This window comes from Engystomops pustulosus, chromosome 4 (assembly GCF_040894005.1).
Source record: "Engystomops pustulosus chromosome 4, aEngPut4.maternal, whole genome shotgun sequence".
In the NCBI taxonomy this organism is placed as follows: Eukaryota; Metazoa; Chordata; class Amphibia; order Anura; family Leptodactylidae; genus Engystomops; species Engystomops pustulosus.
In genome coordinates this window covers 24,307,811-24,379,899 of record NC_092414.1, presented here as the reverse complement: position 1 = coordinate 24,379,899, position 72,089 = coordinate 24,307,811, and the positions used below count along the sequence as shown (strand labels likewise).

Here is a 72,089-nt window from a genome sequence, read left to right as displayed (position 1 = left end):
TCCTTCTCAGAGGTCACTGCCTGGTCAGCCTGACATCAGTGGGGGAGGGAGGAGCTGTACAGGAGCACAAAGATGGAGGCAGCCTGCAACTCAGACAAGTCACATGTTGTTTTTTGAAATGCATCCAAACCAAAGTCCAGCCCCTGTGACTACCCCAGGATTTTGTCAGGGTGCAAGAGGTGTAAGTTATAACACACAATTATATTGTAATGCAAATGCTTAGAAAAGGCAGAGAGGCATATGTGCACTGCTGGTGTCATGGGCTTTTGCAATCTGTCTTTAGTGATAATGAGGTCCCTGGTGACAGGTTCCCTTTAAGACTACCATGGGCTCTGGGCTATATGATTATGGAATTTCCTTCCTACATGTGGTACTAGTATCAGCATCTTGGGGAATGTAGGATGTATTTCTTCTGCTCCTTTCAATCTGCCGTTTCAGGACCTTTGAGGGCCTCTTTGCAGAAATTAGCAGTCCAGTGTGTGTTCATAAGGAGTAACATAGTTTCTGGTCATTATGTGACTTGTAGTCCTTACTTTCTGGTAATTCTCATTGCTGCATTCGGTTTCTCTAGTTTTCAGTCCTCTCTGTACTGCTTAGTGGAGACTTAGCTGCTGTGACTCACTGCCCCCTCCATAGACTTCACTGTAAAGCATTGTGATACCTTAGTGAGCTTGTAGGATGGAATTCAGCAGAGATTCAATAACAACAGTATACAATTGTCAGCAGAGATTTAAGAGCGAAAGTAGGGAGGATGATAAGAGCTCAAGTAAGAGGAGGAGGAAGCATTTTCCTCTGGTAAGAACTACTATAAATATGCAAAGTTGGTTACCATTTAAACCTCCAAGTAAATGGTGATAGCTGTGCATGCGCTGCCACCTCCTTGATTACCAGGTTGCCCCAAATTCTCTGCATAGTCATAGAGTCAGTTAAGTCAGTGATTGGCTGCAGTGGTCACATGTCAGTGGTCAGAAGTTTTCTCTGGAACCAGGAGAAACAGAATGGCGGGGCAACAGGCCCTGATGGAGTAGCAGAGGATCCTTGAGATAGGTATGACCTTCTTTATTTTGTAATCATCCAATTGCATCATACAATGGTATAGAATATGGACAACCCCTTTAAAGGGCACCTACCACCACAAATCTACCTATAAAGGTAGATCGGGTGGTAGGTGAATCAATGGGACGTGAGGATAGCCCTTTTAAGGGCTAATCCTCACGTCCCCGCACTGTTTTATAAACTTTTATTACTTATATATGTTAATTTACTTATGCGGCTACCGGGGCGTGGAGTAGCCGCATCTGAGGTTACACGAGGCGGCTACTCCACGCCCCGGTAGCCACATTACCCCTCCTACTCACCATGTTCGGCGCGCAGCTGCTCGTAGCTGCGCGCCCTCGTCCGCCGATCCTGCCGTCTGCGCATGCGCAGAACAGCAGGCCCGCGCCTGCGCAACCCCGGCTTCAGAGCAGTGACCGCGCAGGCGCGGGCCTGCTGTTCTGCGCATGCGCAGACGGCAGGATCGGCGGACGAGGGCGCGCAGCTACGAGCAGCTGCGCGCCGAACATGGTGAGTAGGAGGGGTAATGTGGCTACCGGGGCGTGGAGTAGCCGCCTCGTGTAACCTCAGATGCGGCTACTCCACGCCCCGGTAGCCGCATAAGTAAATTAACATATATAAGTAATAAAAGTTTATAAAACAGTGCGGGGACGTGAGGATTAGCCCTTAAAAGGGCTATCCTCACGTCCCATTGATTCACCTACCACCCGATCTACCTTTATAGGTAGATTTGTGGTGGTAGGTTTCCTTTAAACAGTGTGATATACACTCACCGGCCATTTTATTAGGTACAGCTGTCCAACTGCTCGTTAACACTTAATTTCTAATCAGCCAATCACATGGCAGCAACTCAGTGCATTTAGGCATGTAGACATGGTCAAGACAATCTCCTGCAGTTCAAACCGAGCATCAGTATGGGGAAGAAAGGTGATTTGAGTGCCTTTGAACGTGGCAAGGTTGTTGGTGCCAGAAGGGCTGGTCTGAGTATTTCAGAAACTGCTGATCTACTGGGATTTTCACGCACAACCATCTCTAGGGTTTACAGAGAATGGTCCGAAAAAGAAAAAACTTCCAGTGAGCGGCAGTTCTGTGGGCGGAAATGCCTTGTTGATGCCAGAGGTCAGAGGAGAATGGGCAGACTGGTTTGAGCTGATAGAAAGGCAACAGTGACTCAAATCGCCACCCGTTACAAACAAGGTAAGCACAAGAGCATCTCTGAACGCACAGTACGTCGAACTTTGAGGCAGATGGGCTACAGCAGCAGAAGACCACACCGGGTGCCACTCCTTTCAGCTAAGAACAGGAAACTGAGACTACAATTTGCACAAGCTCATCGAAATTGGACAGTAGAAGATTGGAAAAACGTTGCCTGGTCTGATGAGTCTCGATTTCTGCTGCGACATTCGGATGGTAGGGTCAGAATTTGGCGTCAACAACATGAAAGCATGGATCCATCCTGCCTTGTATCAATGGTTCAGGCTGGTGGTGGTGGTGTCATGGTGTGGGGAATATTTTTTTTTGGCACTCTTTGGGCTCCTTGGTACCAATTAAACATCGTTGCAACGCCACAGCCTACCTGAGTATTGTTGCTGACCATGTCCATCCCTTTATGACCACAATGTACCCAACATCTGATGGCTACTTTCAGCAGGATAATGCGCCATGTCATAAAGCTGGAATCATTTCAGACTGGTTTCTTGAACATGACAATGAGGTCACTGTACTCAAATGGCCTCCACAGTCACCAGATCTCAATCCAATAGAACATCTTTGGGATGTGGTGGAACGGGAGATTCGCATCATGGATGTGCAGCCGACAAATCTGCGGCAACTGTGTGATGCCATCATGTCAATATGGACCAAAATCTCTGAGGAGCTTCCAGCACCTTGTTGAATCTATGCCATGAAGAATTGAGGCAGTTCTGAAGGCAAAAGGGGGTCCAGCCCGTTACTAGCATGGTGTACCTAATAAAGTGGCCGGTGAGTGTATGTGTGTAGTATAAATTATCAATTTAATTATGAAAGGATTTGTGTCAGAACTCGCTGAATTGCTTTGTAGTATTCTGGATGGGATCAGGTTTCAGTGAGTGCAGAGTGCTGGGCGGCTGAACCAGTCAGCTGCTGGGCGCGGCAGCCATTAATCCTTTTATATCCTGCCCATTTTCAGCAGAGGATGTTGGTTAATCCTCCCCCTTCTGCCTCTCGTGTTTCTTTCCTTGCTTTTCTGTGTGTCAGACCTCTACTTGTTTGCTCGACTTTCTTGCTCTTGGCTTTCCTATCAGTCCTGCACTGCCATTTTGGTTTTGAACCGGTTTTACCCAACATCACTTGTTCTGTCTTCAGTATTGTTTCATGTCTCTGTTTCTTGTGCACACAATTAGTGCAGGGAAGTCCCTAACCACTATGGTTCTTGATAGGTAGGTGACAGGGGTTGCGGGTGAGTTTAGGACTTGCACCTATTCTCTACCCTCTCAGGTTATCCCAGCAGTGGATAGGAGGTAAGTTACAAACAACTTCTGAGGAGAAATTAGTGGACCCGATGGTCGGTACAGCTCCCTGACCTGCACATAACACCGAACCTGAACTTCGGATCCGCTCATCTATACTTCTGAGATCTCTACAAAGGAGAACATGTGTGTGGATCTCTTTTCATCCCAAGGTTTGCTGTCTAACCTGCACATAGGAGATAATAAAAGTTAAAGAGATAAAGTTACAATGGTGGGGCAGTCCATGTAAGGATGTAACTTCAGTGACACCTCAGATAGACCTCAGGTTTGTGAAGCTCAGTGTGTTGCTTGGAGTGAGTTGTTTCAACTTGTATTTCTGGCACAATTCAATATAATAAAAAGGAAGACAAAACAGTAATTAATTAATAATTAACTGGGGAGCTGAGCTGCGGTAACATGACTACTCACGTCTTACCCGTTATGTCTCTGCTTACTCTCTCCTTGACAATCTGGTTTCCGCTCTATGTCCTCCACTGAAACTGCTCTTACTAAAGTCTACAGTTATCTCCTCACTGCTAAATCCAAGGTGACTATTCTCTCAGGATTCTTCTGGATCTCTCGGCAGCATTCGATTCTGTGGACCACCAGCTCCTCCTCAGGAGGTTTCGATCTATCGGTCTAAAGGACTCTGCACTCTCTTGGTTTTCTTCCTATCTCTCTGATCGCACTTTCAGTGTCTCCTTCTCTGGATCTTTCTCTTCTCATTTTCCTCTCAGTGTCGGGGTCCCTCAGGGCTCAGTCCTAGGTCCTCTTCTCTTCCCCCTCTATACTGCCCCCATCAGACAAAGCATTAGCAGATTTCGTTTCCAGTATCATCTCTATACTGATGACACCCAGCTATATACTTCTGCACGTATCCTCACCCCTGCCTTACTCCAGAACACTAATGACTGTCTCTCTACTGTCTCTAACATCATGTCCTCTCTCTTCTTGGAACTTAAAGGGGTTATCCAAGTTTAAGAAAAATTTAGGGGCGGGCTGGGCAATTAAAAAAAAAAATAAATGTGTACTTACCTTCTCCAGCGCTGCAGATGTCCTGTGCCGCGGTCTGTCCAATCTGGGCCCTGCTCACAAGTAAGCTCTTGTGAGCAGGGCCCTCACTCCTATTGTTCCCATTGTCTGTACTCTGTAATTTAATGATGACGTAAGCCGACACCTTGGATCGGAGTCTAAGTGCTACCTGGTTTTCACCAGAGCCCGCGGAAAAGCTGGTAGGACTTGCTGCGGCGTGGTACCAACAGGTCACTCCACAGGCCTGACTTTGTCTGCATCGGCGGCCAAGGCGAAGTACAGAGTCGTAGACCAGAATCGTAGTCGGGGACAGGCAGGAGGTCAGGGCAGGCAGCACAGGACCATAGTCAGTAGCGGAGCAGAAGGTCAGGGCTGGCAGCGGAGAAGACTAATCAGTAACAGAACTGGGGTCACAACGGGAAATCAATCTAAACACACAGGGGAAGGTACAAAGCTTTCTCAATGGCATGGAAGCACGAAGATCCGGAGGGGCATGAGGGAAGAGGTTGGCTATTTATAGATTGCCAGGCGGCCAGCGCTAATAAGCAGTGCGCTGGCCCTTTAAATCTCAGATGGCCAATGTGCGTTTGCACCCTAGGAAGGGGGGCGCGCACTGGAGCAAGGAGACCGTCGCTGGAGAGCGGCGAGGACAGTGAACCTGTTGTTGGCAGTAGGGGACACAGGTAGGCACATTGGTGTGCCTGTGACCCGGGACATGGGTCGCAGGAGCACCCTTGACAGACAAAATCATTTAATTCCCTATTATAAGAGATGTCATTGTTCTTGACAAAATGACTTGTTTAAAAAGAGTTTTTCATGCAAAATTCAGTGAAGAAATTCCCTCAGTCTGCAATAAAACATTACTGTTCTTTAGCTACCAGAAGCCATTGGGCATTTACTCCAAATTTACTGATGTATTTATGCCCAGAGCCTGGTTCAAATGCTGTAGTTATGCCCAAAGCTTGTTACTGGTGCTGTATTTCTATAACGAGCTTGGTTCTGGTGCTGTATTTCTATAACAAGCTTGGTTCTGGTGCTGTATTTATGCAATGAGCTGGGATCTAGTGCTGCATTTATGTACTGAACTTGTGCCGTATTGATGTACTGGTCTTGGTTCTGGAGCTGCAGTTATGTACTGGTATGGTTTTGATGTACATATGTACTGCAGTTGATTCTGTTACAGCATTAGTGTGCTCATGTGTGTCCGCAATCTTCATAGATTGTTAACTCTTGTTTGCAGGACTCCTTTTGTTTCGTTTGACCTTTATTTTAGTCTGTTATGTCTAATTTTGTTTGTATATGTCCCCATGATATGTAAAGTATTTTGCGAAATATGATGGCGCTATATAAATAAAGATTATTATTATGTGGGTTTTGGTGTTGTATTTATGTAATAAGCTTGGTTCTAGTTCTGTACTTATGTACTGGACTTAGTTTTGGTGCTAAATTTATATAAAATATACTGAACTGAGGTCAGATATGGTGCAGTATTTATAAAAAAAAAGCTAAGCTTCGAAGCTTTATGTATTAGCAAATATGTTCTGGTGCTGTTTTTATAGACTGCGTTCAGCTCTGGTGTTGTGTACACAGGCTGAGCAAGGTTTTCTTAGTGGATGTATATTATAAGCCAAGTATTGGTACTGTGTTTGTATACTGAGCATGGTTCTGATGCTGCATTTGTGTGGTGCTGTATGAAATTTAAGAACTTGGTTCTTGTGCTGTATTTATGTACCAAGCTTGGTCCTCATGCTGTATTTATGTACCAAGCTTGATTCTGATGCTGTATTTATGTACCAAGCTTGGTTCTGATGCTGTATTTATGTATCAAGCTTAGTTCTGATGCTGTATTTATGTATCAAGCTTGGTTCTGATGCTGTATTTATGTACCAAGCTTGATTCTGATGCTGTATTTATGTATCAAGCTTGGTTCTGATGCTGTATTTATGTACCAAGCTTGATTCTGATGCTGTATTTATGTATCAAGCTTAGTTCTGATGCTGTATTTATGTACCAGGTTTCATTCTAATGCTGCATTTTTGTAATATGCTTTTTTTCTGGGACTGTATCTAAGTTAATTGAGCCAACCAAAAAGGTGACAACAAGCATAAATTTCATGTGTATGGTCACCTATTAGTAATGTAGCAACTTCTTAGGAAATGAAGATAAACGTACGTACGTACAATGAGTTACACAATAACAATTTGTTTCATTTCGCCGATGGGAATATTTACTTGAGATAAAGTTAAAGGGAATTTGGCAGAATGATTTTGGTTCCTTGACAAGTACTAAGCAAACCACTCAGTAGAGATAAATTATGTGATATGTACTCGGTAGAATGTGGGGGATGTTATTTCATGTAAAGTATTAACCTGACCACACCTTGTGGACAACCCATTTCCTCCTCAGTCGTTTTATATGAACCGTAATCCATCAGAGACAGACGGACTGCCAGATCTGCCAGCACAGGACAACCCCAGGCTTATACTCAGGTAACACTGACTTCCCTCCATGTACAGTCCAAACTTGTCTAGTATATTCTTATTACTAGTGTTTTGGGATTTGCATTTACTCTTTAGTAGTAGTTTTACTTTGTCTGATGTTAATTATATAAAGACGTCAATCAGTAAATAATTATAGACATATGGAAAGACAAAAAATTTGTTTTAGTTAGTTTTTTATGTATTTAGCTTTTTGCACCTGCACCCAATGCATATTAAATGCTGATTTCTGGCAAGGAAAATCCGATGCTTAATACATGAGGTTTTGAAAAACTTCTATATACATTTTTCCCGTGCGGATATTAAGACGCAGTGCAATTTGTTTTAATCTCCACCGTGTAACTTTTTTATTTTACGGATCGCACAATGATTGACAGGTGCTTAGACACGTGAGGTATCAGTTGCTGTCATTTTAAGTATCATAACTAATGTGCATGTAGAAGGCAATACATTTCTAGGAAAAAGTAAAAAAAAAAAAAGGTGGAATGTTGTTCTTCATGACACGACAAGAAATATCTTTATATAAAAATCCCCTCAATCCATGTTTTCAAACTAAAGAATTTAAGCCATTTCACATTTTTTATGAGCACTGGAGGGTTCAGATGTCAGAGGTTGTTGTCTACATGTGAGCTTCTTCCACCCATCTCCATCTCCTGCTTTTCTCGGTCACTATATACAGCAGGGGCTGGAGGTCCACATGGGGAAGGACAATGTCCAAGTTTCCCTTTCTTCAAAGGGGTTGTATCTGTAACGTCCACCCACCGGGGCCTGACCTTTGGTGTTGGGGCAGCTGGATTTCCTTGGTACGTGAAGGGCTGACTTGATGCTCCAGAGTTGTGTCATGGATGGCTTCGTCCAGGTCTACAGGTCTCCTTCATCCCGGCCAGAACCAGCAAGGGGATGTAAGAAGAGGGGGAGGCCGCAATGTGCCCCCGGGGCACTCCCAATGTAAGTGTATTGGAGGCATTCCATTGGTAGATGGTGAAGAGGAGGCCAGTGATGTTAGTGGAAGCCAGGGATCACATGTGGATCACAGGGTTGATGAACATATAACTCACAGTCTCTTTATTCAATGGACTTCCAATGCCGCAACGGGTAACAGGCTGGGGTAGAAGGTCCTTCCTGCACGGTTTCACGAGGTAGCTTTTGGTTGGGTTTGCAGTATGAGTATTGATCACAGCCCTGGTCTTATTGCTTGGGATGGGAGATTAACTTAGGCTGCTTAGGCAGCAAATTGGTGCAGGCTCATGGAGTATAGGCACACAAAGCAGCTGGTCTGGAGGAGGGTATCCCTCTAAGGGCACATTCACATGGCCGTCTGCAGGGACGTACATGCGGCCGCATATACGTCCCCATAGATGGCAATAGCGGCACGGCGCAGATACGGTGCCACACCGCAAAAAGATAGAGCATGCTGTGAATGTACCCTAAGGGAGACGACAGCTGCAGGTTGCATATCTGGACTCATTTGCAAGACTACCAGAAAGCTGAAGAACCAGAGTCTTGCAAGAAGCTTCCTTATATAAACTTTAGCAGTAGCTCATTGCAAGGTATGCTGGGTTCACCAACCAATAGTTCACCTTGCTGCATAAAAAGATAAACTTGGTGTTACATTTTAGTGTAAACATTAGAAACATTAACCCTTGTTTCACAAGCAGATCACATTTAGCTGCAATATCACACGTAGTCACTACATGGTAGCATAGGAAAAGAGATTGGTGCACTCACAATAGATAAAATTACCTACCTTAACTTAATAGAGTTGGCCAGACTTTATTATCTCACCACTCCAACTGGAGTGTATAAGTTTGTAATGTCCCGTCCTGCGAGCCATTACATACCAAGTTGATTTGTTTTCCACTGTGGGAATAACTATGAGGATAAGGGACAACAATCTGATCAGTGAGGGTCCAACTGCTGGGACTACCACCAATCATGAGATTGGGCATCCCATTCTCTGTACTGAACAGGAAGGTCAAGCATCCGGATAATTTGGGAGCATATGAACACTGAATGGGATTAGCGGAAATAGCCAAGAGAGTTTCTAAGATAGGTGTGTCCTTGCCAATTTCAGGTGTTTTTGTAGTTTTGAAAGGGGCAGCAGTAAGCATGAACGACCTACCACTTTGTTAAGATTCTTGTGATTGGTGGGAGGTGTAGGAATCCCATAGCACTAAGGTATTTCCAGCATTCTCTTTCACTGTCAATGAGAATGCCAAAGATAGTCCACTGCTTTGTTTTGGATGCCCTTATACCGGTAGTATTGAATGGAGCACCAGAACACATGCTTGACGTACTTCATTTAAATATGTATCACCATTTTGGTTATCAATGGTGATCATAGCAGATGCACCCCCAGACGTCAGATCGTTAGCCCCTATTTTGTTGATAGGGGGTAACAATCTAACTTGGTACAATTCCTTTAAGCTAAAAAAAAAGCCAAAAAATATTTGTTCAAGTTGCCTGCAGCAGACTCCTTTGTAAATAAACTTTGGCACAGCTCAATGCTCTTATGCACCGTTCCTGGCATCATCTACCTGGTATAAAGCCAACACCATGTAGGTAAAATCTATTCATTTCCATATTAAAGGAAATCTAGCATCAAAATCCATCATGATAAACCAGGAACACTTACTCATAGATCCAGGCACTGTGACTGTGATACTCTTCTTATATTCGTTATCCATGGCCTCCTTCCTTCTAAAATCAACCTTTAAAATTATGTTAATGAGTCAAGTTGTTACCAGAGCCCCTCCGTGTTGCATCTTCACAAGCTGTTACAATTTCTCTCCCCTTTATCCCTGTTCCTTCAGTGCTTACCCTGTCCCTTTGCCTGCTGTAATCTAGGTGCAAAGGGGGAAGTGCTCCTCAACAGTGTAACAGCCTGTGATTCTACAGCATGAAGTGGCTCTGGCAACAACCCAGGAACCCTTGGAACTCATTAGCATAATTTTAAAAGCTGATTTTAGTAGGTAGGAGGCCATGGATTACAATTAGAAGATTATTAGAAGAGTAGGAGTCCCTTGATTTTGATGGAATATTACCTTTAAATAAAATGAGCATTTTGATGCATCATGGGATTGACCACAAGCTTCAGTGCATTATATTAATAATAATAATAATCATCATCATAATAACTCCTTTATGCATATAGCGCACACAGATTACGCAGCACTGCACAGAGCTTGCTACCAGTATGTTTTGGATTGTGGGTGGAAACTGGAGGAGTCGGAGGAAGCCCACACAAACACACAGAGAACATACAAACTCTTTGCAGATGTTGACCTGGGACCTCAGCGCTGCAAGTCTGTAATGCTAACCACTAAGCCACCGTTCCACTCCATTCTCTTTCGACCATTTACACAGAGGACGCGGAGCACTGATAATTGTGGCTGAGTGAGTCTGAAGGTTCATTTCTTTATCCACAAGGAGCACAAGGTCCATTGGCACATTCACCTTCTGATGTGGGATGACTCAGGGTTAAAGAAGTTATTACCATCATAAAGCTCAAGATTCCCTTTGCAACTGCCAAGAAATATAATTATTTTATAGATGCAAAAAAAGTACAAATAAATAGCCAAAATCTGATAATTCTAGATTGCTTTGAAAACAAGCATGGAGAGGAATGTCCTCCGACCTTACAGAGGAGGAGAATCGGAACACTCCTTGGAGAAACAAACCTGGTCTTAAAGGGGCACTCCAGGAAAATCTGTTTCTCTGTGTTATGTCCAGTGCAGGACCTGAGGGGATAAAGTTAAAAATGAATGGAACACATAGACATTGTTATCACTCTTATCACTGTGTCTGAAAAAGTTCGCCCTCATAGGCAGCTGACCGATAAGGGGAAGTTGTTAAAGGCGACTTAAAGGAAATCCATCACGATGAACCAGGGACACTCACTCATAGATCCGGACACCGTGACTGTGGCAATCTCCTCTTATTTGTTATCAATGGCCTCCTTCCTTCCAAAAATCAACCTTTAAAATTATGCAAATGAGCCAGAAGTGATGTTGAGGGGTGTTAGCAGAGCCCCTCCATGCTGTAACTTCACAGGATGTAGAAGCACTTTCTCCTTCCTCTAGCGTAGTGAGGCAGAGTGAGGGGGAAGTACTGTTGGAGCAGGGGGGAGGGTGAAACGTCATGGTACCTGGATCAGAGTTACTGCCGCTGTTTTTTTATGCTTGATTTTGATGGTTGATTTTTGTGTGGAACTGAAAAACCCCTAGTGGGCCGCAGTGGGAATTATAAAAAAAAAAAGAACACTCAAGATGCTACGGCTTCCGCTTCTTGTGTCCGATACTTAAAGTTTACCGGGGTGGGGGTGGGTCTCTAGCCATGGCGCAGCATCCTCAAACCACAGGACATCACTTCTCTTTACCAGGGAATTTAACTTATTTTGTTGTCCCCTGATCAGAGGAGGTTTCATATTGGCAGAAGCCAGTCCCATGCCACCCCCATAAATTCTGGATGAGTGCGTGTCTGAAAGCCATGCAGGATCAACCCCCACTATGTCCCCTTAGGGGGTTCCCCATGGAAAGCTCCTTTAGCTCCTTCCCCCTTTTAACCCCTTTAGCTCCTTCCTTAATCAATAGCTTACAGAGATAAATTACAGAGATAAATTGCTTATGGAGATAAACTATCAAATAAAATAACCTCCAGGTATGTAAGGATTCAAGCTTTAGCCTCCTCCCCTTATCTGTCGCTGTGTATGGCTTTCAGAAACTCTCCTCGCTCTCAGGAAAAGAGGGGAACAAAAAAATAGGACACAGAAGATTTATACTTTAAGTATATTACAAAGTTTACTATTATCACCTGCACTATTGGTCTTGGAAAAACTGGTTTCAAATCATTCGTTTTACAGTATTTCCTTCATTGAAATTTGGAAGGGTTAAAAATCCAGATCTGTAAATAATGATGAATAATGGGGTCTTAATATTGGCTGTAAATGACCGGATTTTAGTACCCGAACTTTAGCTATGACTCTGTTCTGCATGACCACGGACATTATAGAACCAGTGGATTCCGACATATGGTGATAGATTTCCGAGATTTCCACCGGATCCCAATTTGGATTACGGTTACATTGATTTAGAACATGTATCTCAGCCTGTGATATTTGTTGTTCAGTCACCCATGGTAACGCTTGTTGACAAGTTTTCACATTTCTTCTTTCTGCTGTAGGACACAAGTGTTGGTTCTGGAATATTAGAACAATGTTGCAGACTGTAACTCAGAAGTGTAAGTAAAATCATTGTTGAGGAACTATAACTTAAAACAATTGCTATACATAAAATTTTTAAAAATATTTCACATTTTGGAAAATCCATACTATTGTGCCACCCCAGTGCCATTTTTAACCTCTTAACCCTCCATGATGTATCTGTACATCATGGACCTGTTAAGGATGTCTGAAGAGGACTCACACGGTGATTCCTCTTTATACATACCTGGTGTTTGCTGCATTGTGCAGCAAACACCCAATGGTAACACCCACGATTGGTGTTAGCCTTTCGCAGGTGTTAACCTTTAAAATGCCACTCACGCATATGATTGTCGTTCCCCATAACATAATCACGGAGCGAAGATGCGTTTCTATGACAGCCTGGAGTCTGTACGAGATTCGAAGACGTGTCATAAAGAGAGATTTGAAACTGCCTGTGACAGATCGCCTCCAATACTGCAATTAGACAGTCGATGTCAGCAGCGATCTGATTTCATAGGATTAAAGTATCCTATGAGATCTATAAATACAGTAAAAAAGGGTAAAAAAAAAACAACCTAAAAGTTCAAATCACCCCTTTTCCCTAGAACTGATATAAAAATTAATTAATGAATTAATTAAAAAATCATAAATAAAAACAGCGCCCAGATTTTCTGAGAAAGTTATTGGTGCAAGAAAATGGCAAAACTAATTTTTTTTCTTTCTTTTTTTTTTATAAATGTATTAAAACACCTTAAAACCTGTATATATTTGGTATCCCCGTGATCATACAGAGCCAAAGAATAAAGGAGACGTATCATTTGGAGCACACAGTTAAAGACGTGAAAAAATGAGCCCACAAAAAAATGGCGCAAATACAACTAGACGGCCTCTCCCATCTACTCCTCCCTATGTCCCATGCCTCTTCTCAACATTCAACACTTAATGTCATGTAAGGTCCTTTACCCAGTTACATGCGCATCATCTACCCCGTGTATGTATCTGATCACATGAAATCACAGCAAACCTCCATGGAGGATAGGGAGGAGTAGAATCCATGGAGGCATGCAGCTAACTCGTGGCCCTGTCACTCTCCGTGGGCTCGTTCATGGAGCTGTACATCCTCTGACTGACTGCGTCGCAAATTGTCGAACAGGTCATATTCCTACTAGTACATTGCACATTGTTTGGCCTTAAGCTTCATGCACATGACCATGTATTTGCCTGGGCTGGGGGGCGGAGGAGGGAGGAGGAGTGAGCACCCCTCACTCCTCCCCTCTCCAATGAAAGGGAAACAGTCGTCGCTGTATTCTGGCGTGTGCTTCTGTGTGCTCTCCACATCATGACTGGGTGCCATAGATGGGCCCCATACAGTTGTGTGTAGGGAACTTTACTATGTAAGCTAATGAACACCTTAGTGCACCCAGGGGTGTAACTTTAGCTCCCACAGCCCGATGGACGGCCGGTACCGTAGAGTCTGACCACAGATGCACACGTAGAGGCTTCCTTCTGTGCTGCACATATGCACAACTCCTCTGGGGATGGGGTGGTGGAGAGGCCTCTCACTGATCACTGAAACTCTTCAAATTTTGTTACGATTTCAGGGTTTGTAAAAGGAGGACAACACGTAAAGAATGTAAACAATAATCCTGACATTAAAAATGCAACTGATGGAAAAGCAGAGGCTGGAAAACCGGCAGAAAAGAAGATGCGGAAAGCTAACAGTCGCAAGAGGTAAGTGCCCTGCCTCAGAGGGATAAAAAAAAGGAGCAAACATATGTGTTTACTGATATGTCCAACCCAGATGTCCCCATTAATGAAATGTCCACCCAAGATTCCCCCCGCTACATAAATCTCCCCCATCATTAATGTGATGTCCACCGCAGGGCCCTCTTGAAGAAAAAATCTATACTCACCTTTCCTCTTCTCCTCCTCCGGCCTGGGCTCATACACTATGATGTGGTGATGTCATGGCCGGAAGAGGAGAAAATGGAACCGCGGGGCAAGCAAGAAAAAACCGAAAGGTGAGTATAAATTTTTTATTCAAGAGGGCCCTGCTGTGGACATTACTTTAACGATGGGGTGGACTTTTCACTAAAAGGGGACATCTGGGTTGGACATTTCAGTACAGGGGGGCCTCTGCTGTGGACATTACATTAATGATGGGGGAGACATTTCACTAAAAGGGGGCATCTGCTGTGGACATTTCATTAAAGGGGGGCATCTGGGGTGGATATTTCATTACATGGGGCATCTGCTGTGGACATTTCATTAAAGGGGGGCATCTGGGGTGGACATTTCATCACAGTGGGCATCTAAGGTGGACTTTTAATTACAGGGGGGCATCTGCTGTGGACATTTCATTAAAAGGGGGAGTCTGGGGTGGACATTTAATTACAGGGGGCATCTGCTGTGGACATTTCATTAAAGGGGGCATCTGGGCTTGACATTTCATTAAAAGGGGGCATCTGGGGTTGACATTTCACTAAAAGGGAATCTTGGGTGGACATTTCATTAAAAATGAACCTGGGGCTAAAATTTAATTAAAGGGGGCATCTACTGTGGACATTTCATTAAAGGAGGGAATTGGCTACGAACTGGGGTGGATGACTGTGGACTGGGTGGAGGGCCACTTTAGACTGAGGGGAGGGCAACTATGGACTGGAGGGGAGCTGACTGTGGACTAGGGGGCTGACTGTGGACTTTGGGGGCTGTCTATGGAATGAGCTGGCATGTTCTTGGGCTATCTTTATACTGGCTATCCAGTCTACTGTGCAGGTCCCTTGCTGTATCCCTTAGGCTGTGACTTACATACTGAAGTCTTTTCTCTGTTCTCAGGTTAAAACCCTGATGACTTGTTGCTGTACCAAGAACAGGAGCTCCACATTGTAATAACCCAGCACCTTACCATTATAATTGGTATGATAATGTTATGTTATGAACATGTTATCATTTTCACTGATGATTTATTTTGTTTGTATACTTTTTGTTCTGTTAATGACCCTGTTTTATATTTATAATAAAAACACATATAAAACTAGGATGTACTGTATTCTTTGTCAAAACTGGATTCTTTTAGTAGACAAGAGCCATATGTAGAGGAATTTGTACTGAACATACCCATAAGTCAAGGAGGCGGAGATTTTAACACGGAAGTCCAGCTCTCTCTTCCTCAGAAAGCCTCCTTCACTGTAATTGATGGTCCTGCATCCAGAGATATCACCAACCAGATCTCCTGAAGCCTGATGCATGATGTCAATCACAGAGGAGGAGGGTTCAGAGCCCCCCACCATGACTTCAGTGTTGAAAATCTCCGCTTCCTTGACTTTATACAACCAATTTACATCTCAATTCAAAGTTGATTTTCTGCATGATGCCACCACACTGGGTCATGAAAGAAACAAAAAGTAGAAGGTATAACAATGTTTAACAATATACTGGTAGAGTATAAAAAACCCCTGCTGGGTGAGAGCACATGGTCTTTGTCTGTCTGTCTCAGCAGAGTCTAGAGAGAGTGAGCAGCACACTTTCAGTGCCGTCACATCCACAAATCCCACGAGCTTCTAGTGCCTCAGGCCTACTGCCTGGCACACAGGACAAGTCCGGAGACTTAATCCCAGAACTGCAGCTTCCACCACTTGGACTCCACCTAAACCAGACCAGCCTGCATCTACTATCAGGCTTCCTGTGGCCTGGCTCTCCATGACCTTTCCGGCATAAAGAATTTGCTGTTACCCATTTCTGGTCGTTGCTTGCTGTACAATAAAGAACTGTAAGTTGATTTGCACAACGTTACCTCCGTCTGATCCCTGGATACGGCTGTCACCACCACGGGCTTCCCCATCAATCACCCAGGAACTCATCCTACAGACATTCAGGGGTTGCCCCAGGGAGAACCATTGCATCAGCCTTTCCCTCAATATTTCTTGCACACACCACCTGCTGGAGACCTGCCAGGCTGTAGGACAACCCTCCGGTCCCCCCATACCAAGCACTGTGACCACAGCGTGCCGAGGGCCGCACTAGCCAGCCATTCTGGTATTCTGAGCCCCGGCTGCCTCCAGGCCCCAAGAAAAGGCTAGCCCCCGTTGGGGGGTGTTGCATAGTCATCACAAACAATGGGACAGATTTACTGAAAATGCCCTATAGTAAATCTACCATCAAAATCCATCATGATAAACCAGGGCCACTATCTCATAGATCCAGGCACTGGGACTGTGGTAATCTTCTTATATGTTTTATCTGTGGCCTCCTTCCTTCTAAAATCAACTTTTACAATTATGCTAATGATTTAAAAGTGCTCAGGGGGTGGGAAGGGCTCTGGTACCACTTTCTTCAATGTCCCCTTTCCTGTAGCTGCCCCCCTGCTCCAATGCCCCTTTCCTGTAGCTGCCCCTCTCCTCCAATGCCCCCTTCCTGTAGCTGCCACCTTCCTCCAATGTCCCCCTTCCTGTAGCTGCCCCTCTCCTCCAATGCCCCCTTCCTGTAGCTGCCCCCTTCCTCCAATGTCCCCCTTCCTGTAGCTGCCCCTCTCCTCCAATGTCCCCTTTCTTGCAGCATGCCCACTTCCCTCAATGTCCCCTTTCCTGCAGCATGCCCCCCTCACTCAATGTCCCCTTTCCTGCAGTATGCCCCTTCCCTCAATGTCCCCTTTCCTGCAGTATGCCCCCTCCCTTAATGCCCCCTTTCCTGCTGTATGCCCCCTCCTTCAATGTCTGCTTTCCTACAGCATGCCACCCTCTCTCAATGCCCCCTTTGGCGGCCGGACTAAAAAAAAAATGAAATACTCACCTTCCCCTGCAGCTGCCTTCTCTACTTTCACCTCTCTTCCACGTTAATGCCCGGCTCTATTGTCGCAAATCGCTGACATCACCTTCCGTGCCGGCAATAGAGCCGTGTATTGACGCAGAAGAGAAGTGTAAGAAGAGAAGGCAGCTGCAGAGGAAGAGGGTAGGTAAGTATTGGGTTTTTTTTTCGTAGAGTTCGGCCGTGGCCCAGGACCAATCTTGGGCCACGGTCCGGTGGTTGAGAGACTCTGGTATAAAGAATGTTACGTTCGTACGCATGTAAATAGTTATTTATAGAGAATTACAATAGATTACTATGCAAACATAACATCATTTCTGAAATTCATACCCTTAGGGGAACAGGTGTCAGGTAACATGATCCAAAATTCTTCAGGCATGTGAAGCTTTTTCTGCGATTTCCTCCTTGTTTGGTTGCTGAAATATGTTCAATTGTAATAACTGGCATGTGTTGTGTGGAGCCATTGAGTGTTTTGAGACTCAGATACATTGTGAGTACTTGATTTGTACTGTTTTGTGCGTACTATGTTGTTTGGATGAGCTCCACTCACATGTTCAGCTATGCAGGTTTTCATCTTTCTTATTGTGCAACCTACTTAAATAATAATTCTTTATTTATATAGCGCACACAGATGCACAGATGCAGCGCTGCACAGAGTTTGCCAAATTAGTCCCAGTCCCCAATGGGGCTCAAAATCTAATCAGCCTACCAGTATGTTTTGGAGTGTGGGAGAAAACCGGAGGACCTGGAGGAAACCCACCCAAACACGTATTGGAGTTTGCACTGGGTGCACATAACCAAGTAAACTATATAAATGGATTCCCAATTAAGATGTTTGTGGATAGGGATGGTGCGTTCAGTGACACATGATGTGAAGATGGAGGTTTTATGTAGATAACTACAGATATTGCATCTTCTGCCCCCACAACAGACACTACCCATTAAGCCCAACCACGAAAAGTTGGGTTGTGTGTTAGTAAATTGCATTCCTCCTGGGTGCTGTGGTGAGAAGCACTGGATGCTCTTTCTGAGCCGATGATTGGCGCAGGCCTGACGCCTTCCCTGTTAAATTTCCGGCCCCTTCCTGTGTCCCCTGACGGATCTTTGTGCTTTATGCCTCTGGGAAAGCTTCCTACTCTGCCTTTGTGATTCCCGTTGTGACCTCCTGCTATGTTCCTGATGCTTTGCCACCTGCCGTTACCTTCCGCTACATAGTGCCAGTCTGTTGCTGTATTTATATACCAAGCTTGGTTCTGGTGCTGCTTCTCTGTAGGAAGCTTAGTTCTGGTATGCTATACTAACAGCTTGGTTTGGTGCCACCACATAAATGTATTTAGTTTTGTGTACCAGGCATGCTATTTCACATTAGACGGTCAATTGAGCCGACTAAAACAACTAACAAAAATATGATGTTTGTTGTTTCCTTTAGTAATTTAGAAACTTCTTAGGAAATTAAGGTTAAAACTAAAACCTTTGTACAATGACTTTATTTCATCTTTCCTCTGGTGAATATTTACTTAAGATAAACCAAAAAGGAAATCACCGCTCAGTAGTGATAAATCGGAGGATAAGTGTGTGTCTGAGTGTTTGGGTTGGCTGGTTATTACATGTAAAGTACTTATCCTAAGATTCTGGATTTCCTCATAATTCCTTACATATAACACAGCATTAATCCAGACGGTGAGAGCCGCCAGCACAAGACAACCTCCAGCCTTATACACAGATTTACTTACACGGTCCCGTTGCGATCCAGTGGTTCGCTGTCTGGTGAGGATTTGGGTCTGGCTCGATTCACTAACATCGTGCGTCAGAGTTCCTGCATGTGTCCGCCGGAGTTCACCTTCTTCTTCCCGGTGCATGTGAGTGCTCGATCTTGCGACACAAATCCTCTTTTAAATTCCGCGGTTTGTCCCGAATCCGTTGTTGTCTGACGGCCACGCTCCCCGATTTCTGTTATGTGCAAGCCAGCGCTGATGCACCAAAATCCGATCACATGTGCCAAAATCCCAGGGGAATTCTGCACAAAACCGAAATATTTGGGAAACCCAACAAAAGTGCGGCGTTCAGACTCTTAGTAATTGAGCCCCATCGTCTTTACTCAATCTTTACTCTTTGGGGCTCATTTACTAGGGGTCCGAACGCCGCACTTTCGTCGGGTTTCCCGAATATTTCCATTTTGCGCTGAATTGCCCCGGGGTTTTGGCGCACCGGCGCCGGCTTGCACGCGACAGAAATCGGGGGGGCAGGCCGTCATACAACCCGGCGGATTCGGACAAACCGCAGAATTTTACAAAGCATTTGTGTCGCAAGATCAAGCACTCACATGCACCAGGAAGAAGAAGGTGAACTCCAGCAGATCTCGGTGCAGCAGCGACACATGCAGGAACTCGGACGCACGATGTTAGTGAATCACGCCGGACCCGAATCCTCGTCAGACAACGCACCGACGGAACCGGGTAAGTAAATCTGCCCCTCTGTATCAGCTTGAGTCTATACTTGCTCCAATATTGGGGAACATTTACTTATCCGTCCGGAGGAGTTCCGCGAAAGGGCATTGTCCGTGTATAATGCACTGTGCCGTGATTCACTGAGATTGTGCGCCCGATATCCTGCACGTGTCGCTTCCTTTCCCTTTCACAGGTCTGACAGAGTTCACCTTCTTCTTCCTGGTGCATGTAAGTGCATTGTCTTGCGACACAATTTGAAAGATAAATCCCGTGCTCTGTCCGAATCAGTCGGATCGTCCGACGGCCCTTCTCTCGATTCCAATGAAAGTGCGTCCACGGACCCTTAGTAAATAAGCCCCATTATGTTTTGCTAGTGGTTTAGGGTTTGCATTTGAATGTGTTTTGCTAATGTAGTAAAAGTTTTGAATTTTTTTGAATTATTATTTTTTCCAGTAGGTTTCACTTGTTTGTCTGATGTTTATTGTATGTTGTACATCAAGAATATTTTGCATGAGACGTGATGCAGAAAAAAAATGATAGAATTCTGAAGAATACATTAATTGTCCACTTTCAGCTCATAATTCATATTGTTTGAATAACGAAAAGCTATATGATTTTTCAATATACTTTTTGTATCAATTCTTTATTGTTTTCTAGATCTCTGCTTCTTGTTATACAGCAGGAAGCTTCCTTGTCAAGTGATGTCACAGGTGTACAGTTCATTATATTATAATATATCAGTGAGTAATCACTGTTGTGTGCTATTATAAGCTGTGCACCAGCGTGACATCACATGACCAGTGATATAACGAGCCATGCACCTGTGTGACATCACATGACCAGGAATATAATGAGCCGTGCACCTGTGTGACATCACATGGCCAGGGATATAACGAGCTGTGCAACTATGTGACATCACATGACCAGGAATATGATGAGTCGTGCACCTGTGTGACATCAAATGACCATGGATATAACAAGCCCTGGACCTATGTGACATCACATGACCAGAGATATATCGAGCCGTGCACCTGTGTGACATCACATGACCAAGTATATTACGAGCTATGTACCTGTATAACATAACATGACCAAGAATATAATGAGACGTGCACCTGAGTGACATCACATGACGAGGGATATAACGAGCCGTGCATCTGTGTGACATCACATGACCAAGTATATTACGAGCTATGTACCTGTATAACATAACATGACCAAGAATATAATGAGACGTGCACCTGAGTGACATCACATGACGAGGGATATAACGAGCTGTGCACCTGTGTGACATCACATGACGAGGGATATAACGAGCTGTGCACCTGTGTGACATCACATGACCAGGGACCAGTCATTCTGCTCCTCTCTGGTTCCCCAAACCTGATGAACTTGTATCCCGCTACTTTGTATGACCCCTCTACACCTTTTTAGGGGAAACATGCTGTTGCTCAGGATGTATTAAAGGGATATCTGGCCCTTGTAATAGTAAAATAAACTCATATAATTTTGTGCAGAAAAATTTGCAGCAATAATGTCTTTCCTGATTGGGAAATTACAAGATGTTTTTTATGATCTGCTATTCATCACTTGTCTTCCATTAAAACAATACAAGACACCGGGTTCTGCTTACCGATCACGTGCTTTTCCACATTATAGGTAGATTTTTGATGGTAGGTTCTGAGGTTTTTGCTTTTTTTTTTGCTCCCCTCATTCGACAAGCCATATCTTGTAGACTTTTTCTATTTACAGTGCTATGACCACAGTGTGCAAGGGGTAAACACCCACAATCGGTGTTATCTCTGATAACTTCTTCTTTTATTGGAATAATGCGTGTAGCAATACAGCTTAAAATGCACGGAACCGCCTGTATCTTAAGTCATCAGCGAGCTATGACAGATGGTGGTAACCTGGTTATTCATGGCTATGGCCATGAATAAGAGTGTCTGCGGACACTAGAAACGAGTAGGCGAAGCCAGGTTACCACCATCTGTCATAGCTCGCTGATGACTTAAGATACAGGCGGTTCCGTGCATTTTAAGCTGTATTGCTACACGCATTATTCCAATAAAAGAAGAAGTTTTAACTACTCACCTGGGTCAAGCGCTGGATTTGCAACATCCCCGCCGCCATACCGATATGTGTGACCGCACCCTTTATCTAGCTAATATGCAAATTTTTGGGAAAGGCTATAGGGGTGTGTAGTAGCCTTTGCTCCCACTTCCCTGAGAGGTTACTCCACGGCCTGGTAGCCACTGCCGAAAATTAGCATATTGGCTAGATAAAGTATAACTTAGTTTAGAAAGCATTATAGGATTAGTTAGGATTTAGGATCAGTTACTAGCCACCTACCATTTTATTAGGTAGATTTTTGATGGTAGGTTCTGAGGTTTTTGCTTTTTTTTTTTGCTCCCCTCATTCGACAAGCCATATCTTGTAGACTTTTCTATTTGCAGTGCTATGACCACAGTGTGCAAGGGGTAAACACCCACAATCGGTGTTATCTCTGATAAGGAGGGTGTCAGCTGTCATGTACAGCTAACACCTAGAGTTTCTGGCATTGGCTCGGCTTGTGAGCCAGTGCCAGGAGCATGATGTAATATTACTGCAGGGGTCGTGAAGTCTCTTCCACAAGTGCAGTACTATTACATCCCACTTCGGGAAGGGGTTAAAAGACAATTAAATACTTTGCATAAAACAAGACAAAAACTGCACAATCGGTAACACCCGTAATCAGTGCGGATATCTATCGCTTTTGTTATCTCGCACATGCTGCAGGCAAGGCCTCCATTTGATCTTGTCACTCCCCAATTTCCGATCACGGGTGTTAAAATACAGGTTCATCTGCACTGGCTGGACCCAAGTAAGAACTAGATGATAGTTGAACTAATTCTCATTCCAGAAAGTTGCAATATTTTTTGAAAATTGGATATTTGAACAACAGGGAAGTGTCAAGCATACTGGTGCACACATTGGGGGTCATTTACTAAGGGCCCGATTCGCGTTTTCCCGACGTGTTACCCGAATATTTCCGATTTTGCGCCGATTTCCCCTGAATTGCCCCGGTTTTTTGGCGCACGTGATCGGATTGTGGCGCATCGGCGCTGGCATGCACGCGACAGAAATTGGGGGGTGTGGCCGAACGAAAACCCGACTAATTCGGAAAAAACTACGCATTTTAAAAAAGTCGCGAGACTTGCACTTACCTTCACTAGGTATAGGCCGGTCTACTTGAGTGCATTTCGGGGAACTTCAGCGCAGCAGCGCCACCTGGTGGACATCGGAGGAACTACCTTAGTGAATCAAGGCCGGACCCGAATCCTCCTCAGAGAACGCGCCGCTGGATCGCAAATGGACCGGGTAAATAAATCTGCCCCATTTTCTTCCTTCTACATCTACTTCCCATGGGACACATTAGCTATTAGGCAAAAGAACAATGCTGGATGGTGATATATACCATAGAAAGTAGAAAACAGGTACATAAACAGTAATAATCTGCATTTTCATGATTATGCAAATTTGCATTTTGGTGTGGGCACAATGTCCGATTCACCACCTCTTAATAATTCTCACAGGGAACACAACTGTAGGTGATGGGAGACACTAAGGTGCAAATTGGGTTCATTATCCACAATGGGCATAAGATCCGATGGGACATTATTATTATTTATAGAGAAGAATTGTATAATCAATAAGGGATTCACACAAATTACATAAAGACAAGTACAAATACAAAAACTACCGAGACCTGGAACAAGTGAAAGGAGGACACTGCTCCTGAGGGCTGACAATCCATATGGGAGGGTAGATGGAGACACGAGGTTAGGAAGCAGAGCAGTGCAGTTATTATCAGGTTATGGTTGAAGGTTTGGAAAGTGGGGGACCGTCTGACACATTTTGCTAGAGAGTTCCACAGAATGGGAGATGGCAGAAAGGAGAGGAAGAGGAGAACCAGGCAGCAGAGTTAAGGATGGACCACAGATAGATTTTGTAGACTTCCGGTTGAAGAAGGATCGGAAGCGAGAGATGTTCTTGAGATGGTCGCGGCAGGTTGTAGTGAGGGTGTGTGAGATTTAAAGGATAAGATGACACCAAGGCAGCAGACTTTGTGGACTGGTAAGAGTGTAGGGCCATTAATTATGAATGTTAGGCATGGTGGGAGGGATGAATAAGGTGGAGGAAAGATTATTTGTTCTGTTTTGCCCATGTTGAGTTTTAGAAAACAGGAAGTGAAGACGGAGGATATGGTTGATGGACATACAGAATTCAGGCTAGAAATATCTGGACCAGAAATATAGATTTCTGTGTCATCTGCATAGGAAAATAAGAGAAAAGAGAGAGCCAGGGGCACTCAATGTGCGGGTTATCTGCGGGTGATAGCTTGATGTCCTCAGCTTGTTTCATGCCAGGTCCAAGCATCTCCTCGGGGGTTTGTCCTATTTCTGCTTTTCTCCTCAGGTGTCCCGTCACCAAGATGAATTGGAGGAGACGGAAGAAAAGGAGGAAGAAGCTGAAGAAGAAGAGAAGAGGGACCCTAAAGGGGGGGGGGGAGTACTGTCACGGCCGTACCCGAGATCCTTGGTCATCGCCGTCACCCCCCTGTCCGGACTTACCACTTCTGGCTCCAGGCTCGATCCTCTCGTCTGACTGGGCCACGCACGCTAGGGTGCGTGCGCGTCGACTCTTTAGGATTTAAAGGGCCAATGTCCTCCTAATTGGCCCTGGCTAATCCGGCGTGCCCTTATGATCCGGTACCTCCCTCCACTCTCTGCTGGATTTTCAAGTCATTCCATTGAAGTGAAAGCCTCCTGTGGTCCTGTGTTTCCTGTGCGTTTCCATGCTCTTGTGGCGGTCCCGTCTTCCTGTGGCGGTCCTGTGTTCCTGTGGTGGTCCTGTGTTCCTGTGGCGGTCCTGTGTTCCTTCCAGAGGTCCTGCCTTCCCGAGGACCAGCCTTCCCAAGGTCCTGCCTTCCCGCTTTCCTACCTTGGCTGCCATCACAGGCTTGATCGCACCCGTGGAACGACCTGGTGGCTCCCCGCTGCAGCAAGACCATCCCGCTTTGCGGCGGGCTCTGGTGAAGACCAGCGGCCACTTAGACTCCGGTCCCGGGTTGCGGCCAGTACCATCATCTCCCGTGATGGTCCAGGGAGTCGACAGACTCTAGCCCCAAGAGACTCTCCCACACCCTTTTGTGTGACACCTGCCTTGTCCGTAGTCAGAGCAGACAGCTAAAGAGAGTAGGAGGAGAGAATAATTTATTATCAAGTCATCTTTTTTAGGCAATCAAACTGCTGGTCCACTGCCGCATATGATGTCACACAAACATAATTTTTCCATCAAATGTTTGTACTTAATAGTTTCCAGGTGTTATAATCATTTATTTTTATTTGGCTGACATGGTGACTGTCAATGATTCCAACACCTTAAGTCAATGGAGAAATAATTATCCTGTTATTAACCTGTAATTAATAGATAGGAAAACATATCTGTATCTTTCTATGACATGGTTATAGGAATCCTGTCAGCAGATTTGGCTTTAACTCTTCAGTGTAGGAAGCTCTCTCCCTTATTTCTATAGGGATGTTTGCTGATATGCTTGTCTCTTATTCCTCCTTGATAAATAGTTGCCTTTAGGCTACATTTACATGGACGTATGGGGGACGTATATCATGCATGGCCATGCACCGTGCATCTCTATGGAGAGGGGTCACCCCTTATCCTCTTCCGTGCACCAGACGTAGGCCAGTTACTATTATTACATAAAATTATTTCATGTTTATTGTACCTCATGATTAATAGTTGAAGTGCAGTAACCCAGTTTGACCACTAAACAAAAATGGAGCTCTGTTCCCCGTTGCTGTATTGATATAAATTTACTGCATGTTTCTTTTATACTAATCTCAGGTCTTATTCTCTGTTTATAGTGTGAGCTGGGTTCTGGTGCTGTATTCTGTGCTGAGGATGGTTCTGGTGCTATGATGGAAGCCCCATCCCTCTGGCGACGCAAGATACATAAAGAGGCATAGGCCCCCTGATGTATCTGGTGGGCCGAAAGTATGCCAGTTGCTCAAACACCATGCGAACATTCAAGGTGAACGTTCATATGGTCTTGGTAGTGCGCTGCCACGAGGCAGTAATGTTGTTTGTCACGCTGTGGGAAAATAAAAGCTGATCTCTGATTGGTTTCCATGGGCAACTAGAACAATTTTACCTCAGACACTAATGATAAATCTCCCCCATTAATGCCATGTGGTTTGCAAGGAATTACAATTATTTCAGGGCTTCTACGCCAGTTTTGGAGAGAGACGTGCATGTGCGGCCTACTCCTTGCGCACTAGGGCTGGTCAAATTCAAACAGGGCTGGTCAATAGATGTGGGCGTTCGTCTGAACTGTTCATGAATTTGGGGATACAAAGTGGAGTCAGTGATTGGCTGCTGTGGTTACATGTGTCAGAAGTCATCACCTGACCAGAAAACAAAAAGTAAAATGGCGGGGCACTGGGCAGGGAAGAACATGGAGGGATCATTGAGTTAGGTATGACTTTTTAATTTTTAAACAGCCAATTGGGTTATTCTATGTATGTAGTATGGACAAGCCCTTTAAACAGTGTGATATAAAGGATTAATATAATTTATTAAAGGGATTGTCCCATCAGTGGGTAGGAGATAAGAAATTATAGACAACTTCTGACCGCTGGGACAAGTAGAGTTCAAGAAGAACATTCCTGTACACTGCTGCTCCATTCACAGAAGGTCTTTTGGTCAGATCTCTTGTGGTCCCAAGCCTTGGGGTCTAACCTGCGGTGTTGCAATGTTGGGACAAATCCCTTAAGCATATAACTTGAGTGACACAGACAGATCTCTTGTTTAGGGAGCTTTGTATTGTTTGGAGTAAGTTGTTTCAACTTGTATTCCCGACATAAATTCATGTAATAAATAGGGAGACAAAAACTGAGGTGTCATTAATATTTGGCCCCGAGCACAAACCTTCTGCAGAATTGTTATTTCTCAACAATTACCATATTACACTACTCCACCCTCACTTGCAAGTTACTGCTGATACATGAAATTATTTCAAGTTTATTGTAACCCATGATTAATAGTTGAGGTGCAGTAACCCAGCCTGGTCACTTTACAGAAAATGGAGCTCTGTTCTCTGGTGCTGTATTTATATGAAATAACTGTCAGGCTCCAGGGGTAGTGGACCCACTGGACCACCACAGACGATGACGTGAGCCGACACCTGGGACCGGAATCTAAGTGGCACTCGGTTTTCACCAGAGCCCGCCTCAAAGCGGGTTGGACTTGTTGCGGCGTGATACCACCAGGTAGTTCCACCGGTGGGACTTTGTCCGAGGTGGCAGCCAAGGTGATGTACAAAGACGTTGAGCAGAATCGTAGTCGGGGACAGACAGGGGGTCAGGACGGGCAGCACGCAATCGGAGTCGGGGACGTAGCAATAGGTCAAGGCAGGCAGCGGAGGAGGAACCGGGGTCCCAACAGGAAATCACGATAACCGCGCAGGGCGCATGAGCTCTCTCTAAGGCACAAGGCCTGGATATCCGTCAGGGAACACAGGAAGGGGCTGAGAATTTATCAGAATTTAAATCTCCGGAAACCGGTGCGTGCACCCTAGCGGACGGGGACGCACGTGGGATCGCGGAGAGATGAGAGCACATGCGGGGGTCCAGGGGCACATAAATGAGCAGCCGTGAGAATAACTGCATGTTTCTTTTATACTAATCTCTGGTCTTATTCTCTGTTTATAAAGTGAGCTCTGGTGCTGTATTCTGTGTTGAGGTTGGTTCTGGTGCTATATTTATATAAGATCTACATCTACATGATTAACTGGGTTCTGGTGATATTTTATATACCAAGGGCCACATTTATCACTTTTGTGCGCCTAAGTGTAGTAGTTGCGCCTAAATTCAGGCGCACTGTTTTGCCAGAATTATCACAAGTTACAGCCATCTGTGATAAGTATATTTTCTGCCTCTTATTAATCACTTTACTTTAACACAGTTTAGGCGCAGTTTAGGCGCAATGTTAGATTCGGGCACTTACATGTCATCCTGCTACAAGCTCCTCTCTGCTTCTCCCACAGCCCAGAATGAAGATAACACTCACAGCAGCACCCAGGGGTGTGACACCCAGCACCCAGTGACCTCCTCAGCAGGGGCTTCTCCTGGAGGGGATCCCCCAATGCTGGTCTCCTGCTGCACCCCTGTAATTCTGCACAGTGTCTGAGGGGGATACTGTGCAGAATTACACGGGGGACACTTGTTTGTAGTATCTGCAAGCTTCTGCAAACTTGTCCAAACTTCTCTTACTCTTGCTCTGAGCTCAGCGTTTTGCAGAATATTTTGTAAATAGAAGGTGATGAACTGTAAATAGAGTCTGCAGCTCCTGTCTGTAATGTATCTAATGTATCTATTATATGTTCCAGTGTCTGGCTGAGCTTTGCTGCTAGAAATGAGCTTTTCTGCAAAGGGTCTCAGTGCTTTCTTCTCAGATAACGCCACCTTCGGGCTGGAGTGTTTTTGCGCCCGTTTTTGCGCCTAAATGCAAAAGTCGCACGTGATGAATATCATTAGGCGCAGCAAAACATCTGGAATTGAATGATAGATGAGGGAAAGGTGGTTATTTTAGCTGCGCGGCTAATTTGACGTTTAATCGCAAAACGGGCGCAAAAACGGTGCGCCTAAACGAAAAGGCGCAAAAACAACAGAAAAAACAAGTGATAAATGTGGCCCCAAGTTCTTTTATACTTAGTACTGTATTTGTGGAGTGAGCTGGCTTCTGGTAGGTATATATTTTGCTTAGTTCTTGTGCTGTATTAATGTTTTCAGTTTGTGTGCGGTGCCGTATTTATGTAGTAAGCTCAGTTCTGGTACTGTATCTATGCTATGATTCTTTTTTTTAATGCCACCACATAAAATTTAGTTACTTAATTCTTTTCTACTTACGTTTTTTTTTCTTATCTACGTTTCACCAATTGGTTAAAAATTACTAATGGCCGGGCTGGGGTGGGCTAGTTAAATATAATAAACAGGTACGTACCTCCTTCGGCGCCGCTGATGTCCCGCGCCTCGTCCATTTGATCCGTGCCCCTGTTTGTTTACAGGGGCACAGAAGCCGCGCACAGGGAGCTTCCGATCCGCAATGTGGCCGGCTCCTCCCATCCGTCCCTATCTCTCAGCATTTTTAGCGCTGGGAGATGGTGTCAGATGGGAGCTTCCGGCGGGTCCCTGTGCACCCTTGTAATCAAACCGGCGCACAGAGGAGACGGACCGCGGCACGGGACATCAGCAGCACCGGACGAGGTAAGTAGATATTTATTATGTTTAACTAGCTCACCCCAGCCCGGCCCTCAGTAATTTTTAACACCCGGATAACCCCTTTAAAGATGTAGACGCTTAGTAGGAAAGAAAGATAAGTATTTGGGTAAAGACAAAAGTACAAGGAATTTCAAAACATTTTGGTTCAATAACAAATACTAAATAACCACTTAGTAGTGATAAATTGTGTCTGCTCCCTAGAGAAAGAGTGTGTGTGAGTGTTTGGGGTGTGGTGCTAATTATATGTACAGTATTAATTCTAACATTTCTTATGGACAACCCATTTCCGTGTAATATATAACACAGCATTAATCCATCGGAGACAGACTGCGAGATCTGCGAGCACAGGACAACCCCAGCCTTATACACAGGTAACACTGACTTCACTCCTTAGATGATGATACAGTTTGTATTTGTCTAGTGTAGTCCTATATTTTTAGTGTTTTAGGTTTTGCATTTGATTAAGTTGAATAGAAGTTTAGAATTCACTCAAAAACTCATTTCTCACTTTTTTTTACTCGTTTTTTGTGATGTTTATTGTGTTGTGAATTAAGCTGATTTTGCAGAAGATACGATGATAAAATGTATTCGTTATATATGAGATGTGAGAATCTATTCTTTGGTTCAAAGATCAGTTTAGATGGCAGATCACTAGGGGATAAGTTTATTCGTGTAGTGGAGAGGAAGCAAGGCCACCACAAAACATCGGACTGTAGAAAACTATAGTGATCCGACACTTCAGCAAGAAGGTTTAAAACTTGACTTTATACACAAGTAGAAAAGTAGAAAAGGTATCAGCACTCTTAGGTGCTCATTCCAATGCCACTAAGTTATGTCGTATTGTTTCAAGTCCGTTACAATCACTCAACGCATTTCTGAACACTTGGGTCCTTAGGAGTAGCTATGACATAGCTAAGGACCCAAGTAGTCAGAGGGATTGTAAAGAACTTATGATTTATGCCATATTGTTTGATTGGAATGAAGAATAACGCTCTCGACAGGGTCTCATAAGAAAGTGGCAAAACTCAATTTTTCATTGAACCCATCAGGGGCCATCATCCAAAGGGTCACAACCCCCTTAGTTTCTCACTGAACCGACATTTTCATTACATCTCCCCATCTGATACCACAATGTATCCTATCTATGCCTCTCGCCTTAAAAGTAATAAGATTACATCTATGAAACCGCTTAAGTTGTTTGGGTAGAGTTTTTAATTCAGTCAAATCTTCTTCATCTTTGGTTTTTATAATATCGTTGTCATGGGTGCACCTGGGGCCCATGTCTCGGGTCACATGTGCACCCATGTGTCTTCGTGCGCCCCATCTTGTCTGCTGCAGCCTTAGAGGGCACCTACCACCCCGATTCTACCTATAAAGGTAGAAGGGGTGGTAGGTGGATGAATGGGACGTGAGGATAGCCCTTTTTTGGGCTAATCCTCACGTCCCGGGTGTCTTTTAGAAAACTTTATTGCAGGCATATGTAAATTTTATTAAGCGGCTACTGGGGCGTGGAGTAGCTGGACATGAGGCTAGTAGTCGCGGCTACTCCACGCCCCAGTAGCCACGTTACTCCGCCTACCATTTAATCTTCGTCGCGCAGCTCCTCGTAGCTGCGTGCCCTCGTCCTAGTCCCCTGCATTCTGCGCATGCGCAGAACGCAGGCCTTCGGCTGCGCGGCCGCGGTTTCGGGGCCGGAGCTACTGCGCATGCGCAGAAGGCCGCAGCTATGACGAGGGCGCGCAGCTATGAGGAGCTGCGCGCCGAAGATTAAATGGTAGGCGGAGTAACATTGCTACTGGGGCGTGGAGTAGCCACGACTAGTAGCCTCATGTCCGGCTACTCCACGCCCCAGTAGCCGCTTAATAAAATTTACATATGCCTGCAATAAACTTTTCTAAAAGACACCCGGGATGTGAGGATTAGCCCAAAAAAGGGCTATCCTCACGTCCCATTCATCCACCTACCACCCGTTCTACCTTTATAGGTAAAATCGAGGTGGTAGGTTCCCTTTAATTTTCCTGTCCGCGCTCCAGCAACGGCTCCTCTTTTCCGGCGGGAGCGTCCCTGTCTCCTAGGGCGCATGTGTACTGGCTATGTGAGATTTGGAGGGCCAGTGCACTGCTAATTGGAGCTGCCAGCCGCCAGACCTGATAAGTAGCCAGCCTCTTTCTGTGATCCTTGCTGGATCTTTGTGCCTCATAGCCTCATAGAAAGCGTTCCTGTTGCAATACCTTGACCTTGATTCCTAGCCACCTGTTGTGACCCCCTGCCTGTCCACGACTCTGATTCTGCCTGCAGATTCTGTACCTCGCCTTGGCCACTACCCCAAGCAAAGTCGTGCAAGTTGCATAATAAATTACATGTGGTTTGGCATGAAGTAATGTCTCGTTTTCAAATTGTCTTATTCCCTCAACCAATGCAAAAGAAACTGCCCTCATCATATTAGTGAACCAAGGGAGCCACATAATGGCTTTGTACTAAGATGTCTTCGAGGTTTTTTACTCCTCCGAGCTGCCTTTAATGGTCTCTCTGAGACTAAACCCATTAAAACAGGTTCACTTTTCCAAATTTGCCAGCGTTTGATCAATATTTCCCTCTTCTCGTCACACTGGCTTTCAATGTGGAAATAAATCTTACTTGTGTGTCCGTTTGTTTTTTTCGGGGAACCTTTTAATAGAGACTCTCGTGATGTACACTGAGCTCTCTTGATACCATAATTTTGTATCCTCAGAGAACCTTTTCCCAAGATCATATTCCTCTTGCTTGTAAAATTGCTCTGAGGAGTAGATCCACCTCATTCTTAAAAACTGACCAACTGGAATGGCCTTAATTTCGGACAGGGGGTGGGCAGGGGTGGCATGCAACAAAGCATTACCGGACATAGTTTTTCTATACACATCCGTTTGTAGCATTCCATCCTCATCTACTATTATCTGAGTGTCCAAAAAATTGACACTTGTCTTATCCATCTCATAAGTCAATCTAATATTATAATTGTTGCTGATTAAATACAACTTAAATCCCTTCAACCCAACCTCAGTCCTGTGCCATAACATTAGCATGTCATCAATATATCACAGCCAGCACTGCACATGGAGGTGAGCCCGCGCGACATCACCGCCAAAGATCTCCGTTTCCTAGAAACCTAAGAATAAATTGGAGTAAGATTTGGCAAAGGCCACCCCCATGGCAGTACCCTGCTTTTGTAAATAGAATCTGTCCTTAAACACAAAAAATTGATTTAACCCTATGGTTTATGTTGCGCTATTCAAACATGGAATAGTCTAGAATCATGCGTCTGAAAAATCACTTCTTTCAGACAATAACCGAATTTCCTAAGGCCCCTTGCACACAAACCTGTAACCCGCAAAAGCACGAGGTCCAGGTGAAGGAGGAGTGAACAATCCTCGCCCCTCCCCTCTCTATGGAAAGCCGAGTGGCCACCACTGTAAAAATATCGGACATGACCCATATTTTTCAAGCGGTCTCGTTTTCGGTGCACTGTCGCGATCCAGCGGCGTGTTCTCCAACGAGGATTCGGGTCTTCCGGCGATTCACTTAGGTCGTGCGTCCAATGTCCACTAGGTGTCGGTGCTGCGCCTAGGTTCGCCGCGGTCCGCCGGAGTTCTCCTGGTTCTTCTCGGTGCATGGAAGTGCTTGATTTTGCAACACACTTTGTTTTTTAAATTCCGCGGTTTTTCCGAATCCGTCGGCCACGCCTCCCGATTTCTGTCGCATGAAAGCCAACGCATGGAATTCGACGGAAAAAGTCGGAAAACCCGTCAAAAGTGTGGCCACGGAGCCCTTAGTAAATGAGCTAGACTCCGTGATCTGGCCACAAATTTTGCAGCCAGGTCACGACCCCCATAACGGTCATGTGCATGAGGCCTTACAGAGATAAATTATGAAGTGAAATAACCTTCAGGTATGTAAGGATTTAAGCTTTAACCTCTCCTCCTAATATATCTGCTGTGCCCAGCTCTCGGGAACACTTCTCGGGGGAAGGAAATGTCTCTTTGACAAACTATATTACAAAATGTATTATTATCAGGACAAAGAAGAATTTATTACACTTTATTTATTGCACTTCTGATAAAAAATGGTTTCAAGTGTTTAGTTTTCCGTGTTAATTGTTTATGCTTTTAAAATGTTGGGGCTCATTTACCAGGGTACGCGGACCGTGATTCTGTCGGGTTTCCCGAACATTTCCTTTTTCCACCGAATTGCCCCACGCGATCGGATTGTGGCGCATCGGCACCGGCTTGCATGCGACAGAAATCGGAGGGCGTGGCCGTTGGACACCCCCGACGGATTCGGACTAACCGCGGGATTTAAAAACAAAATTGTGTCGCATGATCAAGCATTTACATGCACCAGGAAGAAGAAGGTGAACTCCAGCAGACCTCAGCGGGGAAGCAACACATGCAGTAAATTGGACGCACGATCTTAGTGAATCGCAGAAGACCCGAATCCTTGTCGAACAACGCACAGCTGGGATCGCGACAGGACCGGGTAAGTAAATCTTTCCCATTGACTTCAAAATCAGTATCAATTGTAGATCCTACTGTGTAACATATTGGGGCACATTTCCTTACCCGGTCCTGTCGAGATCCTGCGGCGCGTTCTCTGATTTGGGTCTTCCGGCGATTCACTAAGGTCGTGCACCCGATGTCCACCAGGTGTCGCTGCCGCGCCAAGGTCCGCCGAGGTCTGCCGTAGTTCACCAACCTATTCCTGGTGCATGTGAGTGATTGATTTTGCGACACAATGGGGCACATTTACTAAGGGTCCGCAGCCGCGAATCCGTCGGGTTTTTCCCGAATATTTCCTCTTTGCGCTGTATTTCACGGAATTGTGGCGCACGCGATCGATTTTTGGCGCAATCGCGCCGACTTTCGCGCGACAGAAATCGGGGGGCGTGGCCACCGGACAACCCGAAGGATTCGGAAAAACCGCTGAATTTATAAAGCCATTTGTGTCGCAAGATCAAGCACTCACATACACCAGAAAAAAGCAGGTGAACTCCAGCGGACCTCGGCGCAGCAGCGACACCTGGTGAATCGGCGCACGGACCTTAGTGAATCCCAGCAGAACCCGAATCAGCGTCGGAGAACCCGCCGCTGGATCGCGACTGGACCGGGTAAGTAAATGTGCCCCAATTTGTTTTGTAAATTCCGCAGTTTTTCCGAATCCGTCGGGTTTTCTGACTGCCAGGCCCCCCATTTCCGCCGTGTGAAAGCCGGCGTGTTTGCACCGAAATCCGATGCGGTGGAATTTGCCGCAAAACGAAAAAGTTGGGAAACCCGACGAAAGTGCGGCCGCAGAGCCCTTAGTAATGAGCCCCATTGTTCTTAAAGGGAACCTGTCATCAGGACATACATTTCACCTAATGACAGGTTGAAATTGATGAAATTAGATGAAATTGTGTGTCCCGATGATAGGTTTGCTTTAATGTTGGCTGCATTGTGATTTTGCCTCACATTTGATGAGAATTGTAGCTATGGCTCTGTGCACGCAATCCGCATGGAAAATATAGATCCAATAAATCCTGATGTGTTTTATAGATTTCTACCAAGATCCTAACTTGCTTATCTTAAGATTTTGAGTAGGAACATATATCCCAGCCTACGATTTGTAATGTACAATTATCTATGGCAACACTTAACAAGTTTTTATTTTTTGTCTGCTTTTTGCTGCTGTAGGACATACATACAGGAAGCAATGCCTCAAAAATATCCAATGTATGAGTGTAAGTAAAATCAATATTAGGAAATTTTAATTAGTGATCTATACCTTAGATCAGTCCATTCTGAATTAATAGATCACAAATTGTGCTCAGTTCCTCTGCAGTGCTCCCACAGGAGAAATGTAGCATTACATGCTGTCTTTAAAGCTGTCCAATCACAAGTCCTCCAGAGCAGTTATGCCATAGTGTGTTAGAGGGAATGGCCACTTTTCAGTAGACAAGTCTCTTCATGTATGTGCACCTGTGTCTTTGCCTCCTTTAAGAGCTTCATCCTTTCCCTGTTCTCACCCTGCTGCCCTCTGCATACACATGGCTGCCATCTCTCTCACTGCTCCTTCCTCCCATCCTCTTAGCTTCACTAACTGTGTCTCTCTTTTGATTATCTGTGCTAACTGACAAAGACCGGAAGAGGGGGTAGGGAGCCGGATGAATCATAACTCTGCTGCTACAGCTCCTCCTGTTCATCAGAGCTCAGATATGTACCAAAAGAATCGCAGTTACTCTACATTCTTGGATTATTATTAAGGCAGTAAAAGCACATGGGCAACTTATGTAAATGAGTGGCAAACCCCTTTAAAACTCTCTGCAATGAGAATCCTTAAAGGGGTTATGCCACGAAACAATTGACTGCAAAAAGCTGTCAAAGAGGTTAAAATATTTCAAAAATCTATTTGTAAAGGTTACCTGGAAGTAAAGATTCCTTTCTATTTGTTATTATGATGCTTGCTCAGCCTCTATTCTGCTCCACACAGAAGCAGATGTGGGAGGGGCCTAGCCAGGCACATGCACAGCACTGACAGCGGCAGTTATTCCACACCTCAGTACTACAGAGCGCTCAGCCTTCAGAGTCTCCTTCCACCTGCTGTGCTCAAATAGTCCCTGCATTACTGATCCAATAGAAGTCCAATAGAAATGTGTCATACGCCCCATGTTAAAAGTGCACCAAAAAAAGTTGGTGCAGTGTGTCAAAGCAGTGCAGGGGGCACCAAATTCATGAAGAACGTGCGCCAGAAATCCTGAATCTGGCGCCCCCTGCACACTACACAGGACACTGCACATAGTACTATGTATTCTCACAGCATCATGGTCGGTCAGGCTGACATGCATGGATGCATAGATAAATAGGTGACAGTTTCTCACATGTTACTGATCTTTAGCTACTTCCCTGCTAGTCAGGGACAGGGGCCCCTTTGCAGGAGAGCAGGGTAACATGGAGGAGAGTAGGAGGAGGACTGCATCAGGAGAGGTCAGAGCTCAGCCTGTTACTTGTGTTATCTCTGCAGCCTCCTGTGTGACCTGACTAATGGTGGAGGGAGGAGAGGGCTGATACATTGCTATGATCCATGTTAGGGGAGGACTCCTCTGTGCAGCAGATAGCCATGTCTGGCTGTAGTTACCTTGTATCTGCTGCTGCAGCCTCCTGTGTGACCTGACTAATGGTGGGGGGAGGAGAGGGCTGATACATTGCTATGATCCATGTTAGGGAGGACTCCTCTGTGCAGCAGATAGCCATGTCTGGCTGCAGTTACCTTGTATCTGATGCTGTAGGCTCCTGTGTGACCTGACTAATGGTGGAGGGAGGAGAGGGCTGCTACATTACTATATTCCATGTTAGGGGAGGACTCCTCTGTGCAGCAGGTGGTCATGTCTGGCTGCAGTTACCTTGTATCTGCTGCTGGAAACAACTGTGGAGCAGTGGAAATCATCTCATTCACTGGTGTAGACGGCTGAGCTCTCTGCCCCCTGTCTCACTTCCTATTGGCTGCAGTGTGTCAGGTGATCTCTCAGTGTGGAGAGGAGCTGTGAGCCCCTGGAGTGATCTGAAGTGCGGAGCAGCTGGGGAAATGTTTGTGCGCAGACTCGGCCAGATCATCTGTAGCTCAGGACAGGACACAGCTACCACTAGGGGGCGCCAGCAACCAGGACAAAAGGAGTTATCTCAGTAAGCCTGCAGATTTTGTAATAAGTGTAAATGGTGATAGTACTTGTCACAATGCATTGGACCCAATTACAGCCATTTGGTATGGTGACACAACCCCTTTAATAGATAGAGTCTCAGATCTTTGACGCCATTGGTACATGTAAAAATGGAATGCCCCATACTGATCAGATGGTTTCCCAGTCATACTAAAATCTAACAATGAGTATGGAATGTGCATGTCCAGCGTGATCAAACCTGGATCTAAGGCTCTTCAAGATGTTATCTATTGAATGCAGGTTTATGCCACACAGACAGAATCACTATTAATCATGTGAATGGGCACCTTAGTGCACCCAGGGGTGATGTTCTAGCTCCCACACCGATGACTCCATAACACACCATGACTTCTTTCAGTGTGACGGATGAAGGTCTGCGCATGCGCAGTATGGTAGAGGCTGAGTACACATGGAGACTGTTATCCATATGTGCAGACCACCTTCTGTGCTTCCAAGTCGTCTGTGCTGAGACTTTATCGTGATCACCAAAACCCTTAAGATTTTTTTTTTCCAATTTCAGGGAGTTTAAATTGTGGGAATTACCTGCGTTTTAAAAGCCAGAATCCTGAGAATACAAATGAAACTGATGCAAAAGCACAAACTAAAAAATCTGCAGAACCGGTCACGCAGGATAAAAAATAACAAAAGGTAAGATATAAAATGGAAAAATTCTTTGGATGGAGATGTGAGTGAAATAGAATGAGCCTATGATTGGCCAGGAAAGTAACCTATTATAGGAGATTTCAAGCTTCCATATATGGACCCATGGGGTTGGTCTAGTACCAGTATCAGCATGAACAACAAAAATCAAAGAACAGCTCCGTTCTCTGGTTAGTGGTGGGATCTGGTAACAGCAGCTCAGCTACTACACAGAGAACATAAATTTACTCCTAGCTCCATACTCTGTGGTCCAGATCTGGGGGTGGAGGTCTGAGTGTTAGACTTCAGCTGATATGACATGGACGTCCTGCTTTAAGTTGGAAAACCCAATTTAGAGGAATATTGACTACGACAGCTGTCAGGTAGTTATTTCTCACCCCAGAAGGTTCTCTTCTGCCTGGTTATACAGTCTACTACATAGATCCCTCTTATAGACATTGACCTACCCACGGAATGAATACTTACCTCTATGTCTCTGCTCTCAGGTCATGAAGTTGAAGATCCTGATGATGTGATTGTTGTACGAAGAACAGGAGCTTCACATTGTAATAACCCAGCACCTTCCTTCTTACTAATCTGCAGACACAATTATAATTTACACTGTGGTGGTGGGGAGACTTACCGCTATAAGGTCTCCGAATATACACAATATACACTCACCGGCCACTTTATTAGGTACACCATGCTAGTAACGGGTTGGACCCCCTTTTGCCTTCAGAACTGCCTCAATTCTTCGTGGCATAGATACAACAAGGTGCTGGAAGCTCCTCAGAGATTTTGGTCCATATTGACATGATGGCATCACACAGTTGCCGCAGATTTGTCGGCTGCACATCCATGATGCGAATCTCCCGTTCCACCACATCCCAAAGATGCTCTATTGGATTGAGATCTGGTGACTGTGGAGGCCATTTGAGTCCAGTGACCTCATTGTCATGTTCAAGAAACCAGTCTGAGATGATTCCAGCTTTATGACATGGCGCATTATCCTGCTGAAAGTAGCCATCAGATGTTACAGGGTACATTGTGCTCATAAAGGGATGGACATGGTCAGCAACAATACTCAGGTAGGCTGTGGCGTTGCAACGATGCTCAATTGGTACCAAGGGGCCCAAAGAGTGGCAAGAAAATATTCCCCACCCCATGACACCACCACCACCAGCCTGAACCGTTGATACAATGCAGGATGGATCCATGCTTTCATGTTGTTGACGCCAAATTCTGACCCTACTATCCGAATGTCGCAGCAGAAATCGAGACTCATCAGACCAGGCAACGTTTTTCCAATCTTCTACTGTCCAATTTCGATGAGCTTGTGCAAATTGTAGCCTCAGTTTCCTGTTCTTAGCTGAAATGAGTGGCACCCGGTGTGGTCTTCTGCTGCTGTAGCCCATCTGCCTCAAAGTTGGACGTACTGTGCGTTCAGAGATGCTCTTCTGCCTACCTTGGTTGTAACGGGTGGCGATTTGAGTCACTGTTGCCTTTCTATCAGCTCGAACCAGTCTGCCCATTCTCCTCTGACCTCTGGCATCAACAAGGCATTTCCGCCCACAGAACTGCCGCTCACTGGATGTTTTTTCTTTTTCGGACCATTCTCTGTAAACCCTAGAGATGGTTGTGCGTGAATATCCCAGTAGATCAGCAGTTTCTGAAATACTCAGACCAGCCCTTCTGGCACCAACAACCATGCCACGTTCAAAGGCCTCAAATCACCTTTCTTCCCCATACTGATGCTCGGTTTGAACTGCAGGAGATTGTCTTGACCATGTCTACATGCCTAAATGCACTGAGTTGCCGCCATGTGATTGGCTGATTAGAAATTAAGTGTTAACGAGCAGTTGGACAGGTGTACCTAATAAAGTGGCCGGTGAGTGTATGAATCATTTTGCCCACTATTTTTTCATGTATGTTGCTCCTTGTCCATATGTGAGCATCAAATATTGAAACTTAGGTCCAGTTGCTATCAGGGGCTTTTGTTGGCCGTGGTGCTCATAGATACATAGGGGGAGATTTATCAGGAGTGTCTGAGGTAAAACTGTTCTAGCTGCCCATAACAACCAATCAGAGCTCAGCTTTTATTGTCCCACAGCTGCTTATAAAATGAAAGTTGAGCTCTAATTGAACTAGAACAGTTTTACCTCACATACTTTTGATCATTCTCACCCTAGACTATATTTTCTCATGTGAATATGCAACACCCCCGCCGATGCAAGGCAGAGCTGTGTTTGCGAATACGTCCCACCATGTAACTTGCAGCCTGTGTAGGGTCTGACTAGCCCCACAGCATGTCACTACATAGCACTAGATAACACAGGGGAACACTGCAGTGGTAGAACCTGCCTGGTAAGGCAGGAGTTAAGTATTTTGTGTGATGTCATATGTGTCAGCCAATCACATGTGTTACACTCTGTTTCTGGGAGCTGAGATGTAATTGGAGGAGTAGCCACCACCTGACCAGTGGGAATAACAAAACCCCTGGTCAGGAAACTTCTAGAAGCAGAAGAAGTGAGTTCTCTCTCAGAAGCGAGTGCAGTGTGAGGAGAGAGTTCACTCTCTCAGATTAGAGACTCAGAGGAGTCTGTGCAGCTAGCACACCAGACCAAGAGCAGGTGAGCCAGCTCCCTGCCTGAAGTGTGGAGCTAATAGCTAGTTAGTGAGGAAAGGGGTATCATCCTACCTTTAAGGGTGATACCTGAAGCGATCCAGAATAAAGCTGAAGCATCCTTCCAGGACACAGCGACCTCCCAGCCTGCCCTTTGCATCCAGGCTGATGATCTACATCCTGTGGCTCCCTCCATCTACATCTCCAGCATTCCACCATCCTGTTAAGGCACATTGCTGCTGTTCCTGTCGGTTCCAATAAAGAACTGTAAGTTGTTTTTGTTCAACGTCTGCCTCCGTCTGGTCCCTGCTACTACGGCTGTCACCATCACGGGCACCCTGTCCACCACACAGAGACTCATACTCTAGACACCAAAGGGTTGCCCCAGGGAGATCCGCTATAGCAGCCTCTCCCTCATCATTTCTTGCCAACACCACCCTGCTGGAGACCTGCCAGGCTGTAGGACAGCCCTCCGGTCCCCATACCAAGCACCGTGACACGAGCGTGCCTAGGCCGCAACCGCCAGCCACTCAGGTACTGCGGGCTCCGGCTGTCTCCAGGCCCCAAGAAAAGGCTAGGCCCCGGTGGGGGATGTTCCAAATATAAAACAAAATCTTTGTAATATTTCTTATAAGAGATATTCTCCTTTCACTTCTTACTTGGCTTCTACAAAATCTCTGCTGAATTGCCTCTCACTGAGGTGACTGAGATTACACAGAAGTCTATGCAGAGGGGAGGGGGAGCAGTGAGTCCCAGCAGCTAGGTCTTCACTCACGAGTCAACTGCAAACAAAAAACTTAAAAATCACATTGAGCAATCAAGATGACTTCTCCTCTACTACTACTATAGTATAGTAGTGATTTATTCACACCATGTTGGAAGATGAGGTACACCAATACACGATGCTACAATTGGGATGATAATGTAAATGTCGTCATTTTCCCCAAACCATCCTCTACGTGTATACTGTCTGTAAATTTCTATGATATATAATAAAACACATTCAAAACTAAAATGTACATTTCATTTCATTTTGTTTTTATATTTCTATAGCGCTGTACACTTCATGAGCTACATCTTCACCAGTTGGTCACACCAAAAATGAGGCAACCAGCATAAATTGAATATGCATGGTTATCTTTAAGGCTGATTTCACACTTGCGTTGCAGATCACGTCAGAGAGCAATGTGTGAAAAACTGATGTTTTTGGTCAGTTGTTGCCAGAAGTCATTAGCGTTTTTGTGTTTTTCACACGTGTGTTGAGTTTTTCCTGCGTTTTCAGTGCGTTTATCATGCGAATAATTGACACCCACATGCCATTTCCTGCATTTTTTCACATCATTTAGCACCCACATACCACTTCCTGCCTTTTTTTTTAAATCACCTAGCACCCACATGCCACTTCCTGCCTTTTTTTACATCACCTAGCACCCACATACCACTTCCTGCCTTTTTTACATCACCTAGCACCCACATACCACTTCCTGCCTTTTTTCACATCACCTAGCACCCACATACCACTTGCTGACTTTTTTTACATCACCTAGTACCCACGTGCCACTTCCTGCATTTTTTCATATCACCTAGCACCCACGTGCCACTTCCTGCATTTTTTCACATCTTTTAGCACCCACATACCACTTCCTGCCTTTTTTTTTACATCACCTAGCACCCACATGCCACTTCCTGCCTTTTTTTACATCACCTAGCACCCACATGCCACTTCATGCCTTTTTTCACATCACCTAGCACCCACATACCACTTCCTGCCTTTTTACATCACCTAGCACCCACATACCACTTCCTGCCTTTTTTCACATCACCTAGCACCCACATACCACTTGCTGACTTTTTTTACATCACCTAGGACCCACGTGCCACTTCCTGCATTTTTTCACATCACCTAGCACCCACGTGCCACTTCCTGCATTTTTTCAAATCACCTAGCACCCACATACCACTTTCTGCCTTTTTTCACATCACCTAGCACCCACATACCACTTTCTGCCTTTTTTCACATTACCTAGCACCCACATACCACTTCCTGCCTTTTTTTCACATCACCTATCACCCACATACCACTTCCTGCCTTTTTCACATCACCTAGCACCCACATACCACTTCCTGCCTTTTTTCACATCACCTAGCACCCACATACCACTTCCTGCCTTTTTTCACATCATTTAGCACCCACATACCACTTCCTGCCTTTTTTTTTACATCACCTCTCACCCACATACCACTTCCTGCCTTTTTTCACATCACCTAGCACCCACATACCACTTCCTGCCTTTTTTCACATCACCTAGCACCCACATACCACTTCCTGCTTTTTTTCACATCACCTAGCACCCACATACCACTTCCTGCCTTTTTTCACATCACCTAGTACCCACGTGCCACTTCCTGCATTTTTTCATATCACCTAGCACCCACGTGCCACTTCCTGCATTTTTTCACATCATTTAGCACCCACATACCACTTCCTGCCTTTTTTTTTTACATCACCTAGCACCCACATGCCACTTCCTGCCTTTTTTTACATCACCTAGCACCCACATGCCACTTCATGCCTTTTTTCACATCACCTAGCACCCACATACCACTTCCTGCCTTTTTACATCACCTAGCACCCACATACCACTTCCTGCCTTTTTTCACATCACCTAGCACCCACATACCACTTGCTGACTTTTTTTACATCACCTAGTACCCACGTGCCACTTCCTGCATTTTTTCACATCACCTAGCACCCACGTGCCACTTCCTGCATTTTTTCAAATCACCTAGCACCCACATACCACTTTCTGCCTTTTTTCACATCACCTAGCACCCACATACCACTTTCTGCCTTTTTTCACATTACCTAGCACCCACATACCACTTCCTGCCTTTTTTTCACATCACCTATCACCCACATACCACTTCCTGCCTTTTTCACATCACCTAGCACCCACATACCACTTCCTGCCTTTTTTCACATCACCTAGCACCCACATACCACTTCCTGCCTTTTTTCACATCATTTAGCACCCACATACCACTTCCTGCCTTTTTTTTTACATCACCTCTCACCCACATACCACTTCCTGCCTTTTTTCACATCACCTAGCACCCACATACCACTTCCTGCCTTTTTTCACATCACCTAGCACCCACATACCACTTCCTGCTTTTTTTCACATCACCTAGCACCCACATACCACTTCCTGCCTTTTTTCACATCACCTAGCACCCACAACCACTTCCTGCCTTTTTTCACATCACCTAGCACCCACATACCACTTCCTGCCTTTATTTCACATCACCTAGCACCCACATACCACTTTATGCCTTTTTTCACATCACCTAGCACCCACATACCACTTCCTGCCTTTTTTCACATCACCTAGCACCCACATACCACTTCCTGCCTTTTTTCACATCACCTTTCACCCACATACCACTTCCTGCCTTTTTTCACATCACCTAGCACCCACATACCACTTCCTGCCTTTTTTCACATCACCTAGCACCCACATACCACTTCCTACCTTTTTTCACATCACCTAGCACCCACATACCACTTCCTGCCTTTTTTCACATCACCTAGCACCCACATACCACTTCCTGCCTTTTTTCACATCACCTAGCACCCACATACCACTTTCTGCCTTTTTTTCACATCACCTAGCACCCACAAACCACTCCCTGCCTTTTTTTCACATCACCTAGCACCCACATACCACTTCCTTTCTTTTTTCACATCACCTAGCACCCACATACCACTTTCTGCCCTTTTTCACATCTCCTAACACCCACATTCCACTTTCTGCCTTTTTTCACATCACCTAGCTTCCACATACCACTTTCTGCCATTTTTCACATCTTCTAGCACCCACATACCACTTTCTGCCTTTTTTCACAACACTTAGCACCCACATACCACTTCCTGCCTTTTTTCACATCACGTAGCACCCACATACCACTTCTTGCCTTTTTTCACATCACCTAACACCCACATACCACTTCCTGCCTTTTTTCACATCAACTAGCACCCACATACCACTTCCTGCCTGTTTTTACATCAACTAGCACCCACATACCACTTTCTGCCTTTTTTCACATCACCTAGCACCCACATACCACTTCCTGCCTTTTTTCACATCACCTAGCACCCACATACCACTTCCTGCCTTTTTTCACATCACCTAGCACCCACATACCACTTCCTGCCTTTTTTTCACATCACCTAGCACCCACATACCACTTCCTGCCTTTTTTCACATCACCTAGCACCCACATACCACTTCCTACCTTTTTTCACATCACCTAGCACCCACATACCACTTCCTGCCTTTATTTCACATCACCTAGTACCCACATAGCACTTCCTGCCTTTTTTTACATCACCTCTCACCCACATACCACTTCCTGCCTTTTTTCACATCACCTAGCACCCACATACCACTTCCTGCCTTTTTTCACATCACCTAGCACCCACATACCACTTCCTGCTTTTTTTCACATCACCTAGCACCCACATACCAGTTCCTGCCTTTTTTCACATCACCTAGCACCCACAACCACTTCCTGCCTCTTTTCACATCACCTAGCACCCACATACCACTTCCTGCCTTTATTTCACATCACCTAGCACCCACATACCACTTTATGCCTTTTTTCACATCACCTAGCACCCACATACCACTTCCTGCCTTTTTTCACATCACCTAGCACCCACATACCACTTCCTGCCTTTTTTCACATCACCTAGCACCCACATACCATTCCTGCCTTTTTTCACATCACCCAGCACCCACATACCACTTCCTGCCTTTTTTTCACATCACCTAGCACCCACATACCACTTCCTGCCTTTTTTCACATCACCCAGCACCCTCATACCACTTCCTGCCTTTTTTCACATCACCTAACACCCACATTCCACTTTCTGCCTTTTTTCACATCACCTAGCTTCCACATACCACTTTCTGCCATTTTTCACATCTTCTAGCACCCACATACCACTTTCTGCCTTTTTTCACATCACTTAGCACCCACATACTACTTCCTGCCTTTTTTCACATCACGTAGCACCCACATACCACTTCTTGCCTTTTTTTACATCACCTAACACCCACATACCACTTCCTGCCTTTTTTCACATCAACTAGCACCCACATACCACTTCCTGCCTGTTTTTACATCAACTAGCACCCACATACCACTTTCTGCCTTTTTTCACATCACCTAGCACCCACATACCACTTCCTGCCTTTTTTCACATCACCTAGCACCCACATACCACTTCCTGCCTTTTTTCACATCACCTAGCACCCACATACCACTTCCTGCCTTTTTTTCACATCACCTAGCACCCACATACCACTTCCTGCCTTTTTTCACATCAACTAGCACCCACATACCACTTCCTGCCTTTTTTCACATCACCTAGCACCCACATACCACTTCCTGCCTTTATTTCACATCACCTAGTACCCACATAGCACTTCCTGCCTTTTTTTTACATCACCTCTCACCCACATACCACTTCCTGCCTTTTTTCACATCACCTAGCACCCACATACCACTTCCTGCCTTTTTTCACATCACCTAGCACCCACATACCACTTCCTGCTTTTTTTCACATCACCTAGCACCCACATACCAGTTCCTGCCTTTTTTCACATCACCTAGCACCCACAACCACTTCCTGCCTCTTTTCACATCACCTAGCACCCACATACCACTTCCTGCCTTTATTTCACATCACCTAGCACCCACATACCACTTTATGCCTTTTTTCACATCACCTAGCACCCACATACCACTTCCTGCCTTTTTTCACATCACCTAGCACCCACATACCACTTCCTGCCTTTTTTCACATCACCTAGCACCCACATACCATTCCTGCCTTTTTTCACATCACCCAGCACCCACATACCACTTCCTGCCTTTTTTTCACATCACCTAGCACCCACATACCACTTCCTGCCTTTTTTCACGTCACCCAGCACCCTCATACCACTTCCTGCCTTTTTTCACATCACCTAGCACCCACATACCACTTCCTGCCTTTTTTCACATCACCTAGCACCCACATACCACTTGCTGACTTTTTTTACATCACCTAGTACCCACGTGCCACTTCCTGCATTTTTTCACATCACCTAGCACCCACGTGCCACTTCCTGCATTTTTTCAAATCACCTAGCACCCACATACCACTTCCTGCCTTTTTCACATCACCTAGCACCCACATACCACTTCCTGCCTTTTTTCACATCACCTAGCACCCACATACCACTTTCTGCCTTTTTTCACATCATTTAGCACCCACATACCACTTCCTGCCTTTTTTTTTACAACACCTCTCACCCACATACCACTTCCTGCCTTTTTTCACATCACCTAGCACCCACATACCACTTCCTGCCTTTTTTCACATCACCTAGCACCCACATACCACTTCCTGCTTTTTTTCACATCACCTAGCACCCACATACCACTTCCTGCCTTTTTTCACATCACCTAGCACCCACAACCACTTCCTGCCTTTTTTCACATCACCTAGCACCCACATACCACTTCCTGCCTTTATTTCACATCACCTAGCACCCACATACCACTTTATGCCTTTTTTCACATCACCTAGCACCCACATACCACTTCCTGCCTTTTTTCACATCACCTAGCACCCACATACCACTTCCTGCCTTTTTTCACATCACCTTTCACCCACATACCACTTCCTGCCTTTTTTCACATCACCTAGCACCCACATACCACTTCCTGCCTTTTTTCACATCACCTAGCACCCACATACCACTTCCTACCTTTTTTCACATCACCTAGCACCCACATACCACTTCCTGCCTTTTTTCACATCACCTAGCACCCACATACCACTTCCTGCCTTTTTTCACATCACCTAGCACCCACATACCACTTTCTGCCTTTTTTCACATCACCTAGCACCCACAAACCACTCCCTGCCTTTTTTTCACATCACCTAGCACCCACATACCACTTCCTTTCTTTTTTCACATCACCTAGCACCCACATACCACTTTCTGCCCTTTTTCACATCACCTAACACCCACATTCCACTTTCTGCCTTTTTTCACATCACCTAGCTTCCACATACCACTTTCTGCCATTTTTCACATCTTCTAGCACCCACATACCACTTTCTGCCTTTTTTCACATCACTTAGCACCCACATACTACTTCCTGCCTTTTTTCACATCACGTAGCACCCACATACCACTTCTTGCCTTTTTTCACATCACCTAACACCCACATACCACTTCCTGCCTTTTTTCACATCAACTAGCACCCACATACCACTTCCTGCCTGTTTTTACATCAACTAGCACCCACATACCACTTTCTGCCTTTTTTCACATCACCTAGCACCCACATACCACTTCCTGCCTTTTTTCACATCACCTAGCACCCACATACCACTTCCTGCCTTTTTTCACATCACCTAGCACCCACATACCACTTCCTGCCTTTTTTTCACATCACCTAGCACCCACATACCACTTCCTGCCTTTTTTCACATCACCTAGCACCCACATACCACTTCCTACCTTTTTTCACATCACCTAGCACCCACATACCACTTCCTGCCTTTATTTCACATCACCTAGTACCCACATAGCACTTCCTGCCTTTTTTTACATCACCTCTCACCCACATACCACTTCCTGCCTTTTTTCACATCACCTAGCACCCACATACCACTTCCTGCCTTTTTTCACATCACCTAGCACCCACATACCACTTCCTGCTTTTTTTCACATCACCTAGCACCCACATACCAGTTCCTGCCTTTTTTCACATCACCTAGCACCCACAACCACTTCCTGCCTCTTTTCACATCACCTAGCACCCACATACCACTTCCTGCCTTTATTTCACATCACCTAGCACCCACATACCACTTTATGCCTTTTTTCACATCACCTAGCACCCACTTACCACTTCCTGCCTTTTTTCACATCACCTAGCACCCACATACCACTTCCTGCCTTTTTTCACATCACCTAGCACCCACATACCATTCCTGCCTTTTTTCACATCACCCAGCACCCACATACCACTTCCTGCCTTTTTTTCACATCACCTAGCACCCACATACCACTTCCTGCCTTTTTTCACATCACCCAGCACCCTCATACCACTTCCTGCCTTTTTTCACATCACCTAACACCCACATTCCACTTTCTGCCTTTTTTCACATCACCTAGCTTCCACATACCACTTTCTGCCATTTTTCACATCTTCTAGCACCCACATACCACTTTCTGCCTTTTTTCACATCACTTAGCACCCACATACCACTTCCTGCCTTTTTTCACATCACGTAGCACCCACATACCACTTCTTGCCTTTTTTCACATCACCTAACACCCACATACCACTTCCTGCCTTTTTTCACATCAACTAGCACCCACATACCACTTCATGCCTGTTTTTACATCAACTAGCACCCACATACCACTTTCTGCCTTTTTTCACATCACCTAGCACCCACATACCACTTCCTGCCTTTTTTCACATCACCTAGCACCCACATACCACTTCCTGCCTTTTTTCACATCACCTAGCACCCACATACCACTTCCTGCCTTTTTTTCACATCACCTAGCACCCACATACCACTTACTGCCTTTTTTTACATCACCTCTCACCCACATACCACTTCCTGCCTTTTTTCACATCACCTAGCACCCACATACCACTTCCTGCCTTTTTTCACATCACCTAGCACCCACATACCACTTCCTGCTTTTTTTCACATCACCTAGCACCCACATACCAGTTCCTGCCTTTTTTCACATCACCTAGCACCCACAACCACTTCCTGCCTCTTTTCACATCACCTAGCACCCACATACCACTTCCTGCCTTTATTTCACATCACCTAGCACCCACATACCACTTTATGCCTTTTTTCACATCACCTAGCACCCACATACCACTTCCTGCCTTTTTTCACATCACCTAGCACCCACATACCACTTCCTGCCTTTTTTCACATCACCTAGCACCCACATACCATTCCTGCCTTTTTTCACATCACCCAGCACCCACATACCACTTCCTGCCTTTTTTTCACATCACCTAGCACCCACATACCACTTCCTGCCTTTTTTCACATCACCCAGCACCCTCATACCACTTCCTGCCTTTTTTCACATCACCTAGCACCCACATACCACTTCCTGCCTTTTTTCACATCACCTAGCACCCACATACCACTTTCTGCCTTTTTTTCACATCACCTAGCAACCCATCCATTTAAAACACATAGCACTCGCATTATACCTGCAATGCTCACAAGTGCAATGCGTCTCCATTGACTTGAACGGGTGTGCAATGCAAAACTAGATCATGCTGCAATTTTGACGCCCGTGAAGAAACATGCAAATAAGAACAAGCCCATTGAAAACAATGGGACAGAGCGCAATGCGAGTTTGGAGCGTCAAAAGCATGCGCAGAACGCGCACGTGAAAAACACAAGTGTGAAAGGGGCCTAAGAAATTTAGATACTTAGTAGGAAAGAAAAATAAGTATTTGGTTACAGACACAAGTACAATAGGGGTATTTATCATTGGGTTATTTGTCTATGTTAGGCATTGTTTTGGCGTAGTTATTGTAAAAATGCTGTTTTGCTACTTTGCATTGAATATAGGACAGTGCAAAGTCACTACGACTCAGACCCTGCTTGCTCCAAATTCATTATTTGATTGGCCTGGATTTCACAAAACTGAACTGAATTCATGATTTGGGATTTGGTGCAAATTTTCGCTTTGGCGCAAGTTTTGGTGCAAAATGACTCCACTCACCCCGTGACGTAGAAATAGGATAAAAACCACTACTAAATTTATCAAGACATCAAGGGACATGTGCACCAAAAAAGAGCATTTTGAGACAAACCAAAAAAAAAAACAAATATTAAAAAACGTACATAGACTCACGTGATGAATTCAGATAAAACAAAAATGGAATTGACCAAAGACAATCAAGACAAATGATAAATTCCCCCCAATTAATTTTTAGGGCGCGTTCACACCTACGTTTTCATTGCGTTCAGGGCCGGTTCTAGACAAAGTGGGGCCCTGGGCAAAACTAAAAGTGGGGCCCCAAAATATAACTATTTTATGACCAGTCACAGTCAGTAAGAGGCTCCCTTTAGTTTGGTAAAACAAACTGTAATTTTGAAGAATTTTATAGGAGATAGATCATATTGCGATTGATGGGCAGCACAGTGGCTCAGTGGTTAGCACTACAGCCTTGCAGCGCTGGTCAACATCTGCAAAGAGTTTGTATGTTCTCTCTGTGTCTGCGTGGGTTTCCTCTGGGTCCTCCAGGTTTTCTCCCACACTCCAAAAAATTACTGGTAGGTTGATTAGACTGTGAGGCCCAATGGGGACAGGGACCGATATTTTCTGAAAGCAGACACTTGCCCCATTTGCAAAATTGCATCAAAGAGTTTATAGACATAGGCGCCTTCATGCAATTTTGAATCAAACTGAAACATTTTATAAAAAATATTTAAAAATTGACTTTGATGGCAAGAAATTTGTTCCAAACAGAAAATATTTACCTTCACATCTCCTAAATATAATAGATGGACAAGTGTAGAGTTCACAAATGTCCCATATTGATATGTTCACATAAATAAATCCACATAATATCACTAATATGTAATAACTAGATATCTGCTTTTCAGCTACACATTTTAAGACAGTCACAACCTGCAAAATATAGCAATAAAACAGAATAAAAAAGTAAAGGTGCCATAAAACTATATAATTATATAAACCTATAAAGCAGACAACCAGACGATGCATTTGGCAATTAACATTCAAATATGTAAAATCCAGAATAGTTATATAAAGAAAATATAATTTCCTAAAACAGTAAGGCTACGTTCACACTGCCGTTCCCCGCCCGTACCGTACCGTAGCGGGCAACGGCAGTGCACGGGGAGAAGAGGAGGAGGTGAGCGCAGCTCACCCCCGCTCCTCTCCATAGGAAGTAATGGGGCACAGCGCCGTACTACGGGTAAAGATAGGACAGGTCCTATCTTTTTCCGGGGTACGGAGCGGTACGGTGCCTCACGTGTGCTGCACCATACCGCTCCCGTAGGGCGCTGTGCCCTGGGCAATTGCCCACTTTGCCTACCCATAGCGTCGGCCCTGATTGCGTTTGAAACGCATATACAACAGCTGAGGAGGGGTGATTTGCCTAATTACATCACTGTTAACATTTCCGTTTACAAAACGCATCGCAAACGCTATGTTAACGCATGCGTTGACAACGCATTAACGCATGCGTTTTGTTAACACATGCGTTAGCATTGCGTTTACAAACGTAAACAGTAATGTAATTAGGCAAATCGCCTCTCATCAGCTGTTGTATATGCGTTTCAAACGCAATGAAAACGCGACCAAAACGCAACGTGTGAACGCAGCCTTAAGGATTTTGGTTTTATCTACAAATACTAAATAACCACTCAGCAAAGATAAATTGTGTGCACTCGCTAGAGGGAGTGTGTGTGAGTGCTTGGGGTGTGGTGCTAATTACATGTAAAGTATTTACACTAAAATTCCTTACGGACAACCCATTTCCGTATAATTCCTTATATATAACACAACATTAATCCATCGGAGATAGAAGGACTGCGAGATCTGCGAGCACAGGACAACCCCAGCCTAATACACAGGTAACACTGACTTCACTCCATGTATCAGCTACAGTTCACACTTGTCTAACGTAGTCCAATGTTTTGCTGGTGTTTTAGGTTTTGCATTAGATTGTGTATAACTAAAGTTTAGAATTCACTTACATTTCTCAGTGCAGAGGTGGGAAAATAATTTTGAGACTTTTGGATTTTTTTTTTCCGAATTACATTACAATAAGTTTTAACTTGTTTTTCTGATGTTTATTGTGTTGTATATAAAGACATGATGCAAAATGTATTGGTTTTTATCAGTTTTATTATTTTTTTTAACTTTTTATACCTGCACTCAATGCATATAAGATGCAGATTTATGGCAAGGAAAATCTGCTAATACAATACTATTTGTGTGAATGAGAGTTTAAAAAACTTTTTTCCATGCAGACATTGACATGAGGTGCAGATTGTTTTTATTTCCAGCATTTAGAGTTCTAAGATTTATTGTTCATTACAATACGGCATAAGGAAATCAGTCCGTTACAATTATTCATAGGTGGCTCAGTGGTTAGCACTACAGCCTTGCAGCGTTGGGGTCCTGGATTCAAGTCCCATCCAGGTCAACATCTGCAAAGAGTTTGTATGTTCTCTATGTGTTTGCGTGGGTTTCCTCTGGGTCCTCCGATTTCCTCTTAAATATACAGGTAGTTTGATTAGATTGTGAGCCCCATGGGGACAGGGACTGAATTGGCAAGCTCTGTGCAGCGCTGCGTAATCTGTGTGCGCTATATAAAGTATTATTATTATAGCTATAATTAAGGACCCAAGTGGACCGAAACAGGTCAGGCAATTGTAACGGGACTTACCACTGATTTCCTTATGCCATGGTTATATACTCTAAATTCCAGGATACTTGTAGTAACATTGTACCAAACCTTTTGGAAAACTTGGCGAAACTTCTCCGAATCGAATCTTGTATAATTTGCTGATCTATAGTTACTGACCTTCAAAATCTGAATGAAAAACCACTGTAATTTTGCACTAAAAATCCACAATAACTTGAGCAGATTGCAATGCTGGTTGCCCGCATGACACTAGGCAGGGGGGTAACTAGGAGAGGCAGGGCCCCATAGTAGGCTTCTGAATGGGGGCACCCTTCCTACTTACAAAATATACACATTTGTGTACATACACATGCAAGTTACAATCACACATTTATACACTCATGCCCACACATATAGAGCATATGCACACATACGTACATGCTATATACAAATGTACAGCATATATACACACATACAGTATATACTAATCACAGATACAGCATATATACATCACATATAGGTTATATACATATTATTCTGTACAATATGTAGCATAGTATGTGTATAATTGTACCCATGGCCACCCAAAATACCCACCAAATTTTAGAATGAGAAGAACCTCCAAGCATGAAACCTCATCTGTTCCTTCTCTCAATATACATGTACACAAGAACCAATTTAGGACCCTTGAAGGTTCTCCAAAGGTTCTGATACCACGGATTGAAAGTAGCAGAAGGGAAGGATCCTCCATTCCCCAAGAAGCTGATTCTATCACCAGATGTAGGAAGTGATTCCAGACTTGTAGGGGCTATAATATTCACACAGCCCAGAGCCCATGGAGGTCTTAATCTGCCCCTGCCCCAGTGGGATACATTAAGGGGATATCTGCCCCTTGTAATAGCGGAATAGACCCATATCTATTGGTGCAGAAGAATTACCAGCGCTATTGTCTTGCCTGCAACCTTGTAATCACAGGTTTGCACATGTTGTTATGTTCTGTTGCTTCCACAAAATAAAATATATGCCTGAAGGGATGACATAGTTGGCAGACAGACTTGCACCTTCACCCAAAATCGCAAGGATGACAGAAATGATTCAATGGCCAAGTTTAAGACTCCTTGTCGAAACGTGTCGGTCAATAAAGCTTTTTCAAAATTTTAGACAGGCATCTGCAGACCCCGGATGTCGGAGTTGGATGTTGTCTACATGTGAACCCCCCAACCCCTTCTCCCTATCCGGCAACAATAATTGGTTTAAGGTTTTTCTGTGTTTTTGAGTTTCCATCCTTCATTCTCCTCTAGTTATTGATGGAACAACTTCCTCTACATGAGTTCAGTGCAAATATGTGTATATTACCTGCAGATCTATATATATACGTATATCTATATCTGTTAGGTGGGGGCAGCAAGTGATGGGCATACATCTGGGTAGGGGGTAACAGGTATATATATTCCCTATAAGATTGGCTCTGGTAGGTGGGGGCAGCAGGCGCTGGTCACATGATTTACACCTGGGCAGGTATGGGTGTAACAGGTAGGTAGATCCAGTGGTGTAACTAGAAGCTTATGGGCCCCAGTGCAAAGTCTGTGCCAGGCCCCCGACTACAATGTATGGTTTATAGTAATAGTCTTCTCATATGGGAAAGTGACAACATAAGGGCCCTGTAAACCTCTTGAGCCCGGGTGCGACCACACCCACTGCACCCCCTCAAGTTACGCCCCTGGGTAGATCCTAAAAAATATCTCCTGTGGTGGGTGGGTGCAGCAAGTTGTGGCATATGAGACACATAGGTAGTAGGGGGTGTAATAGTGAGTGTGGCCTATAACATCTCCTCTGCTGGTTGGGTAAAGCAGGTGGTGGCACACGACATTCACCTGGGCAGGGGGGGGGTGTAACAGGTAAGTGTGCCCTTCCTCGAGGTACCAATTAATATTCTGTGCAATGTGCTGGTAAAAAGTTGCAAATATGGTGGAATAAGCAAAAAAAAAAAAAAAACACAGTGATTGTTTTGCACGGTGATTGTTTGCACGGTGCTATGTATACTGTATATGTGTCATGCACGGAGATGTGGGAAGAGTCTCTTGGGGCTAAAGTCAGTGGACTCCCTGGACCACTGCGGGGGATGATGATGCTAGCCACAACCCGGGAGCGGGGTCTAAGTGGACCCCTGGTCTTCGCCAGAGTGAATGGGATGGTCTTGCTGCAGCGGACAGCCACCAGGTCGCTCCACAGGTGCAACTAGACCCGCGGTGGCAGCCAAGGTAGGAACACAGGGAACGCAGGACCGCTACTGGAACACAGGAAACGCTCAGGAAACACGGAGGGCTTTCTCTTTAGTGGAAGGATTTGAAGATCTGGCAGGGGATGCTGGGAGCCACCGGATTATATAGCAGAGCCGGGAATGCCAGCGCCAATTAGGAGGATACTGGCCCTTTAAATCCTCGAAGAGCCGGCGCGCGCGCCCTAGCAGCGGGGGCGTGGGCGGCCTAGTCAGAGGGGGCATGCGGCCTGGACGGAGCCACCCTGGAGAGGTGAGTACAGGCCGGGGACGGGGCAGCACATATTGGAGAACAGTAGCACACGCGATCCGAGACGTGGATCGCGGAGTCACCCGTGACAATATGGTTCTGTCAGGGGTATAGGGGAGGGAGACCTGCCAGTTTCCCACGTTGCTGCCCCTTTAATCCTGGGCTGTTATTGGATTAAAATAAAGACAACGGTCATCTGAAACATTTGGAATCTTCAAACACTTGATCAGATGGAATGCAAGATTTCAAAGGATAGCTGCTCAATAACAAAATAATTCTGGAATTATTACCCTTTTAAAAAGGATTGACCAATTCAGGCTGTAATCCTTATAGGGAACCTACTCCAACCAAGATTTCAAGATTTCTGGAGCAACTGGGAAAGAATCTTTACTTCTGACGCTTCAGTTTGACACCACTTGAGAAAGGAGTCACACTAATCTGAAACGCGTTGTGATCCGAGATTATCAATAAATGTTATCCTTAATATGACGTATCGTATCTGAACCTGTGTGTGCGCCGCAACAGACAACTCCTGATCTACCTCTGCATATCCTGATCTTGACCGTCCTGGCAACCGTGTCCCAATATCCACTGTCTGAAGGCAGCACCCCCTCACTCACCTACGTACAACCAAACGCTAATTAGTGTTGTGCCTAACGTAGCACAACCCCATCTGGTGAGCCTCAGTCCAATTGTCTTCATCTATCACCACCACCCATGTTCGAATAAGAATACTACTCTAGGAGCGCTATTCAGTCTCCCCTTGTTTGCCTTTCTATCCTCTAGTGATTTGTTTGGAGCACAGGGTCAGCTAATGGGTGTTTGAGGGAAGGGGGAGGAGGGAGACAGGATGTAGCAGAGATCTAGGAGAGCACAGAGCAGATAATGATGGTGATGATTGCCGCCTTGTAAGAGACAACATGAGTTTTTAGGAAAGGAGCCAGGTATACTTTTACCAACTTTTAAAAATAATTGTCAGTAATGTTAGTTATAAAAGCAAATTGGGAATTAATATGAAAGTCTATGAGAGCATGTCTTTAGGTGAAAATGTGTGTCCTGTTGGCAGGTTTCCTTTACTCTCTGTTTTTGCTCCCCTTTGATGAGAGTTTGAGCTATGGCTCTCTTCACATCATATGCATGGAAAGTGCAGATCCAAAAAATGGTGATTTTTTTTATAGAGTTCTACCAAGATCCCAACTTGCTTGAGCCACAATATATATCCCAGCCTATGATTTGTAATTTATAGTTACCTATGGCAACACTTTTTAACAAGTTTTCATTTTTCGTCTGCTTTTTGCTCCTTTAGGACATACCTGTTGCCTCTGGAACATTATAACAATGTTGGAAAATCCATTTTATGTGTGTAAGTAAAATCAATATTGGTAAACTTTAATTTAAAAATAATTTCTATACATAAAATTATAAACTTTTGCTTCTTTTAACATCCTAAAATGATTCTACATTCTGGAAACACTATACGTTCCGTCAGTCCATTCTAAATGAGCAGATCACAAATCTCAGCGATCAGTTGGGAAGTCTGACAGGAAGTGCTCAGTTCCTCTGCAGTGCCCCCACAGGAGAAATGTAGCATTACATGCTGTCTATAAAGCTGTCCATCACAAGTCCTCTAGAGTGAGCTATTCTATATTGTGGTAAAGGGGTTGGCCACTTTTCAATAAATCTATTCCATTAAACAAATCTCTGCACTGTATGGCCTCCTTTGAGAGCTTCAGGCTTTCCCCGTTCACACCATGCTGCCCTCTGCTTAAAGAAACAGCTACCATCTCTCACTGCTCCAGCCCATCCTCATGGTGTCTCCCACTGTGTCTCTCTTTTCACTTTCAGTCCTAACTGACAGAAACAGGAGGAGAGGGTGGGGAGCTGGATGAATCATAACTCTGCTGCTACAGCTCCTCCTATTCATCAGAGCTCAGATATGCAAAGAAAGAATCACTAAGATTCTATACTCAGCACAGGAGTAGCAGGAGTGCTGAATGACTTGATGAACATTCATTATTATTAAGGAAGTAAACACATATGCAAAAGAGAATCACTTATAAAAATTCTAAGATCATTGACACCATTGGTACATGTAAAAAGGTAGCCCCTAATGTACCAGCCCTTCTAAGGAGCCAGGACCATATGTAAAAGACCAAACATCCACCATTCGTGAACAGGGGTTGTCCTCCAACCTCTATTCCTAAGCCATTTCCAACACCTCAACCCGTCTTTCCCCCAAGTTCTACTGTTACAAGAAATTGGGATGCTCCATACTGATCAGATGGCCAGTTTGATCAAACCTGGATCAAAGGCTCTTCAAGATGTTGTCTATTAGATGCATGTTCATGCCACACAGAAAAAAAATCACTATTAATCATGTGAATGGGCACCTTAGTGCAGCCAGGGGTGATTTTCTAGCTCCGACAACAATGACTCCATAACACGCCACCCTCAACCCCACCGACTTCTTTAAGTGTGGTGGATGGAAGCCTGCGCATGCGCAGTATGGTAGGGCCTGAGCACAGATGCTGACAGACGGTGATCTCTAGGTGCAGACCTCCTTCTGTGCTGCACATTTGTCTTCTGGGGTTGAATTGGTCAAATTTTTTGTTCTAATTTCAGATTTTAAAAAAGGAGGGATATTCATGTGTGATAAAAACAAGAAAAGAGATGCAACTGATGGAGAAGCTCAAAATGAAAAGCCTGCAGAGAATGAGACACAGGGAAAAGAGTAACAAAAGGTTAGTATAGGTCTAGTACAACTATCAGCACAGACAACTGAGATGAAAGAACAGCTCCGTTCTCTGCGTGGTGGTGGGATCTGGTAACTGCAGCTCAGCCACTACACATAGAACAGAGAATTACTTCTGGTTCCATACTCTGTGGTCCAGATCCAAAGGCAGCCAAAATTATCTGATTGGTGATGTCTGAGTGTTAGACTTCAACAGATCTGACATGGACATCCTGCTTTAAGTTGGAAAACCCAATTTAGAGGAATATTGACATTGACAGCTGTCACATAGTTATTTCCCACCTCTTAAGGTTCCTTTATGCCTGGTTTTACAGTCTACTACATATCCTCACTCTCCCTGCCTGTCTCTCTCACTCACTTACTCTTCCTGTCTGTCTCTCAGTTACTCTCCCTGCCTTTCTCTCTGTCACTCACTCATTTACTCTTCCTGTTTGTCTCTTACTCACTCTCCCTTCCTGTCTCTCTGTTACTCACTCACTCAAACACTCTTCCTGTCTGTCTCTCAGTTACTCTCTCTGCCTATCTCTTTGTCACTCACTATTCCTGTCTGTCTCTTACTCACTCTCCCTGCCTGTCTCTCTGTCACTCACTTACTCTTCCTGTCTGTCTCTCAGTTCAGTTACTCTCCCTGCCTGTCTCTCTGTCACTCACTTACTCTTCCTGTCTGTCTCTCAGTTCAGTTACTCTCCCTGCCTGTCTCTCTGTCACTCACTCGCTCTACCTGCCCCCTGCTCCTAATACCCTCTGAATGAATACTTACCTCTATGTCTCTGTTCTCAGGTCATGAAGCTGAAAATCCTGATGATGTGATTGTTGTACCAAGAACCAGAGCTCCACATTGTAATAACCCAGCACCTTCCTTCTTACTAATCTGCAGACATAATTATATTTTACATTGTGGTGGTGGGGGGATGACTTACCGCTAGCAGGTCTCCGAATATATTAATATACACAATATATTAATCTTTTAGACCAGTGTTTTCTCATATCTGTTGCTCCTTGTTCATATGTAAGCCTCAAATATTGAATACCAGAACATACCATGTAGGATGCAATTTAGGTCTGGTGGCTATGGGTGGCTTTTTATTGGCAGCGGTGTCTATAAATACATAAATTCTCATGTGTATATACATAAATATATGAATGGTCACATTTAAAAATCCATAATACAGGTGAATAAAGAAAAAACATTCGTAATATTTCTGAAAATAAAAATTCTTCTTTCTCCTCTTACTTGGCTCCTACCATTTGATAAAATGACTCTTTCCAGCAAAACAATGAGAACTGCAAACATAACAAATACTGCAAATCACAAAACACTAAAAAGATGACTTCTCCTCTACTACTATGACTACTGATATATTCACACTATGTTGGAAGGTGAGGTATTGGGATGATAATGTGAAATTTGTCATTTTCACAAAGGATCCTCTGTATACTGTCTGTAAATAACTGATATATAATAAAACATGTTTAAAACTAAAATGTAGAATGTATTTAATTCTGTTTTTCAACAAAAGAATTCAGCATATTTTTCCCATGAAGCATACAAGCTGTATTGATTATTTAAATAAATCATAATAATAATCTTTATATATAAAGCGCCATCATATTCCGTAGTCATACGGGACAATAGGAGTGAGGGCCTGGCTCTCAAGAGTTTACAGTCTATGAGGATGAGGGGGTGACACAAGAGTTTACAGTCTATGAGGATGAAGGGGTGACACAAGAGCTTACAGTCTATGAGGATGAGGGGTGACACAAAGGCTTACAATCTAGGGGGATGAGGGGGGACACAAGGGCTTACAGTCTATGAGAATGAGGAGGGACACAAGAGCTTACAGACTATGAGAATGAGGAGGGACACAAGAGCTTACAGTCTATGAGGATGAGGGGGTGACACAAGAGCTTACAGTCTATGAGGATGAGGGGGTGACACAAGAGCTTACAGTCTATGAGGAGGAGGGGGTGACACAAGAGCTTACAGTCTATGAGGATGAGGAGGGACACAAGAGCTTACAGTCTATGAGGATGAGGGGGTGACACAAGAGCTTACAGTCTATGAGGATGAGGGGGGACACAAGAGCTTACAGTCTATGAGGATGAGGGGGTGACACAAGAGCTTACAGTCTATGAGGATGAGGAGGGACACAAGAGCTTACAGTCTATGAGGATGAGGGGGTGACACAAGAGCTTACAGACTATGAGAATGAGGAGGGACACAAGAGCTTACAGTCTATGAGGATGAGGGGGTGACACAAGAGCTTACAGTCTATGAGGATGAGGGGCCACACATCTGCTGCCAGCTGCTCCATCTGCCTCCCATCATCTTTACCATGGACCTGAATTGTCACCCACCTCAGCTCTCTGTCATTGTGCGACTCTAAGGCCTACCATGTTGCTGCCAGCTCCAGAATTTGTCATTGTGCCACTCTCTGACCTCCTGATGTTGCTGCCGCCACCAACTCCAGACTCTGTCATTCTGCCACTCTGTGGCCTACGATGTTGCTGCCGCCTCCATATTTTGGGCCACATGTATCACTCGTTTTTTCTGTTGCTTTTGCGCCTTTTCATTCAGGCGCACAGTTTTTGCGCCATTTTTGCGATTAAACGCCAAACTAGCCGCGCAGCAAAAATAACCAGCTTTCCCTCATCTGTCTTACCAATCCAGATGTTTTGCTGCGCCTAATGATATTCATCACTTGCTACGTTTTCATTTAGGCGTAAAAACGGGCGCAAAAACACTCCAGCCCGAAGGTGGCGTTATCTGAGAAGAAAGCACTGAGCCCCTTTGCAGAACAGCTCATTTCTAGCAGCAGAGCTCAGCCAGACACTAGAACATATAATAGATACATTAGATACATTACAGACAGGAGCTGCAGACTCTATTTACAGTTCATCACCTTCTATTTACAAAATATTCTGCAAAACGCTGAGCTCACAGCAAGAGCAAGAGAAGTTTGCACAAGTTTGCAGAAGCTTGCAGATACGACATACAAGTGTCCCCCATGTAATTCTGCACAGTGTCTGAGGGGGATACTGTGCAGAATTACAGGGGTGCAGCAGGAGACCAGCACTGGGGGATCCCCTCCAGGAGAAGCCCCTGCTGAGGAGGTCACTGGGTGCTGGGTGTCACACACCTGGGTGCTGCTGTGAGTGTTATCTTCATTCTGGGCTGTGGGAGAAGCAGAGAGGAGCTTGTAGCAGGATCACATGTAAGTGCCTGAATCTAACATTGCGCCTGAACTGCGCCAAAATTGCGCCTAAACTGTTTTAAAGTAAAGTGATTAATAAGAGGCAGGAAATTAACTTATCACAGATGGTTGTAGCTTGTGCGCCTACACTTAGGCGCACAAAAGTGATAAATGTGGCCCTTTGTCATTGTGGCACTCAGCAGCCTACTCATGCTGCTGGCAACTGACTGCTGTCTCCCTGGAACACCCTGTGATTTCCATAATACTGTTTTCACTCTATGACGTTGCCACTATGTTTGCTTTTCCCCTTCATTTCATCTGTCAGAAGGAATGAAAAACCTCAGGATTGATAGCCAAAAGCAGGAGTGGATACAGAACACACAGGACATGCAAGTATCCCATTTACTGGTCATCTCTGCTTTGAATTACTGCCGTCACCCTCTGCACTCTTTTGGGGGGTTTCTACATGTTTCCGCGTCTAAGAACAGGTTCCGTCATAATCTATGGAATCATCTGATGTCAGTGTAAAAAGAGTGCACTCTTTGATGTTATATCTTGGCCCTCAGCTCGGTCCTTTCGAGCTGGCACAGACGGTACCTTGTCAGGCTGCGTTCCCGCTTCACTTATTTGGTGAAGTTGGCCTCCGTAAGTGCACATGGAAGTGAAGAGTGTAGCGATTCTAAGAGCCACGGCTGTCATGTGCGTATCATACTAAAACACAGCATTGTTTGAAGACCAAACCACACTCCCTATGCATATTTAAGCATGGCACAACGTTCTACAACACCCTACAGGCTCTCTGCAACCAGGAAATATCTGTTTTTAACGTGATTTGTCATGATTCCCTTCGGGTCAAATCAAATTTTTGAATTTTTAATTTTTGAAAGATTTGCCCATTTTTAGTAGTAATCATGTTCAGCAGACATAAGTGAAGTAAATGAAGACCGCCTGCTTGTATGATAATAGGTTTTCCTTAGAAAAAGATTTCTTCCAATGCTGTTCACCACCCCTGGCACTTTGCCTTAGAATGATGTTGTGAGGTCGGTGTGCCAGGGTTGCCAGATGGGTTGTCTAGTTCAGATTTCAGGGCTGAGTTGATGGTGGTGTTCTAGAAGGTGGCAGAAGTTTCTACCTCCTTGCATGGGGTTATGGGAGGGAGAGGTAGGAGAGTCTCTTAGAGTTGCAGATGTCTAGATGTTTGACATTCCTTCGCAGAAAGGTGGAAAAGGTGAGTAAGTTGTGGTTGGATAGGATAGTTGTATTAGAAAGGTTGGATAGGGAACAGAAGTGCATGCAAATTAATTCAAGTGTATGGCCCACTTTTTGAGTGGCTGTGGAGGACCACTGTGAGAGGCCGAAGGAGGGATGGGTATGTTAAAGTTACCCATGATGATGGAGGGGATGTCAGAGGAAAGAAAGTGAAGAAGGCAGATAAAAGGACCAGGGGTTGGTAGATGGGGATACTAAGTGGAGTCAGTGATTGGCTGCTGTGATCACTGTGCCTGACCACTGGAACCACTAGAGCAGGGTTCCCCAAACTAAGGCCCGCGGGCCACATGCGGCCCGCGGACCGTTTCGATCCGGCCCCCGACACTTAGCGCGCCAGCGCCGGTCCCTCGCGGCCTTCAACAGTCGGACAGGAGCCTCCATCTGTCCGGACCGGAAGCTCCTGCCCGTCACTGTATAGTGCTCAATGCAGCCGGAATCGCCTGCCCGAGCACTATTACTGGAGCGATGTGGCCGGAATACAACCCCGACGCACATCGCTCCATGAACTAGGCTGCGCGGCCGCGTGATGACGTCACCCCTTCATGCCCGGACGCGGCAAGAAGATAGAAGACATGCGACGGGAGACTTAGGTGAGTGCAGGGTTTTTATTTTTTATTTAAGAGGCCAGTAAAAAGATTGTGGCGACTGGGGGCCAATAGTTAGTTATGAGGGGCAGTTTAGGAAATAATTAATTATGAGCGTCAGTATAGGAAATAATTAATTGTGAGGGGCAGCATAGGAAATAATTAATTATGAGGGGCAGCATAGGAAATAATTAATTATGAGGGGCAGCATAGGAAATAATTAATTGTGAGGGGCAGCATAGGAAATAATTAATGGTGAGGAGCAATATAGAAAATATATTACCTGGGAGTGCCGCTCCCCGTGACGTCATCGGGGGCGGCGATCCGTCTCCATGGTAGCCTCAGGTCTTCCGAAGACCCGAGGCTATTTTGTTTTAACCCCTTCATTACAATGTGCTGATAGCACATTGTAATGAATGAGGAGGAAAATCCCCATATACTGCCATACTGTAGTATGGCAGTATATGATAGGATCGATCAGACAACCTAGGGTTAGAGTAAAAAAAAAAATTATAATAAAAAAAACTAAAATTTCAAATCACCCCCCTTTCCCTAGAACTGACATAAATATAAATAAACAGTAAAAATCATAAACACATCAGGTATCGACGCGTCCGAAAATGCCCGATCTATCAAAATATGATAACGTTTTTTCAATGCGTTTAACCCCGTAACGGAAAATAGCGCCCAAAGTCGAAAATGGCACTTTTTTGCCATTTTGAAAAATATGAAAAAATCTATAAAAAGTGATCAAAAGGTCGTACAGTCTTAAAAATGATATAATTGAAAATATTATCAAATTTCGCAAAAAATGACACCACCCACAGCTCCGTACACCAAAGTATAAAAAAGTTATTAGCGCCAGAAGTTGGAAAAATCAAAAAAATTATTTTTGTACAGGAGGTTTTCATTTTTGTAAATGTATGAAAACATTATAAAACCTATAGAAATTTGGCATCCCCTTAATCGTACCGACCCAAAGAATAAATTAGACATGTCATTTGGGGCGCTCAGTGAAAGACGTAATATCCAAGCCCACAAGAAAATGGTGCAAATGCGTTTTTTCACCATTTTCATTGCATTTGGAATTTTTTTCCCGCTTCTGAGTACATGGCATGGAATATTTAATAAAATAAAAATGTAAGGTACAGTATGGTAACATTTACAGTAAAATGGACAATGGCAATGTTGTTGTTGTATGCCTTATGTTTATGAGCGACAGTTTTCCTGCTATATACCTGCATGTCATAAGAATTTAAATTAAAAAAAGGACCATGTTAAATTCAAATCTGTTTTTTTTTTTTAATTTTTACCGGTGTTTTGTATGCGTTGGAAAAGGGCTAGTCTTATACGGCGAATATATCTTAAACTCTATATTTTAACAGGAAAGTAGGGGGGTCGTCTTATACACCAGGTCGTCTTATACGCCGGAATATTCGGTAATTATGAGGGGCAGAATAGGAAATAATTAATTATGAGGGGCAGCATAGGAAATAATTAATTATGAGGGGCAGTCTAGTAATCAATGGGGGGGGGGCATATTCAATAATTAATGGAGAGAGGTCCCAGTATATTAATTAATTAATTGGGCTAATATATAAAATAATTCACAAAGGAGTGCAGTACCGGTATATTAAATAATTAATTGAGGGGGGTGCCAGTGTATTATGGATGCGGTCACATGTACCGCTATTTATTTTTAAACTTTAGTCCGGCCCTCCAACGGTCTGAGGGGGACAGTGAACGGCCCCCTATGTAAAAAGTTTGGGGACCCCTGCACTAGAGAATGAGAAAGACACTGCTGCTCCATTCACAGAAGGTCTTTTGGTCAGATCTCTTGTGGTCCCAAGCCTTGGGGTCTAACCTGCGGTGTTGCAATTTTGGGACAAATCCCTTAAAGGACACCTGTCATCAGGTCTCTGTCACTAGTCCTGTCACCTCTACCTGTTGGAGCAGCTCACAAGGATCCCATCCCAGCCTTTATCTAGTTATTTCATACATTAATCATTGTAAAATCATCTATTCTTTATCATGTAAATGAGGCTGGTCACATGGTCAGAGGCAGTGATGTCACCCCTGTTACCCCTCCCCTCTCCTCCCCCTGCTCATGTCTGTGTGTAATGTATAGTAAAGCATCGCTAGTGTGTGTGCTGCATCTGCTGACATGCTGCATCCTCCTAATATACAGGTGAGAGACACAGACATCAGCTACACAAGTACCTGACATGTTCTGCTGTAACATGGCTGCCTGGAGCTGCTGTATCTCTCCTATATACACACACACATGCACACACAGGCTGCAGGGGGCACCAGCACCAGGAAGCACATCATTATACAGCCTCACATCATTATACAGGCTGTCAGTCAAGCACTGGGGGTGTGGCTGTGCATCCCACTCATGAATAGAGTGGACAGCTTGAATATGCTAATGCTTCATTGGACATTTCACAGGTCATTTGCATACAGCTTTAGGACCTCATTGCTTAGGTTTACAGGCATGTAAAGGGACAATGAAGGGATAGAGGCAATGCTCTCTAATGGCAGTTTATGAAAATATATTTAGTTTAGGGGGTTATTTTGCATGACGGGTTCTCTTTAAGCATATAACTTGAGTGACACAGATGGATCTCTTGTTTTGGGAGCTTTGTATTGTTTGGAGTAAGTTGTTTCAACTTGTATTCCCATAGATTCATGTAATAAATAGGGAGATAAAAACTGATGTGTCATTAATATTTGGCCCTGAGCATAAAACTTTCTGCAGAATTGTTATCAACAATAACTGCTCCACCCTCACTTGCAAGTAACCAATATTTTTTGGACTATAAGACGCTTCTTACTATAGGACGCACCGCAGATTTAGGCTTCTCAAAAAGGAAAAATATATTTTACACCAAATAAAATATCTCTGTTGGTCGCACTAAAGCACAGCACACACAGCTCTGCTACATCCATACATTTACACACACAGCTCTGCTACATCCATACATTTACACACACAGCACTGCTACATCCATACAGTTACACACACAGCTCAGCTTCATCCATACAGTTACACACACAGCTCAGCTTCATCCATACAGTTACACACACAGCGCTGCTTCATCCATACAGTTACACACACAGACCTGCTTCATCTATACAGTTGCACACACAGACCTGCTTCATCTACACAGCTCTACTATACACCTGAAGACACAGACAGCTCTACTATACACATGAAGACACACACAGCTCTACTATACATATAAAGACACACACAGCTCTACTATACACATGAAGACACACACAGCTCTACTATACACATGAAGACACACACAGCCATACTATACACATGAAGACACACACAGCTCTACTATACACATGAAGACACACACAGCTCTACTATACACATGAAGACACACACAGCTCTACTATACATATAAAGACACACACAGCTCTACTATACACATGAAGACACACACAGCTCTACTATACACATGAAGACACACGCAGCTCTACTATACATATAAAGACACACACAGCTCTACTATACACATGAAGACACACACAGCTCTACTATACACATGAAGACACACACAGCTCTACTATACACATGAAGACACTGTGAGACACTGAAGGGGTTAACTGTGGATGAGTGGTATGTTTCCCCTAGGTTTTGCTATTATGCAAGGCCTTAGTGCTGAGGTTGGGTGTCCAGCACCTTGGACACAGGTGATGGGAGCAGCCCAATCAGTCTTTTTTTAAACCGCTCAGCAGAGCTGGAAGTGTTGTCTCTCTCTGGAAGAAGGCTGGAGAGCACACAGCCCTGACCTCTGTGCCTGGAGCAGCCAAGTGATTTTGTATAGTGGTGAGTTAGTGGAATACTTGTATAGTTAGCACCCTGACGGGTAGGATTTTTGTTTAATTAATGCCTGAATGTAAAGGCTGGTTTTATTTTGCTGCTGCAATAAACGCAGGCGAGACCTGTTTGGACTAAACCTTGGTGTCACTGTCTTGAACTGCATCACAGCACCCCGCTACCACGGTCTCTACTGGGCCAAATCTCCCACATATGGTGCTTCGGATTGCGGGCAGTTCAAAAGACACACACCTGAAAGGCTCGCTACATCCTGCAACATTGCATGGCCTGGGTGAAAGCAGCAGGCAAAGTGCAGGATAAAGCCAAGATGGAGGACTTTATTAAAGCCATGCTCCAGCAACAGGAGGAGAGATCCCGCCAGCAGCAGGAGGAGGCCAGAGCTAATCGACAGCTGCAGCAAGCCATGTTTCAGCAACAGGAGGAGAGGTCCCGCCAGCAGCAGGAAGAGTCCCGGGCTGATCGGCAGCTGCAGCAAGCCATGCTCCAGCAGCAGGAGGAGAGGTCCCGCCAGCAGCAAGCCATGCTCCAGCAACAGCGGGAAGAGTCTCGAGCCATGCTACAGCAACAGCGGGAAGAGTCCCGAGCCATGTTCCAGCTGATGATGGAAAAGTTTTCTGGCGGTATGGCAGCACCACAAGCGACGACTACTGAAGGGTCCCATACTGGTTTGCAAGGGTACCCGGTTGTCCAGCATTCCGCACGGGCTGCAGTACAAAAGGCTTTACAAAAAATGACGACGACCGACGACGTGGTGGCTTATCTCACTGTGTTCGAGCGAGTAGCTGAGCGAGAGGAGTTACCAGCTGAGCAGTGGGCAGATGTCCTGGCACCGTTCCTGACAGGCGAGTCGCAGAAGGCTTACTACGACCTGAGTGAAACGGAGGCCCGTGAGTACCCCCAGCTAAAGGCCGAGATTCTGGCTCGTCTTGGGGTTACCGTTCAAGTTCGTTCCAGCCGTGTCCACCAGTGGGCTTACTCAGAAAAACTACCCCCACGCTCCCAAATGCATGACCTGATCCATCTTGTCCGGAAGTGGCTACAACCAGAGGACTGCACCCCAGCACAGATGGTAGAGCGAGTGGTTCTCGACAAATTCACCCGTTCTCTGCCCTCTCGGCTCCAGCGGTGGGTTGGACAGGCCGGTCCCACAAAAGCTGAGGAACTCGTGTCCCTAGTAGAGAGGTATCGGGCTACGGAGGACCTTCTACCTCCCTCTCCCACACGAAGCAGTGCCAGTGACAGGGTCACCAAACCAGCTGGTAAGACTGCTACTGCGGAAAAGGGAAAAGTGGATACCCAGAAACCCAGTGAGGCTCGTGACAGAGGTCATGGCCGTATCCAGTGCTGGCGATGCCATGAAATGGGCCATATTGCTGCCAACTGTCCACTGTCAGTGGAGCCAATGGACTGCAACCAGACCCGGCGAGTGTCACTGTTTGCCCGGCCGGTTCTGGCGGCCGAGTCAGTCACGGATGCAGAACCCCAAGTGTGTATGGTCACAATCGGTGGTCACACGGTGGAAGCCTTGCTAGACTCAGGGAGTCTGGTCACCCTGGTGCGGGGAACTTTATTTGATCCTGGACTGTACAGCGGGCGGAAAGTGGGAGTGTTGTGTATACATGGGGACACTCGCGAATATCCCACTGCTGTCATCAACCTACATACCCCTTGTGGTACTATTACCCATGAAGTGGGGGTGGTGGGGACCCTGTTTCATGAGGCTATTATCGGCAGAGACTTACCAGTGTTTTGGGACCTCTGGAGACGAAGACCCACCTCAGGTGCTGTTGCAGATAATGGACGTCAGGTATGTCCGGCCTTGGCCCCTGAACCATTTGAGGCCGATGTACCCACACCAGCAGTAGGGGTGACCCCATGTGATGAATTCTCTCCCCTAGAGGTCCTAGCTGGTGAGGTCGAGGGCCACGAGGAGGTGGCCGACATGCCGGACCTTGAGGTTTCCCGTGAGAATTTTGGGGCTGCACAGCTACAGGACCCTACCTTGTTTAAAGCACGGGAGAATGTTAAGGTGATAAATGGGGTACTCCAAATACCAGGGGCTGACAAAATATACCCCCGAATGGTGATTGTTGGGGAGCTGTTGTACGGGGTCGACCAGATACGGGGTGAGGAGGTTGAGCAACTTGTAGTACCCCAATCTCACCAGAGGCTGGTGCTAGAGTTGGCACACAAACATGTGCTGGGAGGGCACTTAGGTGCTGAGAAGACCCGAGAGAGGATCCTGCAGAGATTTTTCTGGCCCGGGGTGTGGGAGGAGGTAAACCGGTATTGTAGCTCCTGCCCTGAGTGTCAACTTACTGCCCCGGTGTCCCACTTCAGGAGTCCTTTGGTCCCGCTACCAATCATAGAGGTGCCATTTGAACAGATTGCAATGGATCTGGTTGGCCCCATAGTCAAATCCTCAAGGGGGCACCAATACATCCTGGTTATCCTGGACTACGCTACGCGGTATCCCGAGGCGATTCCATTAAGGAACACCTCCTCCAAAAATATTGCTAAGGAGCTGTTCCAGGTATTCTCACGCACAGGCCTCCCCAAGGAAATCTTGACTGACCAGGGTACCCCATTCATGTCCAGGGTAATGAAGGAGATGTGTAAGTTACTGCAGGTTAAACAGCTCCGCACCTCTGTGTATCATCCTCAGACAGATGGCCTGGTCGAGAGGTTTAACCGGTTAAGGACCGGGCCCTTTCCTGTTTTTTCATGTCCATTTTTCACTCCCCACCTTCAAAAATCTATAACTTTTTTATTTTTACACGTAAAGAGCTGTGTGACGGCTTGTTTTCTGCGTAACAAATTGCACTTCATAATGATGGTATTAAATATTCCATGCCATGTACTCGAAAGTGGGAAAAAAATTCCAAATGCAATGAAAATGGTGAAAAAACACATTTGCACCATTTTCTTGTGGGCTTGGATATTACGTATTTCACTGAGCGCCCCAAATGACATGTCTACTTTATTCTTTGGGTCGGTACGATTAAGGGGATACCAAATTTGTATAGGTTTTATAATGTTTTCATACATTTACAAAAATTAAAACCTCCTGTACAAAAATATTTTTTTTTATTTTTGCCAAATTCTGGCGCTAATAACTTTTTTATACTTTGGTGTACGGAGCAGTGGGTGGTGTCATTTTTTGCGAAATTTGATAATATTTTCAATGATATCATTTTTAGGACTGTACGACCTTTTGATCACTTTTTATAGATTTTTTTAGATTTTTCAAAATGGCAAAAAAGTGCCATTTTCGACTTTGGGCGCTATTTTCCGTTACGGGGTTAAACGCATTGAAAAACCGTTATCATATTTTGATAGATCGGGCATTTTCGGACGCGTCGATACCTGATGTGTTTATGATTTTTACTGTTTATTTATATTTATGTCAGTTCTAGGGAAAGGGGGGTGATTTGAAATTTTAGGTTTTTTTATTATAATTTTTTTTTTTACTCTAACCCTAGGTTGTCTGATCGATCCTATCATATACTGCCATACTACAGTATGGCAGTATATGGGGATTTTCTTCCTCATTCATTACAATGTGCTATGAGCACATTGTAATGAAGGGGTTAAAACGAAATAGCCTCGGGTCTTCGGAAGACCCGAGGCTACCATGGAGACGGATCGCCGCCCCCCGATGACGTCACGGCGAGCGGCGATCCCAGGTAAGATGGCGGCGCCCATGCGCCGCTATCTGTTTGAGGCTGCCGGCAGCTTTGCCGGCAGCCCACGCTGTAAAAGCACCCGCGATCGGTGCTAGCACCGATTGCGGATGTTACCGGTAAGCCTTTGCTGCAATATGCAGAAAAGACTTACCGGCTATGGAGAGGGCTCAGCCCGTGAGCCCTCTCCATGCAGCGCGAAGCGACCGTCGCCGTGAATACACGGCGGGCGGGCGCGAACCGGTTAACAATACCTTGAAGGGGATGCTAAAGAGGGTGGTCAGCAAGGATGGGAAGGACTGGGATTGTTTGTTGCCCTATTTGATGTTTGCCGTACGTGAAGTTCCCCAGTCCTCCACGGGTTTCTCACCCTTTGAGCTGTTATATGGCCGTTCCCCACGTGGGCTTTTGGATATAGCCAAGGAGACCTGGGAACAGGAGAGGACCCCCCACCGTAGTGTGATAGAACACGTCTCCCTTATGCAGGACCGCATAGCGGCGGTAATGCCCCTTGTAAAGGAGCACATGACAAGGGCACAAGAGGCCCAGTCTAGGGTCTACAATAGGTCAGCCCGACTCAGGACCGACAGAGTGCTAGTTCTGGTGCCCACCGTTGAGAGCAAGTTCTTGGCAAAATGGCAAGGACCATATGAGGTCATGGAGAAAGTGGGGGAGGTAACCTACAAGGTATCTCAGCCGGGGAGGAGGAAACCCGAACAGATATACCACGTGAACCTCCTAAAGCCATGGAGGGAAAGAGAGTCCCTGATGGCCATGGGAGTAGAGAAGGCGTCTGTCCCCAAGAAGGGGACACCGGAGGTAGGTGTACCCGATGCCAAGGTGCCTGAAGTACGGATCTCGGAGTCCCTCTCCAGGGCCCAGATTCAGGAAGCGAAGGAGTTTGTGCTCCGAAATGTGGATGTGTTCTCTAAGTTACCGGGACGTACTTCAGTCATCAAGCATGATATCATAACCGAACCCCACATCCGGGTACACCAAAACCCCTACCAGGTCCCTGAAGCGCGCCGGCTTGCCATATCCGAAGAAGTCAGGCAGATGTTAGACCTGGGGGTTATCGAGGAGTCTAAAAGTGACTGGTCGAGTCCTATTGTGTTGATTCCCAAACCTGATGGTTCCCTACGGTTCTGCAATGACTTTAGGAAGTTGAACGAGGTGTCCAAATTTGATTCTTATCCCATGCCCAGGGTTGACGAGTTGATAGAACGACTTGGACAGGCTAGATTTTTCTCCACCCTTGACCTGACAAAAGGGTATTGGCAGGTACCCCTTACTGACAGGGCTAAAGAGAAGACCGCTTTTGTTACTCCTGATGGGCTATTTCAGTACGTGGTACTCCCCTTTGGGCTACATGGGGCTCCCGCCACATTCTAGAGGTTAATGGATCTTGTCCTAAAACCTCACCGGAGATATGCCTCGGCCTACCTGGATGACATCATAGTTTATAGTAACGATTGGGAGAGTCACCTGGCCAAGGTGCAAGCAGTGGTAGACTCCCTGAGGGCAGCAGGGTTGACAGCGAACCCCCAAAAATGTGCACTGGGTCTGGAAGAGGCCCATTACCTGGGGTACCGTATTGGGCGAGGTGTCATCAAACCCCAAGTAAATAAAGTAGAGGCGATCCAGCAGTGGCCACGACCTATGAGCAAGAAGCAAGTGAGGGCTTTCCTAGGCATAGTGGGCTATTATCGCCGATTTATCCCCAATTTTGCTACCATAGCGGCACCCCTGACTGACCTGACCAAGGGTAGCAGGGCGGTGATGGTAAAGTGGAGTGAAGAGGCTGAGGGGGCGTTTCAGCGACTTAAGACGGTTTTGTGCGAGGGACCGATACTGATCACCCCTGACTT

The 72,089-nt window shown here is 45.1% G+C and overlaps 2 long non-coding RNA genes across 2 annotated transcripts; both read left to right on the top strand.

Moving 5' to 3' along the window:
• The first annotated feature begins 6,977 nt into the window (after nt 1-6,977).
• Nucleotides 6,978-15,313, top strand: LOC140126278 (uncharacterized). The gene is made up of 4 exons (XR_011854791.1): nt 6,978-7,063; nt 12,254-12,310; nt 13,877-14,006; nt 15,111-15,313. It is a non-coding gene; the product is annotated as an uncharacterized lncRNA (long non-coding RNA).
• A 13,843-nt stretch (nt 15,314-29,156) lies between these two features.
• LOC140128900 (uncharacterized) lies at nt 29,157-58,865 on the top strand. Its single transcript, XR_011855174.1, has 4 exons — nt 29,157-29,234; nt 56,187-56,243; nt 57,503-57,621; nt 58,413-58,865. It is a non-coding gene; the product is annotated as an uncharacterized lncRNA (long non-coding RNA).
• Nucleotides 58,866-72,089: the final 13,224 nt, after the last annotated feature.